Here is a 72,089-nt window from a genome sequence, read left to right as displayed (position 1 = left end):
TTTGTCACATACATGTATACAGTTCAAATACCCAGAGGACTAGAACAAGTCTAATAGTAAAATATCGTGGCCATGTCTTTGTAGAAATACTTTTTCAATTGAGGCTCTAAAAAACCTACAAAAACTTATGCCACTTTAAGTTTACTTTACTAATGCCTGTAGATTATTTTACAAGTGTATGACTATTTATCGCCCTTCACGGATCCATGCACGATGTGTAGGAAGCACGCTCTGCACTGCATTGCTTAACGTCGATTTCGATCGGCTCGAAAAAATCTTACAGTTCCAACATTTCGTTTGTAGATACTTTCGACGAAAGATTGGAGGTCTCTGTTTCTGACACCATGTATTTTATATTCTCTTGACATTCTTTGCTCAACTTAATTCTATTTATTTGGGAGATCTCAGACAGCCATGTGGAGCTTAAGATGGCGTTCCTTCACAAATCCTCTCTCTTAATACCGCTCCCTATACCTCCGAGTTAGAGGGTGCTATACATTATATTGATACCTCCAAGTTAGAGGGTGCTATACATTATATTGATACCTCCTAGCTAGCGGGCGCTATACATTATCTCGTTACAAATGAAGGCCTCCAACCGGAATCGAAGGTGTCTCTGTGACCCCCAGGTATTTTTGTTAAACATTTTTGGGACGGAAGTGTTCGTCCAAAGGCTGCAATTTCCCCCCCATTCTTTCTTATTTCTTTCAAATACGAATTTGCAATACAAAATGGCTAATTGTGGCACTTTTCTTTAATGAGCAAGGATCTTATGGAATTATTTGTCATTAAGGTTGAGATCATCCATTTATCTGCCTTTGCCGCATCGCTCCCTTCCCCAAGCTCAACAAGTCAAACATCCCCCGAGGATCCCCTGCCCTAGCCCTGAACTCCAATCTTTCTCTAGTTTCTCTCCTATCTCCCTTCATGCCTTCTCCAAGTTCATCTTGTCCACGAAACCCATCTCCTGCACTTTCCTGTTTTCCATTCTAGCTGATATTGTTAATGGTTCCCACTCCTCTGGTGCCATCCTCCTTCCCTTCAAATGTGCCATCATCACCCTTTTCCTAAAAAAACCCAGCCTCTTTACTTACAAACTACCTCCAGCCTTCTTTTCCTCTCCAAATTCCTTGACCGTGTTGTCGCCTCTAAAATCAGTGCCCATATTTCCCACAATTCCATGTTTGAACCTCTCCAATCAGGCTTCTGCCCCTCTCACAGCACTAAAGTGGCCCTTATCAAAGTCACAAATTACATCATATGTGACTGTGACTATGCACTATTCTTCCTTATCCTTCTCAGTCTGTCTGCAGCCTTTGACACAGTTGACCAAACCATCCTCCTCCTGTGCCTCTCCTCCGTTTCTAGTGATGTCCAGCTGAGGGGGACTGCACTCACCTGATTCCATTATTTTCTATCCAGTCAGAGCCAGAGAATCTCATTCTTCAAAGGCTTCCCTTCTCGGACCCGCAATGATACCGCTGGAGTTCCCCAAGGATTTGTCCTTGGCCGGCCACCTCCTATTGCTCACCTAAATCATGCCATTCAGCGACATCATCTGATTTCAAATGTATGCATGTTGACGACATCCAGCTCTACCTCACCACCAACTCTCTCAACCCCATTACTATTTTGGATTTGTCACACTGCTTGTCCGACACCCAGTATTGGATGAGCAGAAATTTCCTCCAATTAAAGACTGAAACCATTGTCTTCGGCTCCCGCCACAAATTCTGTTCCCTAACTACTCATTCCATCCCACACTCTGGACATTGCCTGAGGCTGAACCAGACTGTTCACAACCATGGCATCCTAGTTAACGCTAAGCTGAGCTTCCGACTCAATCACCAGGATCACCTACCTTGACTGCGGATTATTGCCCGACTTAGCCCTGCCTTATCTCATCGGCTGCTGAAACCCACATCCATGCTTTTATTACCTCCAGACTCGACTATTCCAATGCTCTCCTGGTCGGCATCCCATCTTCCACCCTCCATAAACTTCCAAAGCTTTGCCCTCCCGTATCCTAATTCGTACCAAGACCCGTTCATCCATCAACCCTGTGCTTGCTGACCTACATTCGCTCCAGGTCCAAAAACACATGAAATGTAAAATTCTTATCCTTGTGTTTGTCCCTCTATGGCCTCACCTCTCATTATCTTTGTAACCTCCTCCAGCCCTACAAACCTCCGAGAACTCTGCATTCCCCCAATACTGGCAACTTACGTATCCTCGCTTTGCTTCGCCCCCAACATTAGTGTCCGTGCCTTCAGCTGACTAGGCTTCAATCTCTGGCCCTGAAGAGGACAATGATAAGGAGATTAAGACTGAAGAGTTACCAGCTGCACTGGAGCTGCAGCAGAAATGGCAAGACTGGCAATCTCTAATAGAAACAAATTCAATTAAAATCACTGTCATCTTAGCACAGCTATTCATCAATGCACCATTTTTCTCAAGATTTAGGGCTAGATTTTCCACTTTTGTGCTTATCGCCCAAAAATGAGAGTTATTTCCGGCTTGGGTGGTAAAAAAGAGTTTTCAGATCGCCAGCTTCTCGCCCATTCTCAAAGCACCTAGTCTCCATTTTTGAAAATGGGCGTTACCGCGCACGATATGAAATGGCTGGTAACGCTAAATCTCGCTGACCTTCTGTCGTAAAGTGTCGTTGTCCTTAGCAACAGCATGGCAATGCTCGATTCCGGCGATTCAGGAGGTCAAGGGTCATCATGACATGCGCAGAAGAGGAGACAGAGAGAGAAGGAGCTGAGATGGTCTGAAGGCGTGTGTGGCTGTGGTGTGTGCTTGCTTGGCTGTTGTGGGAGACACGAGGGAGATTCACCAGCAGCAAAGAGACTACGAAGCACCAAGAACATAGTTGGCACCAAGTTTTTTTCCAACAAATAAGATATAACATGGAAGGAATGGGAGGCCCTGGAGCTGGTAGCCAGGAAGACTGGTGGCAGAGGGCTCCCAGTGGTCTCGGAGCGCGGCACTGCACCCCAAGGTGCCGCACCCCCATTGATAAACACACGAGAGTCAGCAGCAACATCTTGCTTCTGGCTCTGAGCATGTTCCTATTGTGTTCCTAACACAGATGAGGCTGCACACAGGGAGGTTAAAGTAACAGTGACCTCAGTCTTTAATAAGAAACTCCAGAGTGAGGAACAGGCCTTAGGGGCAGGCTTATAGACAGTGCTCCCAAGGGATGCTGGGATCCCTTGGGACTTCAGGGGGTGAGATCCCTGGTGACAGAACATAGGAGTGCATGCTTTACAGATACACAACATCACTCCCCCCGCAAAGTCAAAGTGAAAACTATTTACAAGGTGAGGCGGTTGGGGGCCTTTCTTTCCCTGGTGGACTGCCTCGGTACAAAAGTCTGTTCTGGTGTGTTGGCTGTGCCCTCGCTGGGCTGGCGTGTTGTTGGCCCTGCAGGGCTGCTAGGTGAGCCTGGCCTTACTGGGCTGTTGGGCGTGATGGGTTCGATTTCCTGGTCCGGCGTGGTGTCGTTGATCCTTTGGGTGTGTGTTGTGGGCTCGAAAAAGGTGGTGTCTGCTGTGGGTTGCTCAGGGCAGTCTGTGAACCGCAGCCTCGTTTGGTCCAGGTGCTTTCTGCAAATTTGTCCATTGTCTAGTTTGACTACAAACACCCTATTCCCTTCTTTAGCTATCACCGTGCCCGCGATCCACTTGGGACCATGTCCATAGTTTAGCACATACACAGGGTCATTCAGATCAGATCAATGACACAGTGGTGCGACCATCGTTTACATTTTGTTGCTGCCACCTGCTCTCTACCTGATCATGCAGGTTGGGGTGACCCAGCGAGCGTCTGGTTTTAAGTGTCCTTTTCATGAGTAGCTCAGCTGGGAGCACCCCTGTGAGTGAGTGGGGTCTCGTGCGGTAGCTGAGCAGTGCTCGGGACAGGCGGGTTTGGAGTGAGCCTTCTGTGACTCGTTTAAGGCTCTGTTTGATTGTTTGTACTGCCCGCTCTGCCTGCCCATTGGAGGCTGGTTTAAACGGGGCCGAGGTGACATGTTTGATCCCATTGCGGGTCATGAATTCTTCAAATTCTGCACTGGTGAAACATGGCCCGTTGTCACTGACCAGTATGTCAGGCAGGCCATGGGTGAAAAACATGGCCCTCAGGCTTTCAATGGTGCCGGTGGTGGTGCTTCCCGACATTATTTCACATTCAATCCATTTTGAAAAAGCATCCACCACCACCAGGAATATTTTACCGAGAAACTGGCCCACATAGTCGACATGGATCCTCTACCATGGTCTGGAGGGCCAGGACCACAAACTTAGTGGTGCCTCTCTGGGCGTGTTGCTCAACTGAGCACATACGCTGCATTGCCGTACACAGGACTCTAAGTCAGAGTCGATACCGGGCCACCACACGTGGGATCTGGCTATCGCTTTCATCATTACTATACCCGCGTGTGTGCTGTGGACATCCGAGATGAACGTCTCCCTGCCCATTTTTGGGTAGCACTACACGGTTACCCCACAACAGGCAGTCTGCCTGAATAGACAGCTCATCCTTTCACCACTAGAATGGCTTGATTGGCTCTTGCATTTCAACAGGGATGCTGGCCCAGCTCCCATGCAGTACACAGTTTTTTACTGGGGACAGCAGAGGATCTTGGCTGGTCCAAGTCCTAATCTGGCGGGCCATGACAGGTGATTTATCATTTTCAAACGCTTCCATGACCATCAACAAGTCTGCGGGCTGCGCCACCATCACCAAGTTTGCAGGCTGCGTCATTTCCACCCCCGTGGTGGTCAATGGTAGCCGACTGAGAGCATCCGCACAGTTCTCTGTACCTGGCTTGTGGCGGATGGTATAGCTTTACGCTGATAGCGCGAGTGCCCATCTTTGTATGCGGGCTGAGGCATTAGTAATTATCCCCTTGTTTTCCACGAACAAGGATTTAAGGGGCTTGTGATCGGTTTCCAGCTCAAATTTGAGGCCAAACAGGTACTGATGCATTTGCTTTACCATGAACATACACGCTAATGCCTCTTTCTCAATCATGCTGTAGACCCTCTCGGCCTTAGACAAGCTCCTGGAAGCATAGGCGACAGGTTGCAACTTCCCCGCAATGTTAGCTTTTTGTAATACAGACCTGATTCCGTACGACGACGCGTCACATGCTAGCACAAGTCTTTTACACGGGTTATACAATACAAGCAGCTTGTTGAGTCTGACCACTATGATCCTATTCCCCTCTGTGCCAATTACGGTGCCCTCAAGCCACTTGGGTCCCAAAGCATGGTTAAGAACAAATACCGGGTCATCAATTTCTATACACCTCCCCCTTGCGTTTCGATCATTGCACTCGGTTTGGGAGTGGCACTTGCCCTCAACAATGTCTGCCAGGGCTGGATGAATGAGGGACAGCCATGTTTTAAACGTGCGTTTCATGAGGAGTTCCGCTGGCGGGACTCCCGTGAGCGAGTGCGGGTGGGACCTGTAGGCCAGCAGGAGGCGCGATAGGCGGTACTGAAGGGAGGGTCCTTGGATACGGAGCATGCCCTGTTTTATGACTTGGACCGCGCGTTCCGCCTGGCCATTGGAAGCCGTCTTGAACAGCGCTGTCCGGACGTGTTTGATGCCATTACCCGACATAAACTCCTGGAATTCATGGCTGGTGAAGCACGGGCCATTGTCGCTGACCAGAATGTCCGGCAAACCGTGGGTCGCGAAAACCGTGCGCAGACTCTCCACTGTAATGGATGACGTGCACGAGTTTAATATGATGCACTCGATCCATTTAGAGTATGCATCAACAACGATCAGGAACATTTTTCCCATGAACGGGCCCACGTAGTCTACGTGAACGCGTGACCATGGCCTGGTGGTCCAGGGCCACGGACTGAGGGGGGCTTCCCTGGGGGCATTGCCAGCTGGGCACACGTTGTGCACCTGCGAACCCAGTGTTCCAGGTCTGAGTCAATCCCCGGCCACCATACATGTGACCGGGCAATGGCCTTCATTAGCACGATCCCAAGGTGCTCGCTGTGGAGTTCCTTGATGAATGCTTCCCTTCCTTTCTGGGGCATGACTACCCGGCTGCCCCATAGCAGGCAGTCGGCTTGGATGGAGTATATACATCCGTCTGTGAAACGGTCTGACCTCCTCGGGACACGCCCCTTGTGCAGGCGCCCAATCCCCAGTCAGAACACATTTCTTTATCATGGACAGGAGGGGGTCTCTGTTGGTCCAGATTTTGATCTGGCGGGCCGTGAAAGGGGAGCCTGCGGTGTCAAAAGCCTCAACGGCCATGACCATCTCAGTGCTTTGCTCCGACGCCCCCTCAGTGATTGCCAGTGGGAGCCTGCTGAGCGTGTCAGCGCAATTCTCGGTGCCTGGCCGGTGCTGTATGGTATAGTCATATGCAGCCAGCGTGAGAGCCCATCGCTGTATGCGAGCTGACGCATTGGCATTGACCGCCTTGCTGTTGGACAACAGGGATGTTAACAGTTTGTGGTCCGTCTCTAGCTCGAACCGCCTACCGAAAAGGTACTGGTGCATCTTTTTCACACCGTAAACACAAGCGAGTGCTTCCTTTTCGACCATGCCGTATACACGCTCTGCCTGGGAGAGCGACCTGGAGGCATAAACCACCAGTTGGAGTCGGCCATCATCATTACTCTGCTGCAACACGCACCTAACCCCATAGGATGATGCATCACACGTTAAAACCAGTTTTTTACAGGAGTCGTACAAGGTCAACATCTTGTTGGAACAAAGGAGGTTCCGCGCTCCATTGAAAGCCCATTCTTGACCGCCACCTCAAAACCATTCACAACCTTTACGCAACAATGTGCTTAAGTTCGGCAGAAATTTCCCGAAATAGTTCAAAAGTCCCAGGAATGATCGCAACTCCGATGAGCTGCCGGGCCTGGGCGCCTGGCAGATCGCCTCCGTTTTAGCTTCGGTGGGCCGGATCCCGTCTGCAGCAACTCTTCTGCCCAAAAACTCGACCTCTATGGTCAAAAACATACACTTGGGCTTTTTCAACCGCAAGCCTACCCGGTCCAGTTGGCGTAGCAGCTCCCCCAGGTTTTGGAGGTGTTCCTCGGTGTCTCGACCCGTTATTAGGATGTCATCTTGGAATACGATCGTTTCAGGAATGGATTTGAGCAAGCTTTCCATGTTCTTCTGAAAGATAGCAGCCGCTGAACGAATGCCAAACGGACACCTATTGTAGATAAATAGCTCCTTGTGCGTCGTGATGGTGGTCAGAAGCTTGGATTCTTCAGCCAGTTCCTGAGTCATGTAGGCTGAAGTGAGGTCTAACTTGGTGAACAGCTTGCCACCTGCCAGCATGGCAAAAAGGTCCTCCACTCTCTGAAGTGCGTATTGGTCCTGCAGTGTCACTCAATTGATGGTGGCCTTGTAGTCGCCACAAATCCTGATCGAGCCATCCGCTTTGAGAACAGGAATGATGGGGCTTGCCCAGTCACTGAATTCAACTGCCGAGATTATGCCCTCTCTGAGCAGCCTGTCCAATTTATTTTCAATTTTCTCACGCATCACATATGGCACCGCTCTGGCTTTGTGGTGCACTGGTCTGGCATCCAGGGTGATGCGTATCACTACTTTGTTGCCCTTGAAAGTCCCGACACCGAGTTGAAACAGTGCCCCGAATTTCTGTAGGACCTGTGAGCATGAGCTTCACTCCACAGATGAAATGGTGTGCACATCCCCCATTTCCAGTTCATCTCGGCTAACCAGCTCCTCCCCAAAAGTGCGGGGCCGTTTCCCGGGACAATCGAGAGTGACAGCCGGTTCTCTGATCCATTATGTGTTACCACCAAGTTTGCACTGCCTAGCACTGGGATGATCTCTTTGGTGTATGTCCGTAGCTGCGTGTCAATGCGTTCCAGTTTTGGCCTGCTAGCTCTGTGTGGCCATAATCTCTCAAATTGTTGGGCACTCATAAGGGACTGGTTGGCTCCTGTGTCCAGCTCCATGCGCACCGGGATGCCATTCAATAAAACTTTCATCATCATGGGTGGTGTTTTGGTGTATGAGCTGTGGACGTCAGCCACATGAACCCGCTGAACTTCAGCATCCATGGCTTTGCCCGAAGCATCATCCTGCATTGCAGACCCCTCGTCTGGTTCCTCTGTCTCATGGATTAGCTGCGATACAGCCTTTCTGCACATTCTGGCCAAGTGTCCACTGGTGTTGCAATTCCTACAGATAAATTGCTGGAACCTGCAGCTTTTCGCAGTATGTCTACCCCCACACCTCCAGCATGAGCTGAGGTTGTTGTTAACAAAAGGACTGTTACCAGGCATTCCTCTCTGATTGTCCCTTTGGTTGTTTCTAAGCGCTCTGATGGTGGGTGTCAATGGTCCCATCACAGGACGCATTGTTCCTCGAGATGGCGTGAATTGCCGATCTCCTTTCCATTGTCCCTGTTGTGGGCCCACACTAGCGTCTGTTGCTGCCTGGCCGGTTTCAAAATGCCCTTGCCTGCCTGCGGGGTCCTGAGCCACGTTCACAATGTTAACTTTTTGGTCCATTGGCACGTTGGAACCAGAGTTGCGTGCGTAAATTAGCTTGATCTCCTTTTACCCTGCCATGAAGGTCTGAGCTATCAACATTGTCCTTTCTAAAGTCAAGTCCTTAGTCTCTATGAGCTTCCTGAAAATCCCGGCATGACTAATGCCCTCAATGAAAAAATCCCTTAACATCTCCCCCCTGTATGCGTCTGTGAACTTAGAGACTGGCAAAGCGCCACAGGTCCGCAACTAAGTCCGAGATGTTTTGTCCCTCCCGACGCCGGTGTGTGTAGAACCGGTGCCAGGCCATGTGTACACTACTCGCCAGTTTGAGATGCTCACTGATCAGCTGGCTGAGCTCTTCGAAGGACTTGTCCGCCAGCTTCTCGGGTGCGAGCAGATCTTTCATCAGTGCATAAGTCTGTGGTCCACAGCTGGTCAGTAGATGCGCCCTCCGCTTGTCAGCCGCTATCGCTCCCAGCCAGTCCTTCGCGACGAAACTCTGCTGGAGTCTCTCAACGAAGTCATCCCAGTCCTTACCCACACAGTAACGTTCCTCTGTGCTACCGGTGGCCATCCTCATGGTTCGGTGATTCCCGTTTCTCATCGCCAAATGTTGTGTCCCTGCACCTTGCTACTGACTCACACGAGGCATGTACTGCAGACACGGTCACTATGTGATCTCAGTTTATTCCCAGGACCAAGAAATGATGACCCTGCGTGGGACCTCCCTTTAAATACCTGACTGCCCAGGTGAGGAGTGTCTCCCACAAGTTCACCCCCTGTGGTCAAGGTGTGCATTTCCAGGACATATAGACAGTGGACAGTGTGGTTGCATGAAGGTTATAGTTACATGAAGGTTACAGTTGTATGAAGGTTGCATACATGACACACAGCTCCTTGTACGACTTATCTGTGGGTTTCACTGAAGCCAGAAGATTCTTCATGAGGCTGTAGGTCAGTGCCCCGCAAGCTCTCCTTTTTGCACTGCTTCCTTCTCCGTCCAGCTCGTTGGCTACAAAGTACTGGTCCAGCCGTTCGACATAGGCTTCCCAGTCCTCACCCTCCGAAAACTTCTCCAGGATGCCACAGTTTTAAGCATCTTTGCATTGGATTCGTATTCTCGTCGCCAGTTATTATGTTCCTAACACAGATGAGGCTGCACACAGGGAGGTTAAAGTAACAGTGACCTCAGTCTTTATTAAGACACTCCAGAGTGAGGAACAGGCCTTAGGGGCCGGCTTATAGACAGTGCTCCCAAGGGATGCTGGGATCCCTTGGGACTTCAGGGAATGAGCTCCCTGGTGGCGGAACATGGGAGTGCATGCTTTACAGAAACATAACAGTTCCCACCTCAGGACCATCCTCTCCCGTATCCGTCCAAGCAGCATTTCGGCTATCATCCCCCGCCCGCCTCCCCCCCCCCCACTCCCCCACCAATGAAGCATCGCCTGAGGAGCTCCTCGGCCAGGCAGCTTGGAGTCAGGAGGGGAAGGGGAAGGGGTAGAGGTGCGGGGGTGGGGGGGCGGGGGGAAGGTTGTTTTTTTCAGAAATACGGATGATTTCAAACAAATGTTCGGTTTAAATGTTTTTATTTAACAAAACCTTGTGCATTGGCTCAGATAGCTGCACCATTACACGCTGGTGATTCCTTATCAAAAGCGTATAATGACATTTAACTTCAATCAACTTAAACTTTAACTGTCACCAAGGTGATGCCCACCATTGATGTATCACTTGCACATCGAGCATGTGTCAGCCTTGTAAGTAACACCAACGTTCTTTCAGGCAAAACGATCATTGATGAACTCCTGACATAAGGCTCTGGCAGCTATCATGCCACCATGGGCCCTTTCATGCAGTCTCTAGGGGGCGGGGGGCATGGCTTCAGCGTCAGCCTGATTGTCTGGACTGATGTCAGCGTCCGCCTACTCATCCTCCTCCTCCTCTCTCTGGTGAGGTGGACTGTCAGACTCATCAGACAATTCTTGTCCCCTCCTGATAGCCAAGTTGTGCAGCATGGAGCACACCACCACGAATTGAGCTACCTGCTCAGGGTGGTATTGGAGCTCGCCTCCTGAGTGGTCCCGGCATCTAAAGCGCTGCTTAAGCACTCCAATGGTTTTCTCCACGATATTGTGAGTGGCTCTGTGGCTTTCGTTGTATCACCTCTCGACTTTGGTGTGTGTCATATAGGGGGGTCATCAGCCAGGTGGCGAGGCCAAATCCTTTGTCACCAAGTGGCTGATTGTTAAACAAGTCAGATACAGTGCTCTCACGCAGGATGTGAGCATCACGGATGCTGCCCGGAAATTGAGCATTCACTGCCATTATAATTTGCTGGTGGTCAACAACCCGAGGTGGACTTTCAGGGAATGGAATCGCTTGCAGTCCTGAAAACCTCTGCATCCTGAAAAGGTGCCTGCATCACGATGTGCGTTCAATCTATTGCTCCCTGCACCTTGGGGAAGTTTGCAATTCTGGAGAATCCTAGAGTCCTCTCACTCTGTGCCTCCCTGGTCATGGGGAAGCTGATCAAGTCTCTCCTGCGTGCATACAGGGCTTCAGTGATCTGTGTAATGCAGTAATGTGTGGCATGCTGAGAAAGTCGCCAGCTGTGGCCTGAAAATAACCTGAGGCGTAGAACGACAATACCGCAGTGACTTTGACCTCGACAGACAGTGCAGTACTGATGGTGCTGGCAGGCTGCAGTTCTCCCCTTATCAACTGGCATACCTCAGTGATAACGTCTTTGTGGAAGTGCAGTCTCCGAAATCAGGTGGTGTCGGGCAAGACGAGGCAAGACTGCATCTCCCTGTACTTGCCGGAGGTGTAACGTCTGGTCCTCCTCATCAGTCTGGCACGTCTTACATTTGCCACATAATGCTGTGGAGCATACCTTCGGCGATCTCGAGTAATTGGTCATCAAGAGAGGGTGAGAAAGGACAGGCCCCATTGCAGTAGCTCTCTGTTTTCCAGCGATTGGTCACAAACAATGAATGTCCTGACGAAGACACCTGTTCAATTCCAATCGGTCACAGTATGGTCAAGATATTGTAGAGATGTTCACATCAACTCCAACGACCTCCAGAGTGCATTTGAACTCCGCCGAGGTTGAAGCACAGCAGCCTTTTAAAGGATGCGACGTGTGATGTAGAACATGGTGTCCACAACGCCATGATTAGTTCCGGTTAGTTCCACTTTCTCTGGGCGGTTTTTTGAGCGAGCGATGTTGTTGGCGATATGTGTGCAAGGTGGTGAAAGTGACGCTGGGTGATCTCATTGCCGCTAGTTTCGGTAAATATGCTCTTTACGATAAAAAAAAGTGGGCAGGCGGTATTATTGAATCTCGGCTGTTAAATCAGTGCGGAAATTAATGCTGGGCAATATTATGGGCGTTGATTTTGCACACTGATGATTCTGCCCAAAAAATGTGGGCGGGCGGTATTATTTTTTCCCAGCGTTAAGCACATGGGGAAAGTAACGCTCGGCAATAAGTTTCTGAAAAATGCCCATCAGTTTCTATTTTGTGGCTAAATGGGCGATATACGTCATTTCAGCGGTAAAATGGGCGTTAAGTGGGCGTTAAGTGTGCAAAAAAATGGGCGTTCTAGCCCCTGGTATGGTAGCGGCTTGTTTAATTCTGTCATGCTACACAAGAGATTAAAAACAGCTTCACGCACAGAAATCCAATTCAATCTTGGCTTGATACAATTGTTACAGATTTTTACTGGATTGTCTATGCCTGGTGGTTGAGAGGGGTGCAAGGCATTCAATTCCACGACATGCACCGTGGGCAGCCTGTCCTCGCCACACAGCACTGTCCCCCAGTCATCAAGATCCACGGCGCGGCCCTGGACACCATGGACCCACTTCCCATATCTCGGGAGCCTCCTATCAACAAGAGCAGGCATCGACGACGAGATCCAACATCGCCTCCAGTGAGCCAGTGCAGCCTTCGGTCGTCTGAGGAAAAGAGTGTTTGAAGACCAGGCCCTCTAAACTGTCACCAAGCTCATGGTCTACAGGGCTGTAGTAATACCTGCCCTCCTGTATGGCTCAGAGACATGGACCATGTACAGCAGACACCTCAAGGTGCTGGAGAAACATCACCAACGATGTCTCCGCAAGATCCTACAAATCCCCTTGGAGGACAGACGCACCAACATCAACGTCCTCATTATACCAACATCCCCAGCATTGAAGCACTGACCACACTTGATCAGCTCCGCTGGGTAGGCCACATTGTCCGCATGCCAGACACGAGTCTCCCAAAGCAAGTGCGCTACTCGGAGCTCCTTCATGGCAAATGAGCCAAAGGTGGGCAGCGGAAACGCTGCAAGGACACCCTCAAAGCCTCCCTGATAAAGTGCAACATCCCCACTGACACCTGGGAGTCCCTGGCCCAAGACCGCCCAAAGTGGAGGAAGTGCATCTGAGAGGGTGCTGAGCACCTCGAATCTCAACACCGAGAGCATGCAGAAATCAAGCGCAGACGGCGGAAAGAGAATGCGGCAAACCAGTCCCACCCACCCCTTCCCTCAACGACTATCTGTCCCACCTGTGACAGAGTCTGTGACTCTCGTATTGGACTGTTCAGCTACCAACAAACTCACTTTAGGAGTGGAAGCAAGTCTTCCTCGATTCCGAGGAACTGCCTATGATGATGATTCAAATATGTGACTGACTGAAAGCTATTCTGAAAGCTAATTTAAAGCCTGTCGGTTCAAGTCACTTTTTGAAGGGATTGATCAATCTGTCTTGAGCAAATCGGAGTCTGTGTGAAGCCTTCAAATGAAATAGTCAGATGAGATAGCTTTTGCAGATGGAGAGAAAAGTGAAAAGAACCATTATATAAGGATATTCATTATATTGCAATTATTTTATTACTACACAAAGGGTTAGAAATTTGGTTCCATAGTAGCCGATTTTTCATTATTACAGGTGCCGTTTGTGTCAAAATGGCATCTGTGCTACAGACTTCTGGTGTGGTCTGTGCCAGACAGCATTTTTGTGAGGGCGTTAGGGCAGGCATTAGGAGCGTGCAATGGAAGTATGTAGAGTGGCCAGATCGTGACGTCAACCAGCATGCAACGCTGATTTTGCACCAGCGCTGCCATTTTCGTCCTCAACACCGGAGCTAATGCTCCGTCTTAACCTCGTCCATGTGAACAGGCATTCAGCAGCAGCAAGGCCCCCCCCCACCAGCAATATTTAAAGGGATCAGCACCACTCTCAGGTTTGTTGCTGATTCATTTCTACTGGCTCTGTGTACGTTTGTAGCAGTGTTTGGTGCTTTCCAGAGTTGTTTAAAGTTGGTGAGGTGACAGGGAGCGGTGCTACAAATGGAGAAGGCCTTGGCTCCGACGTCAAGGGTTCTGGTCAGACCACTTGATCCCAGTGATGGGTGCTCTAGTTGCCATCCCTCGTGACCTGCAGCATGACAGGGAGAGGGAGCAGAGGCAGCAAAGAAGAGGACAAACTGCTTGCAGAGGGAGGAGGGGGGTGGGTGGGGGATGGGGAGGGCTCTCAACAGGATGCCTTACCGATCCAGTGTCTTCCGGGAGTAATTCCCTTCCCTCAGCCTGAGCCAGGAGCAGTGTGCGTGACATCTGGGCTTTGTGAAGGAGGTGCTTACAGATCACTGCCATCTCTTGCAACCAGATCTGCAGCCTCATACCAGGGCAAGGACAGTGCTGCCAGTGGCTGTGAAAGTGACCGTGGCCTTGAATTTCTTCGCGTTGGGATCTTTCCGGGCTGGAGCAGGCAACCTCTGTAATATCTCCCATTTCGTTGTCCACTGCTGTATAAGAGAGGTGACAGACGTGCTTTATACCAGGAGAGTAGAGTTCATCGTCTTCTCTCTAACCAGAGAGAAGCAGGCGGAATGTGCACGTGGCTTTTCCAGGAAAGCGGGCTTCCCCACGGTGCAGGGCGCCATCGAATGCACGCATGTGGCTTTGTGGGCGCCACACTTAAGTGCTGAACTGTATCGTAATCGCAGCGGTTACCACTCGCTGAACGTGCAGTTGGTGTGCGACCATGCTCAGCACATCATGATGGTGAATGCCTGGTATCCTGGCAGCAGTCATGATGCTTTTATTCTGTGCCGGTCCGCTGTTCCCTCAGTCTTTGAGCCACCGCGACAAACCACAGGGTGGCTACTGGGCGACAAGGGTTATCCGTTAACCACCTGGCTCATGACTCCGCTGCGCAACCCAACCATATGTGGGCAGCATGCATAGAACGAAAGTCATGCTGCTACACGGAATCTGATACAGCAGGCCATTGGGGTGCTGAGCAATGGTCTCGCTGGACCACTCTGCAGGAACCCTGCAGTACTCGCCAGAATGTGCCAAGATACGTTGTGGTCTGCTGCATATTCCACATCCTCACCATCATGAGGGCACAGCCCTTGCCCCAGGCATACGGTGACCAGCTGAGGAGAAGTAGGAGGAAGAGGAGGAGGAGGAGAAGGAAGTAGAAGAGGAAAAGCAGGAGGAACTGGAAGAGAAGACAACAGAAGGGAAGAGGCAACCTAGGCAGCCACTTTCTCCCGGGCTGTCTGTGATCGACTCATCCGACTGCGGTAGCAGTGAACGCAACCCCAATTCCCCGTTCACAAATAGCCACGCACCTTACCTTCATTCTGTTATTGACCATCACAGTGTCCTCTTGGCTACAATGCTGAAATAAAGCCACCACAAAAGAAACATTCCAATAAAGAAATTTTATACATCAATCCATCCAATATTACATAACAAACTCAACTAACCACCCGTGTGCATTCCCTTAGTGCCTGTCTCACTCAGTGTGTCTTTGCCTGTTCCAGTGCTCCTACGAAGTGCTACCCCAGTGCCTGCAGCATGGCTGTTGGAAGGCTGCAGATTTTCAGTGGGGGAGACTGTAGATGGCCATGCAGGATAACCTCGTGCAGCTCTGGGCCTAGAAGGCCTGACTTTAGACTGCACCACCTCGGCATGGGCGGCAGTCTGGGCTGTCTGGCTGACAGGCAACAGCAAAGGCACTGATGGAGTGGCAGTGGTGGGAGGACGAGCCAGTCATCCTGAGAGGGGACAGCAGGATCGTGCCCCACGGAGCCACTGCCACTCCCCTAGTGCGGCGCCTCAGTATCCCTAGCCATCTGTTGGAGGACAGACTGCGAGACTGCTGTGACACCCTGCAAGCCCCTTTCCACACTGGTAAACGCAGCCATGATGGCAGCAGTCTGAGCTTGCGTGGCAGCAAGCTGAATCTGCATTAGAGTAGTCTGAGCTTGCAGGAGAAGTCTGAAATTCCACTGCAGCACTCAGACATCAGGTGGCTTCTGCTTGTGTTGCAATAGAAGATGAGACATCAGCCATCAGACGCTGACTGATGGTGGTCCACAATGGCGCTAATGGAGTTGCCCATCACTTCCATGCTGGAAATCATAGGATCCAAGCTCTGTGCAAAGCCCTCTGCAAGGTTGCTGCCGCACTCATTCCTGCTCTTTGACTGCATTCAGGCTTTCTGGCAGGCCTGCCAATGCACTAAGCATTTCATTGTGCATAGCCATCAGCGTTCCTCTGTAGGCCGCTCTATCAAAGTTCTCATCTGTGTCCACTGCAGCAGAACCCACGTGGGACCTCGCCCTCCAGCGAGCTGGCACCTGCATTACCCTTGTCCCCTGCCCTGGCTGCAGGCCATTAGTGCCTGGTGTCTCACCACATGCAGCCTAGCCTCTAAAGTACATGGAGTGTCAGTACCTGAGCTGGTGGCTGCGAGTGTGAAATCGAATGATAGTGTTGTGTCTGCATCATCAGTACTTCGCTTCTCTTCTACTTCGTGTTTCTCCACTCGTGCTTGCCCAGGTGACAGTTCTTGGCTGTCTAAAAGGAGAAAGGCACAAGGGTAAGGTTCTGGTGTGGGGAGGTGCACGTGCAGCTTGTAAATCAACAAAAACTTGTATTTATATAGCGCCTATAATGTAGCAAAATGTCCCAAGGTGCTTCACAGGAGTATTATAAGACAAAGAATTTGACACGATCCAAATGAGGAAAAATTAGGGAAGGTGACTGGTCAAAGAGGTAGATTTTAAGAAACGTCTTAAAGGAGGAATGAGAGGTAGAGCAGCAGAGAGGTTTAGGCAGGGAATTCCAGACTTTGGGGCTGAGGCAACAGAAGGCACGGCCACCAATGGTTGGGTGATTATAATCAGGGATGCTCAAAAGGGCAGAATTAAGAGGAGCGTAGATATCTCGGGGGTTTGGGCTGGAAGAGATTACAGAGGTAGGAAGAGGTGAGGCCATGGAGGGATTTGAAAACAAGGATGAGAATTTTGAAATCGAGGCATTGTTTAACTGGGAACCAATGCAGGTCAGCGAGCATAGGTATGATGGGTGAACAGGAGTTGGTGCGAGTTAGGACACATGCCCCTGAGTTTTGGATGACCTCAAGTTTACGTAGGATACAATGTGGAAGGCCAGTCAGGAGTGCATTGGAATAGTCAAGTCTAGAGGTTAGAAAGGCATGGATGAGGGTTTCAGCAGCGGATGAGCTAAGGCAAGGGCGGAGGCAGGCGATGTTACAGAGGTGGAAATAGGCGGCCTTAGTCATGCTGTGGAAATATGGTCGGGAGCTCATTTCAGGGTCAAATATGACACCAAGCTTGCGACCAGTGTGATTCAGCCTCAGACAGATGTTAGGGAGAGGGATGGAGTCAGTGGCTAGGGAACAGAATTTGTGGCGGGGACCAACAACAATGGCTTCAGTCTTCTAAATATTTAATTGGAGAACATTTCTTCTCATCCAGAACTGGATGTCGGTCAAGCAGTCTGACAATTTAGAGACTGTGGAGGGGTCAAGAGAAGTGGTAGTGAGGTAGAGCCGGGTGTCGTCAGCATACATATGGAAACTGACACTGTTTTCGGATGATGTCGCCAAGGGACAACATGAAGATGAGAAATAGGAGGGGGCCAAGGATAGAATCTTGGGGGACACCAGAGATAACGATGCGAGAGCGGGAAGAGAAGTAGTTGAAGGTGATTTTCTGGCTAAGATTAGATAGATAAGAATGGAACCAGGTGAGTGCAGACCCACCTAGCTGGATGACAGTGGAGAGACATACGAACATGAGAAATAGGAGAAGGAGTAGGCCTTTTGGCCCCTTGAGCCTGCTCCGTCATTCAATAAGATCATGGCTGATCTGATCCTGGCCTCAACTCCACTTCCCTGCCCGCTCCCCATAACCCTTCACTCCCTTATCATTCAAAAATCTGTCTATCTCTACCTTAAATATATTCAAAGACCCAGCGTCCACAGCTCCCTGGGGTAGAGAATTCCAAAGATTCACGACCCTCTGAGAGCAGAAATTCCTCCTCATTTCTTTCTTAAATGGGCGACCCATTATTCTCAAAATATGCCCACTAGATTCCTACACAAGGGGAAACATCTTCTCTGCATCTACACTGTCAGGCCCACTTAGAATCTTATATGTTTCAATAAGAGCACCTCTCATTCTTCTAAACTCCAATGAGTATAGGCCCAACCTGCTCAACCTTTCTTCATATGACAACCCCTTCATCTCAGGAGTCAACCTCGTGAACCTTCTCTGAACTGTCTCCAATGCAAGTATATCCTTCCTTAAATAAGGAAACCAAAACTGTATGCCGTACTCCAGGTGTGGTCTTACCAATGCCCTGTACATTTAGAGCAGGACTTCCCTGCTTTTATACTCCATCCCCCTTGCAATAAAGGCTAACATTCCATTTGCCTTCCTGATTACTTGCTGTACCTGCATGCTAACTTTGTTGTGCTTCATGTACAAGAGCCCCCAGATTTGTACTGCAGCATTTTGTAATCTCTCCCCATTTAATTAATAATTTGCTTTTTTATTTTTCCTACCAAAGTGGATAACCTCACATTTTCCCACATTATACTCCATCTGCCAAATATTTGCCCACTCACTGAGCCTATCTATATGTCTTTGTAGATTATTTGCGTCCTCCTCACAACTTGCTTTCCCACCTATCTTTGTATCAGCAGCAAATTTGGCTACATTACTCTCGGTCCCTTCATCCAAGTCATTAATATAAACTATAAATAGTTGAGGCCCTAGCACTGATCCCTGTGGCACCCCACCAGTTATAGTTTGCCAACCTAAAAATGACCCATTTATCCCGATACTTTGTTTTCTGTTAGTTAGCCAATTCTCTATCCATGCTAAAATATTACCCCCAACCCAGTGAGATTTTATCTTGTACAGTAACCTTTTATGTGGCACCTTATCGAATGCTTTCTGGAAATCCAAATATATGACATCTACTCATTCCCCTTTATCTACCCTGCTCATTAAATCCTCAAAGAACGCCAGCAAATTTGTCAAACATGATTTCCCTTTGTTAAAACCATGCTGACTCTGCTTGACTGCATTATAATTTTCTAAATGTCCTGCTATTACTTCCTTAATGATGGACTCCAGCATTTTCCCAATGACAGATGTTAGACTAACTGGTTTATAATTCGTCATCATAGGCGGTCCCTCGAAACAAAGATGACTTGCTTCCACACCAAAAAAGGACGAGTTCACAGGTGCCCCGAATGAAGGGTCCGAACTACATCCTCAAGGGTGGAAGGTGCGTAGATTTTTTTAACGTGTGGTGGCCATTGTACACCAGCCACCTCACGGGCTTGACAGAGCTAGGTTTTGATCCAGTGACAAGGATTACCCAAGACGACTGGAGACCAGCTCTGCTGCATGGACCTAGTGCGCACACATATCGCAGTGTGGGCTGGCCCGTGCTGCCCCTGGGCCCCTGGCCCTGAACTTACGCTTCCCCTGGGCCCCGATCACATCTCTCCACAGTCTCTCAGCGCTCCTTCGCCCCGACCTCGCCGCTCCTGCTGCATCTGCCCACGCTCCAATCACCAACCTGGACCCCGATGATATCACTCCTCGCTGCCGTCGCCCTTCTGCACCAGCTCGCACTGCTCCCTGGAGCGGTATGCTACCACGCTGCTCCTGGGCCACTCACCTCCACTCCTTCTATGGCCCCGACCCACCACCGGTACTCTCGCGCAGATCAGGGCCTCCACGCTGCCTATATTACCTGCTTTCTGTCTCCCTTCTTTCTTAAAAAGGGGCATTACATTTGCAGTTTTGCAGTCCGCTGAGACCTCTCCAGTATGCAGGGAATTTTGGTAGATTACAATCAATACATCCACTATCTCTGCAGCCACTTCTTTTAAGATGCTAGGATGCAGGCCATCAGGTCCAGGGGACTTGTCCACCTTTAGTCCCATTAGTTTGCCTAGTACTTTATCTCTAGTGATATTGATTGTTTTAAGTCTCCCCCCGCCCCCCCCAGCAGCTCATTGATTATCAATTATTGGAATGTTTTTAGTGTCTTCTACTGTGAAGACTGATACAAAATATTTGTTCAAAGTCTCCGTCATTTCCGTTTCCCATTATTAATTCCCCAGTCTCATCCTTTAAGGGACCAACGTTTACTTTAGCTACTCGCTTCCTTTTTATATACCTGTAAAAGCTCTTACTGTCTGATTTTATATTTCTTGCTACTTTACTCTGATATGCTCTCTTCTCTGTCTTTATCATTTTTTTAGTCATCCTTTGCTGGTTTCTAAAAATGTCTTCGCAACATTGTATGCCTTTGTTTTCAATTTGATACCATCCTTTACTTCCTTAGTTAGCCACGGATGGTTCATCCTTCTCTTAGAGTAGGACAAGGATGGAGTGGTCAACCTTGTCAAAGGTGTAGACAAGTCAAGAAGATAGTTTACTTTTGTCACAGTATTAAAGGATGTCAGAAGAGATTGTGGAATGAGGGAGAAGTGGAATGTGAGAAGAAGGATTACATATGAGAATACCGTTACCTTGTATTGTTTTAGCCCCACCGCTTGCACATACTCAGCAATGGCCCTCCCAATAGTGGTCAGCACCATCTCCTCTATCGGGGTCAGGTTATACAGGTGCTCCTGTCCCCCGCCAGTTAGGTTCTGCTGCCTCCTGTTGTGAGACGTCTTATCTGCTCGAGAATGGGGAATGTATCAGTGAGTTTGGTGCAAAATGCTTGGGTGATATGCCTGTCATGGTTGAATAGCTGACAGTGCTATTCAGTGCTAAGCTGCGAGATGTGGGTGTGAGGCTTGCAGCAGTGGTAAGTGTGTAAGAGTGAACTGAAGCTATGAATGTTCGGTATGAGTCATGTTTTGTAGAGATTGTTCGTAGGTGAATCATGGGGGTGTGGTGCATTGAGCAGTGTGTGAATCGCGTGGTGCAGATTGTGTGAGTTAGTATTCGAAGATGAATTCTCTGACCATGACTACACATGTGAGGTCATTACACTTTTTCTTATACTGCTTCCAGGTCCTCGGGGCTGCACTGTTGGCATTCACCATGATGGCTATCTGCTCCCAATATCTTTTCTGCATTTCTGGCCCCCTGTGGAAAAAGGACCTCTCTTATCATGTTCACTTCCTGCACCAAAGCCTCCAGTGCTGCATCGGAGAACCTTGGACCATGCTCTCTCACCTGTTGTGACATCAGTAGTTCTTTTTGGTGCGCTGACTCTGTTCTCCCGCCAATTGAATCACCTGCTGCAGGCCGAATGCATCTCTCCTTTAAGAGGTGCAGACTGCGTTTAAGAAATGCAGGTTAACTTCAGTTGATGTTAGCCTTGCACGAGCTTGGGCTCCCTGCTGACTGCTCAGCTACTCAGCAGCGTGTTGAGCAAGGGTTGAATGCCACAATCACATTAATCAGCAGTTAGCACAAAGTTAGTGCACTGCCTGCATTACTTTGAATGGGTGCGGATTGATCCTGCATTGCGATCCTCATTTTCGGGTGTAAACCAGTTTCTAACCGACAGAGTTGGTTATGCTTAACAATTACTTTAAAGATGCAGGGGCCGAAATTGCACCCCTCCTTAACTCCATTACTAATGGAGTGGATAGGTCTTACCGACCCGGGGCAGATGGATGGGCCGGCCCTTCCTATACTGCCTCCAGGCCAGTAGGTGCGGGAACGGGTTTCTGCACCGCCTGTGCTGCCGCCCGTTGGGCACGCGCCAATCCCATTCTGACCGGTGGCGACCTCCTTTCTCAACCGCGTGGGAAATTGCCCCATGGGAAATTGTCCTGTGGGAAATTGCCCCGCGGGTGTGGTGCCGCTGCCGGTCGGTGTCACTGTCAGCTATCCCCTGCGGGAAGCTGTGTGTGGCTGGGTGGCACGTCCACCCTTAAAGTGGAGGGCATCTTATTTTAATTGTCGGCCGACTGCCAGGTCGACCCGACAATGCTGCCCACAGCTTCATTCGGGCCACAAACAAGTAGCCCGGCACCCCCTCTTGGGTACCGGGCTGCCAGCCCAGCCGTAACCCTCCCGGGTGGCCCAGTGGGCCTAACTAAACCCCATGAAGAATTCGCAGAGGCCCTCCTCTTTCAGTGAAGGGGAGGGACGCTGTGATGCGTCAGCGCGGCACTGATGACCCAGAGCGACAGCTGACCCGCTCCTCAACACCGCCCCAACCAGAAATAAACACCAAAGAGGTGAATATCGGTCCAATCTACGCCCCATGGAGTGGGGCGGAGATAGACCTAAGGAATCGGTGAGTGCGCTTACTTTCTGCTCTCGGGGCAATTTTGGCTCCACATTTTCTAATACAGCTACTTTTTCACTCATACTTTAACTGTTTAAAAAATTTGTTTAGCAACTAAAGCTTCAGTCAAAGTCTAGTGTAATGTTCTTTATCCCTTGCAAAGAAAAGGAAGATCACATGAGTTAAACCAATAGCTGAAATAAACTGAATAATTTTCTATGCTCAGTGCATGCATCTACTACAAAGTTATCTGGATATCCAGACAAATTTAAACGCTATCAATTATAAAGCGCCTTTCTTGCAGTGCTTCGCAGCCAAAGACTTGACATCACCATATCGGAGATTGGCCAATTGAGCTGAAAGTCAAATCTTATACCCCAAAATGGAAACTCTCATATGGCACCTAGATAACCTGTTCAGCTAAAAACATACTAACATATGAACAATGATCGACAGGTAAAGACCCTCTGGTCCATCGAGCCTGTCCCACACAATTGCAATACCTTGTGTATCACAACATATACACTCCACCCCACCCGCAATCATGTGATCTCCTGGGCGGGGCAAAAAAAGAGATAAAAAATTCAGGGCAATTTGGAAAAAAAAATCTGGGAAATTCCTTTCCAACCCATCTAGGCGATCAAAACCATACTAGGAGATCACTCTAGTCATTAAATTCCCTGCAGTACCTACCTTCTGTAAGAAGTGATCTCCGCCACAGCCAGAAACAAATCCAGCTTTTGCTAAAGGAATTCAGCGAGTCTGCATCCACCACATGAAACGGCAGCTTGTTCCAGAGGGTGACTATTCTCTGGGATAAGAACCACCTCCTGACATCTAACCTAGATCTAGCCTTATACAACTTAAACTTGTGACCGCTGGTCCTGCCTGATCAATTTAATTGAAATAAACTGTCAGCTGGAACACCATCTATTCCCTTCATTACCTTATAAACCTAAATTATATTCCCACTAAGTCTTCGCTGCACTAAAGTATAGAGTCCCAACTCTTTTACCCTACCTTGATAACTAATGTTGATTGAGGGATAAATATTGGCCACAACCTTCTGACTCAGGGGTGAGAGTGCTACCCATTGAGCCACAGCTGACAGCTGAATGGACTTGAATTGCTGAGATATCCATAAACTAGGGTGTTATGTGGCGTTAATTGTATTTAGCTTAATAGCAATATCTTAATTTAAATTAATACTCCCATGCCAAATTGTCAAAAGTTCTCAAAATGTCACACTCCATGAATTGACATTATTTAGAAAGCAGCATTCTTTTGCATACAGGCCTTGAATGCCAGCAGCAATGAAAGGCCTTGAGCTTGCCCTCCAGCCAGCCAATTCCTGCTGCTCTGCTGCCACCTGCACTAGCTCCGTCTCATTAGAGCTGTTTGCTTCACCTGGCACTCCTGAATCTGAATTCTCTAGTGTAGATATTTGCTGCTTGCAACAGATGGAGTGGGTGCCCTTGCGTGTGGAGAGGTGTAGGCCGGGTCTGTGTCTGCCAGCTCCTCAGGGACACCTGTGAAAAAGCAAAAAGAACAAGCACCACATTGATATCAGCAACACATTCCATGTAACTTATGACTTGCCAAAACACGTCATACACGACGGTGTGCTTCATGTTGTTTGTAACTGCATGATTGTGTGCAAAGTTAAGAGAAGGAGAAAGCAGAAATGATGGGTACTGGCCTGGATGCATGATGCTTTCCTCCATTACCTTTCCAATTGGCCCCATCGATTCCAGGCTGACTATTTACAGTGTCATTTCCTCAAAGCGGGTTCGGGATTCAGACTGGAGGGGATGCACACTGGTTGTTCATCTCTCCCTCCCGTGATGTTTATTTTTTCCCTCCCTGCAAGTAAATGCAGATTGTAGAAGTGCTGCAAGTTTGAAGAGCCCGGCATTGCTATGTAAATGGCCACCTTGCTTCCTGAAACATGAGTGGCAACCTACAGGCGTACCTTCTCTGATAAGTGAACCAGTCATTGGAAGGAATCTCATAATCTGGAGCAAATGATATTATTACTGCAACAACACAAAAGCAAAATACCGCGGATGCTGGAATCTGGAATTAAAAACAGAAAAAGCTGGAAATCTCAGCGGGTCAGGCAGCATCTGTGGAGAGAAAGCAGAGTTAACGTTTTGGGTGGGTCATCAACCTGAAACATTAAATCTGCTTTCTCTTCACAGATGCTGCCTGACCCGCTGAGATTTCAGCATTTTCTGTTGATATTATAAGAACATAAGACATAAGAATTAAGAACAGGAGTGGGCCATCTAGCCCCTCGAGCCTGCTCCGCCATTCAAAAAGATCATGGCTGATCTGGCCGTGGACTCAGCTCCACTTACCCGCCCGCTCCCCGTAACCCTTAATTCCCTTATTGGTTAAAAATCTATCTATCTGTGATTTGAATACATTCAATGAGCTAGCCTCGACTGCTTCCTTGGGCAGAGAATTCCACAGATTCACAACCCTCTGGGAGAAGAAATTCCTTCTCAACTCGGTTTTAAATTGGCTCCCCCGTATTTTGAGGCTGTGCCCCCTAGTTCTAGTCTCCCCGACCAGTGGAAACAACCTCTCTGCCTCTATCTTGTCTTTCCCTTTCATTATTTTAAATGTCTCTATAAGATCACCCCTCATCCTTCTGAACTCCAATGAGTAAAGACCCAGTCTACTCAATCTATCATCATAAGGTAACCCCCTCATCTCCGGAATCAGCTGAGTGAATCTTCTCTGTACCCCCTCCAGAGCCAGTATATCCTTCCTTAAGTAAGGTGACCAAAACTGCACGCAGTACTCCAGGTGCGGCCTCACCAATACCCTATACAGTTGCAGCAGGACCTTACTGGTGATGTTCTCTCGTTGTTGCTGGAGAAGTTCACCCTCTGTATCTGGGTATTTTATTTTCTGCTTCCCTTCAGCAGCACTCACCTGTCCCATGAGACAATTTTAAATACACTGCTGTAAAAAAAACATGATGGGATTGGTAATGTATTATTTGACTTCCATTTGACCTGAGACTGCCACACCTGTTTAAGTTCAACTGCCAATTTTGTGATTTAATGAAACAACATCAGCATATTGTCTGACGAAAGAATTTTGAAGGGTTTTAAAAAGAGATATTGCAGTCTTAGTTCAGTTTCTGGGTTCCATGGACTTTTTGTAACAGCATTTCGAGCTGAGGGACACAACATTGAGAAGTTCCATCTGTGTACTTAAAAATATCCAACAAGCAAAATGGGTAAAGAAAAACAACAGCTTCAAGAACGCAGTTCTGTTCGGTTTGACTCTACCTTCTGTAGCCTGTATTTTAATTATAAATAAACCTAATAGCCTGTCTAGAAACTGGGTTTCTTGTAATTATTCCATTTACTGAAAGACTAACGTGTGTTTGGTTCAGTGCACTGGTAAAGGTCTATCATTAAACATGCCACTATATTAGCCAATAACATATACCTTCCTGAACTCGTCATGTGTGACTCACTCAAAGGAAGTCAGGCACAGTTCTGTAAGGTTCTGACAGTTTCGTTGGGAGCTGAAAGATGTCATGCATGAATATAAGCTACCTTGTGATTGTTTGTGAAAAGCTAAAGAGTTCCCAAAATGATTAGCATGCATAAAGGTCAAGATGCAGCTAGTTAAGGTGCAAGAGTGAGTTGCAGCCACTTTACAGCATTGCACTACATTCAGATAGCACTTACTATGGCAAATTTCCTCAACACCTTTTTCCTCATCTATGCCAATGACCCCTCAAATGTGGAGTGACATTTACCTGCTCTGTCTGCTCTTCGCAGCAAGACCGTAGGCCTCTGAAAATGCTCCTCTGACTCTAAGATGACAATGCTCCTGTGACGCGCCACCTTCAGCATCACCTCTCAAGCTCTCTCTGTAAAGGAGGCAGGTCTCCCTCTTCCTTGGAAACCTTGCCCGATTCTCAGTCATCTGTTCGAATGCAGCCCATTACAATTATTCCTGCTGCAAACTTTGACTGCTAAAACTGTATCTGTCCCTTTAAGGCACTGCAACAGCTCTTTAAAAGTGCTGGTTATCCCCACCCTGCAACCTGTATGCTCACAGAAAATGGCCAAGTCCACACTGGCAGTGCAGAATAATTATTTAACTGTGCAAATCTTGCAAAGTCTATTCCATGTGCTTCAGATGTGAAATGGTCTTGCACACTTCCAGATGCAATGCCACTGTATAAAATCAATACCCTATCATAAAACCATCCTGTGAGTATAAGCCCGTGGATTAGTAGTTCAGGTTATCTTGCGAAAAATTAGCTTCCAGAAGCCTGTGCTTACTGTGTTATATATGTATGCTTGGGTTACTAGCCACCAGGTGGTGCCACTGTCGGAGGTCATTGGGCTGTACTTACGTGTGTGCGGCCCAGATATAAAAGGCAAGCCATCATGTAATGTAATCACTTTGGGCCCTAATAAAGCAGAGCCAGGTTTGTACCTGTGTTAGTTTACAGAATTCAGTCTATTGAGTTATTACATACACTACATATGGTGACGAGGTAACTTAAGAACCTTCACGTGCAAAAATAAGCACAATTGGAATTCTGGAGAGATTCGTGGAGGGAGAGGACTGGGCAGATTTTGTAGCTCACTTGGACCAGCACTTGGACCAACAAAATGGAGGAACCCACTGATGCAGTTAGGTGCAGGGCGGTCTTCCTCACGGTTTGCAGTCCGAAAATCTATGAACTCATATAGAATCTTCTCTCGCCGGCAAGTCCAATGGACAAGGACTGTGAGGAATTGTGTGCTCTGGTATGAGACCATCTCAAACCAGAAGAAGGCATCATCACCTCACGATATGGATTCTACAAGCACATTCGTTCTGAGGGCCAGGATGTGTCGGAATTCGTTGCCGACCTAAGACGTCTAGCTGGACCGTGTAAGTTCAAAAACACGTTGGGAGACATGCTGTGGGACTTCTTTGTAATCGGCATAAACCACGAGGTGATCCTGCGTAAGCTACTGGCGGTGGAGACGCTGGACTTGAGCAAGTCCATCACGATTGCCCAGTCATGCATGATGACGGACAAAAACTTAAAGCAGATGTCATCGAAAAATCAGAATTCGGCAAGTACTGTAAACAAGATTGTATTGTCGTTTGGCAGAGCTGTATATGGCAGGGCATACTCGACTGCATACATGAAACCTGTGGCTGCCCAAATCCTCCAATGGGAATTAATCAGATTTCGCCGTGTTGGCATTGTGGGGGCAATCATCGGCCTCACCAGTGTTGGTTTAACGGTACATTTGTAAGGGCTGTTTGAGACTGGGGATCTCCAGTGCAAGTGTTCACAACTGAGCAAGCGTGCTGCGACACATAGAAACATAGAAACATAGAAAATAGGTGCACGAGTAGGCCATTCGGCCCTTCGAGCCTGCACCGCCATTCAATGAGTTCATGGCTGAACATGCAACTTCAGTACCCCATTCCTGCTTTCTCGCCATACCCCTTGATCCCCCTAATAGTAAGGACTACATCGAACTCCTTTTTGAATATATTTAGTGAATTGGCCTCAACAACTTTCTGTGGTCGAGAATTCCACAGTTTCACCACTCTCTGGGTGAAGAAGTTTCTCCTCATCTCAGTTCTAAATGGCTTACCCCTTATCCTTAGACTGTGACCCCTGGTTCTGGACTTCCCCAACGTTGGGAACATTCTTCCTGCATCTAACCTGTCTAAACCCATCAGAATTTTAAACTTTTCTATGAGATCCCCTCTCATTCTTCTGAACTCCAGTGAACACAAGCCCAGTTGATCCAGTCTTTCATGATATGTCAGTCCCGCCATCCCGGGAATCAGTCTGGTGAACCTTCGCTGCACTCCCTCAATAGCAAGAATGTCCTTCCTCAAGTTAGGAGACCAAAACTGTCACCAAGACCCTGCACAACTGTAGGAACACCTCCCTGCCACTGTACTCAAATCCCCTTGCTATGAAGGCCAACATGCCATTTGCTTTCTTAACCGCCTGCTGTACCTGCATGCCAACCTTCAATGACTGATGTACCATGACACCCAGGTCTCGTTGCACCTCCCCTTTTCCTAATCTGTCACCATTCAGATAATAGTCTGTCTCTCTGTTTTTACCACCAAAGTGGATAACCTCACATTTATCCACATTATACTTCATCTGCCATGCATTTACCCACTCACCTAACCTATCCAAGTCATTCTGCAGCCTCATAGCATCCTCCTCGCAGTTCACACTGCCACCCAACTTAGTGTCATCCGCAAATTTGGAGATACTACATTTAATCCCCTCGTCTAAATCATTAATGTACAATGTAAACAGCTGGGGCCCCAGCACAGAACCTTGCGGTACCCCACTAGTCACTGCCTGCCATTCTGAAAAGCACCCATTTACTCCTACTCTTTGCTTCCTGTCTGCCAACCAGTTCTCAATCCATGTCAGCACACTACTCCCAATCCCATGTGCTTGAACTTTGCACATTAATCTCTTGTGTGGGACCTTGTCGAAAGCCTTCTGAAAGTACACCACATCAACTGGTTCTCCCTTGTCCACTTTACTGGAAACATCCTCAAAAAATTCCAGAAGATTTGTCAAGCATGATTTCCCTTTCACAAATCCACGCTGACTTGGACCTATCATGTCACCTCTTTCCAAATGCGCTGCTATGACATCGTTAAGAATTGATTCATCATTTTACCCACTACCGATGTCAGGCTGACCGGTCTATAATTCCCTGTTTTCTCTCTCCCTCCTTTTTTAAAAAGTGGGGTTACATTGCCTACCCTCCACTCCATGGGAACTGATCCAGAGTCTATGGAATGTTGGAAAATGACTGTCAATGCATCCGCTATTTCCAAGGCCACCTCCTTAAGTACTCTGGGATGCAGTCCATCAGGCCCTGGGGATTTATCGGCCTTCAATCCCATCAATTTCCCCAACACAATTTTCTGACTAATAAGGATTTCCCTCAGTTCCTCCTCCTTACTAGACCCTCTGACCCCTTTTATATCCGGAAGGTTGTTAGTGTCCTCCTTAGTGAATACCGAACCAAAGTACTTGTTCAATTGGTCTGCCATTTGTAGGATGATGATCAGTATAGCACAGATCCGGATATGCAATCTGAGATACCAGAAGAGAAAGTGTATGGACTGTATTCATTCCGAACAAAGAGCCAACCGATAATGATTAACGTGAAACTTAATGGTGTGCCGGTACCGATGGAATTGGACACGGGTGCGAGTCAATCAATAATGAGCTAGAGGACATTCGACAAGCTGTGAGGCCTAAGCTGAGTCCAGTCAAAGCCAAATTGCGTACGTACACTAAAGAACTCATAACGGTGATTGGCAGTGCAGTAGTCAAGGTGTCGTATGATGGTGCAGTTCATGATTTACCTTTATGGATTGTTCCAGGCAAAGGTCCAACGCTGTTCGGCAGGAATTGGCTCGAAAAAATCAAATGGAATTGGAACGATATCAAAGCATTGTCGTAGGAGGATGATACTCCATGTGCTCAAGTGCTGAGCATGTTCCCCTCACTGTTTGAACCAGGCATCGGCAATTTCATGGAAGCAAGGTGCAGATCCACGTGGACTCGGATGCAAGACCCATCCATCATAAAGCTCGGGCAGTTCTGTACATGATGAGGGAGAAGGTCGAAATCAAACTGGACAGACTCCAGCGTAAAGGGGTCATATTACCGGTTGAATTTAACGAATGGGTCAGCCCCATTGTTCCTGAGTTGAAGAGTGACGGCACTGTCAGGATTTCTGGAGACTACAAGGTTACGATCACCCGTGTTTTGAAACAGGATCAATACCAGTTACTGAAGGCTGATGACCTGTTTGTAATGCTCGCTGGGGGGAAGTCGTTCACTAAACTGGGTTTGACGTCGGCCTACATGACACAGGAGCTGGTCAAGATGTCAAAGAAACTTACGTGCATCAACACTCATAAAGGACTGTTTATCTACAACAGGTGTCCTTTCGGAATTCGCTCGGCTGCAGCCATATTTCAGAGGAACATGGAGAGTCTACTGAAGTCCGTCCCTAGAAGCGTCGTGTTCCAAGATGACATCCTGGTCACAGGTCATGACAAAGCTGAACATCTGAACAACCTGGAAGAGGTTCTACATCATCTGGACAAAGTGGGACTCAGACTGAAACGTTCGAAGTGCATCTTCATGGCACCGGAAGTTGAATTCCTGGGGAGGAAAATTGCTGCTGACGGCATCAGGCCCACAGACTCAAAAACCAAGGCCATCAAAAATGCACCCAAGTCTCAGAATGTGATGGAGCTGCGTTCATTCCTTGGTCTACTCAACTACTTCGGTAATTTCCTACCTAGATTGAGCACTTCATTAGAACCACTGCACATGCTGCTAAGAAAAGGCGACAACTGGGTTTCGGGTGCGTCTCAAGATAGAGCTTTTGAGAAAGCTACTAATCTGCTTAGCTCTAACAAGCTGTTGGTACATTATGATCCGTGCAAGCGTCTAGTATTCGCCTGTGATGCTTCGTCATATGGAGTTGGTTGCATGCTCCAACAAGCTAATGAGTCGGGCAAATTACAACCTGTTGCGTATGCTTCAAAAAGTTTGTCAAAGGCAGAAAGAGCCTACAGCATGGTAGAAAAAAAACATTAGTCTGTGTGTATGGGTTAAAAAGATGCATCAGTACCTGTTTGGTCTTCGGTTTGAACTGGTAACAGATCACAAACCACTCATTTCATTCTTTTCGGAAAACAAAGGTATAAATACCAATGCATCGCCCCGCATCCAGAGATGGGTGCTGACATTATCTACCTATGATTATGTCATTCGCCATAGACCTGGCACCGAGAATTGTGCTGATGTACTGAGCCGTCTGCTGTTGCCCACACCGGGGGTGGAGATGCCACAACTTGCAGACTTACTGTTAAGTTTGCTTTTGAAAGTGAAGGAACACCTGTCACGATTCAACAAGTTAAGACCTGGACCAGCCAGGACCCGATATTATCAGTTGTGAAAAGTTGTGTCCTTAGTGGTGATTGGTCTGCCATACCCAAGCAAATGGGTGATGAGATCAAACCTTACAACCGTCGCAAAGACAAACTATCCATTCAGTCAGATTGTTTACTGTGGGGTAATCGTGTTGTTATGCCTAAGAAAGGCAGAGAGAAATTTGTACATGATCTACATAGCACTCATCTCAGTATTGTCATGATGAAAGCCATTGCCAGGTCTCATGTATGGTGGCCAGGAATCATGTGTGCATCAGTGCAACACTTGCATGCAGCTAAGTAAAGCACCAGTGGAATTGCCGCTGTGGTTGTGGCCATCTAAACCATGGTCCAGGATCCACATCGACTTTGTTGGTCCCTTCCTGGGAAAGATGTTTTTAGTTGTGGTGGATGCATATTCCAAGTGGATAGAGTGTATAATCATGTAATTCAGTACATCCACATTGAGAGCCTTCATGTCATGTTTGCCACTCATGGTCTGCCCGACATTGTTGGAAGCGACAACAGACCTTGCTTCACTAGTCTGGAGTTTCAAGAGTTCATGAAACTCTATGATATCAAATATGTGAGGTCAGCACCATTCAAACCCGCATCTAATGGTCAAGCAGAGTGTGCTGTCCAAACCTTCAAGCAGAGTATGAAACGTATAACTCAAGGTTCACTACAGACTCGCTTGTTATGCATATTGCTTAGTTACAGGACAAGATCCCACACGCTTACCGGGGTCTCCCCTGCTGAACTATTGATGAAGAGAGGTCTCAAGACCAAGCTCTCTCTTGCCCACCCTGACTTGAATGATCATGTTGAATACAGACGTCAAAGTCAACAGTGGTATCATGATCGCGCTGCTGTGTCACGTGACATTTCTGTTAACGATCCTGTGTATGTACTAAATTATGGTCAAGGTCCCAAGTGGATCGCCGGTACTGTTATGGCCAAGGAGGGTAACAGAATGTTTATCATCAAGCTCAAGAATGGGCAAACAAGCAGGAAACATGTTGATCAGATAAAGCTGCGGCACACGGATGAACCGGAACAGTCTGAGGAAGACACAATCAGTGACCAACCAACCTACTCTCAGTCTTCAAAGGACTCCGCTGTCATCAATGAATCTGGACTTTCAATCCCTGACATGGTCACTGTCACTCCCATCAGATCGGCGACCCAGCCCCCAGTCATAACAGACTCAGAACACTCGCCCAAGGCTGGAGTTGAACTGAGACGATCAACTCGGGAGCGGAAAGCCCCGGACCATCTCAATTTGTAAAAAGACTGTTACTAATAACTTAAAAGGGGATATTGTCATGTATGTATGCTTGGGGTTACTTGCCACCAGGTGGCGTCACTGTCTGAGGTCACGTGTGTGCGGCCCAGGTATAAAAGACAAGCCATCATGTAATGTAATCACTTTGGGCCCTAATAAAGCAGAGCCAGGTTTGTACCTGTGTTAGTTTACAGTATTCAGTCTGCCGAGTTATTACATACATAACATACTGAATACATACATAGACTGTTTACCAGATTTGCTGAGGAACAAGATTGCTTATTTTGAGAAGTACTTCATCTCAAATTCTCTAAGAACATTTCAAAGTCTGATTCATTTGTTTGCAATCTGTCTGCAGATTTCCAGTACCATATTACACTGTGTGACTTGGAGGGGAACTTCAGCCCTGTGCTGGCTCTTTGAGTCGTGCTTGGTCCCACCTCCCTGCTTTTTGTCTGTAACCCTGTAAGTTCCTCATTGCCAAATACCCATCCAACTTCCTCCCTCTTAAAATTATTTATGGAATCAGCTTCCACCACCTTTTCAGGTCGAGCGTTCCAGATCCCGACAACTCTGAGTGAAAGCATTTCTCCTCATCTTCCCTCTAGATCTATCGTCAATGAATTTGAATCTCTGACCTCTGTTTATTGACCCATTTGCCAAAGGGAGTATTTTTACTCTCCTTACTCTATCGTAACCTCTCATCATCTTGAAAACCTCCATTACATCACCTCTTACTCTCTGTACCAAGGAGAACAGTCCTAACTTTTCCAACCTCTCCTCATAACTGATGTCGTTCATCCCTGGTAACATGCTGGTAAACCTCCTCTGTAGCCTTTCTAAGGCCTTTACATCTTTCCTGGTGTGGTCCCCAGAATTATCCACAATACTCCAGCTGAGGCCAAATCAGTGATTTATAAAATTATAGCATGATCTCTTTGATTTTATATTCTATTTCTTTATTTATAAACCCAAGTAACCCATATGCTTTTTTAACCACCTTATCAACTTGCCTTTACCTTTAAGGTTTTGTGTATATGGACACTGTCTCTCTGCTCATCTACACTTTTCAAAATCAGGTCATTTATAGTAGTATACTGTCAATCCATATTAGTCCTTCCAAAGTGCATAATTTCACACTTCTCTGCATTGAAATCCATCTGCCATGCTTTTGCCCATTTCACCATCCTGTCCATGTCACCCTGAAGCCTATAACTATCCTCATCGTGATCTACTACTTTGTCAAGTTTCATATCATCTGCAAACTTTATAATGCTGCTTCCTACACCTGAGTCTAGAGTAGATAGCAAGAAACTGTTTCCACTGGCAGGAGGGTCGACAACAAGAGGATACGGATTTAAGATAATTGGCAAAAAAGCCAGGAGGGAGACGAGGAGAATGTTTTTACACCACGAGTTGTTGTGATCTGGAATGCACTGCCTGAAAGGGTGCTGGAAGCGGATTCAATAGTAAATTTCTAAAAGGGAGTTGGATATATACTTAAAAAGGAAAACAAGTAAAAGGCTATGGGGAAAAAGCAGGAGAGTGAGATTAATTGGTTGCTCTTTCAGAGAGCTGCCATGATGGGCTAAGTTGCCTCTTTCTGTGCTGTATAATTCTATGATTTCACGCTCCTACAGTCAGCATCAACCTTCTGCTCAGCTTCCACCCCAGCTCCTTCTTCCCATCTATGCTCTGTGCATTACCTACACGCTCCCCTCTGGCTCACTGTCCAATGTCCCTTGAGTGGATGTCTCTGCTTGACATCATCATAGGCAGTCCCTCGGAGTCGTGGATGACTTGCTTCCACTCTAAAAGTGAGTTCGCAGGTGACTGAGGAGTCCAATGCGGGACCTACAGTCTCTGTCATAGGTGGGGCAGGCAGTGGTTGAAGGGAAGGGTGGTTGGGGAGCCTGGGTCGACGCACGCTCCTTCCGCTGTCTACGCTTTGTTTCTGCTTGTTCTCGGTGATGCAACTTGAGGTGCTCAGTGCTCTCCCGGATGCTCTTCCCCCACTTTGGGCGGTCTTGGGCCAGGGATTCCCAGGAGTCGGTGGGGATGTTGCACTTTGTTAAGGAGGCTTTGAGGGTGTCCTTGAAGCATTTCCTCTGCCCACCTGGGGCTCGGAAACAAAGGTCCTCTCCAACCTGATCCCGCCACACAGCACTGCCCCCCAATTATTTGCTTGACAAAGAGATGGTGAATGATTGTGTGTATAGTAAAGTGCTGGCCGGGTCAGAAAGAGAGGATATATCTTCTTTGTCCCCTCGGCTTCATCTTGTTGTGTCACATGTAGAGGAGGACGAGAAGAAATTTTAGAATGAGTTGCTGAGGAGCAGTGTTCACCTGTCACTTTTAGCAGAAGGGGTGATATGATATACATAGGAACATAGGAACAGGAGTAGGCCATTCAACCCCTCGAGCCTGTTCTGCCATTCATGCTGATCTGTATCCTATCTACCCGCCTTGGTTCCATAACCCTAGAATCTGATAACAGGTAATATGGGGTACAGCAGGACGAGATGAAAGAAGAGCAGAAGGCCCTGACAAACCAGCAACTGACACATAGGCCGGAATCTTACCGGCACTACGAGTGCAAGTTTGGAGGCGGGTCTGCTGTCAAAATGGCCGTAAGTCCGCTCTTTACCCACCTCCTTATTAATTTCCCAAGTGCCGGCTCTAGCTCTGGTTTGCAAACCCGGCACGAAGCAACGGTCAGACAATTGAGATACTTAAGAAACTGCTTAAAGGAATCTAAGCAGCATTTTACCAAGTCCTAATGATTTTTACAACTTTTTTCATGAGGCTCCTGGCACTCGGGGATCGCGTCAGGTAAATGTGTTGGGTTCTCAATGATTCTCCATTGCTGTGAATAGTTGACAGCTGCAAAAGTAGTATAAAAGACACCATTTCACAGCTGTTCAATTTCCAATCTCAGAAGCTGGAGCCTTCAGGATTTGTAATACACTTTTCAGCTTTATGGAGGTTTGAAGTGTTTGGAGTGAACTCTCTAGCCACTGTCACCTCCTTGGAGCAACCTCCCTCACCGTTGACAGATTGCTTCTGTCATCTCAACGTCAGCTGCCATCTATTCCATCAGCACAGTGCCATTGTAAAGATCTCCCTTTGGTCCTCAGAATCCCACCATGATCAGCCCCAATACCAGGCATTTCAGCATTACCAGGCACACCAGCAGCACCAACAAAAGCACCAACCTTCTCCGCAATCACCTGCACAGGACACAGGGCATCAGCACCCGACTACATTGCTGCCCGGGAGACCAAGGATGGCCTCATCATGGCCAGATTGACTTCACTTGATGCTGTACACCCTGGCTGCCACATGATGCGCCATTTGGCACCACCCCACACCAACACCAGAAAGCATCCTTACAATGCACAAGCTATTCCTTTCACACTCATCACTTTTGGGGAAGTGGGGGGGGGGGCCCCGTTATGTCTCACCATTCACTGCAACTCACTAAGCCACTTCCAAAGGTGCACAAAGATCTGTTCAAGAAGGCAACGTGTTGAAAATAAAGATTTCAATGTTTGACAACACATTAACAGAAACTTTACATGAACATTGGCTAAAAGACCCAAGTGCCTACCCTTGTGTGTTGTTAGTTGGTATAATCGGACAAGGATAAGGGTGAGTGCGAGGGATGGCTAATGAGATGGGGAATATGGATAGAGAGAGAGGGATTGGCGGAGGTACAAGGTAAGCTGGTGTGAGTAAGGATGTGCAGGAGTAGTGTAAGGAAGGCAGGGTGATGAGGATGTGATGCATGGCACAGCAGGAAGAGGTTGAGTGTGGCTTTGCAGAAACATTTTGTGATCTACTGAAACATTAAAAGGTTTGTGCCACTGCAGCCAAGTCCTCCTGACAACATCCCTGCTTGTGCTCTCCTGTGCAATGTGAAACCAGGCTGCTTTTATGTCCATTTGAAGAGAAGAGAACCTTTCTGCATAGCATATGGAGGGAGCCATGGGAGAGCCTGGGTGGAGCTGTGCACCTCTGTGCAGTGTTTGTCAGTGTTTGCAGCACCTCAATGCTGCAGAACATTGACAGCACAACTGTTAAAATGGACGTGGACAATGTTGCTTTAAGGAAACCGGCTGATGACGTGTCATCAAATGATGTCATCAGACCCACTTCCTTTTAATTGGCCAGGAACTTTGCAGGGCTGGCTTAACAAGCCCCATTAATGGAAAATCATGTCAGAGGCCGGGATCGAGACAGCTACGGGGTCAGGACTCGCAAAGGACGTTGCCTGCCCCGGACTCGCCAAGGTTGGTAAAATCCAGCCCTTAGCCTCTGACTTCCCTGTTTTTGACTTCCTTTGTTGGCCGGTGCCGCAAGAGTTTCAGAGCTACCACCTGGAATGGGGTGAGAGGGTGGAGATTACAAGGGCATCCAACATCTGTGGCCACTCTCTCACATTATGGAAGATTTTCTTTAAAAAGAATGCAAAAAGTGTAAATTCTCTGGTAAGGCCATTAAGCATCTGGCAGCACTGATTCGCCATTCGGGGGCAGATGTCAAGTTGGCACTGACTGCCTTGATCACCTTTGGGCACTGGGCCTGAGCATATTCTCTTGAGGACAGTCAGTACTCATTCCCATCAGGGGCTCGGCTCCTCTGCCTTACCTACGCTAGCAGCTGTTTCCAAGAATCTGGGAGCCTTATGCTGTGCATCAATCCTATTGTGTGAATTTAACTCCTGCTTTCAACCAAGACATTGATTGATGATGCCTGACTCTTTAAGCTGTTGCAGCCTGTCATTTCCTGCCCCACACAGCCAAGCTCTTAACCAGAAACACTGACAGTCTGGGAGCACCCCTTGAATGTTCAATTAGGCGGACTCTAGAAACTTCAGTGGGGTCAGCACTGGTGAAATCCTTTCTTACCTGTTTTTTCAATTGTGATCCCACTGCAGAGGAAATTCTGAGCTTCTGTATTTGCACAATAGCGTTTCCAGAATTACTTCGCCCAGACTTGGTGACTTTGGGGTGTTAAACTCGCATTATTTCCCAGTTTACATCAGCCTTTTCAGGTTACCAGCCTGAGAAACATAACGATGTTCAGTACTGCCTAAAAATTGGACTGTAATGTTTTGCCATTGGATTGTCATACTATTGTGTGCATCAAAATATAAGAATTTATATATATTTCTACTGTTGATGGTCGTTTCGCAGTGCCCAGCAGGTCTCTGGTTCAGAATCAGCAATCAAAAAAATTCCCACTACAGCTGTGCATTTTGTTACTTAGCAACACGTGTCTACTCTTCTGATTGGTCGGTAAGGACAACACAGGTGTCACCAATTAAAATCAAATTAACAAAAGTGCCCACATTTTAAAGGAGCACAATCGATAATTTCCAATTTATAAATTAAACAAAGGAAACTTATCAAATTAAATCAAGATATTTTCTCTGTCCACAATGGACACCAGTTCCTCCGGTGCTCACCGCCCGCCGAGGGCCTCAATGGTACCAGTGGATACCGTGTGTTCTTTCTCCAGGGCTACCCGGAAGAGAGGCAGGCAATCGCATTGGTCACATTCAGCGTGGATCTGTGGACAGCCTCCTTGGCCAGGCCCAGGAGCAGACCCATCAGGAGGTCCTCCAACTTGCCTGCTCCCCTCCCCCCTGCACCGGGTGGCCAAAGATCAGGAGCGTGGCACTGAATTACAGACAAAAATTGAGGAGCAGCACCTTCATATAATGGAAGAGGGGCTGCAACCTCTCACACTCCATATACACATAGAACACAGACTCCTCCAATCCACAGAAATCACAGTCGGCCATGAAATGACTTAAAAATCTACTTGTCGAGACTGCTTTTTGCAACAGTCTCCACACCAGATCCCCAATGGCACAAGGAAGGAGTCACGCATAGAGAGCAATCCACCGGGGAACCCCGCCTCCACTGGGCGACAAGATGGTACGCCAGGACGTGTCTGGTCCCAGGTCAAGGTTGCCGGAAGTGGATAGTGTGCAGAAAGAGCCCGTACAGGAAACCCCTCCATGCAGAGTGGAGGGGATTTCCGAGAGACGGCTCAAGTTGTGAGGCAACGGTTCCCGAGGAAGGATTCGGGGCCTCGTGCACACGGGGGTCAGCTCGGAGGGAATCGCTCCACAAGCTTGAGCCTCCTCGACACACCTAATGGAGTCACCGTCGAGAGCGGCTTTTAGCGTCTGGATGGTTTGGCCGTGGGCCGGACACGTCTAAAGAATCACCGGAAACAAATCAGAACTACTTTTTCAGATGACGCTACAGAAGGGAGGGGAACCACCAGGCGAAAGTGAAGATTTTTATCGCTATAAAATATCAAGAGCTATTGCCCCGGAGAGAATTCAACATTTTTCTTATTTTTCCCCTGGAGGTAGGTCAAATATTTAGAGGTAGAGTTTCCACGGGGTTCACCTGATCTTCTGCCGTAACCTCAGGGGTACCTCACATTATCTGCTATCATCATATTATATCATGTCACTCCTACTGAAATGTCCCAAGGTGGGTGCTTCACAGGAGCATTATCAACTAAAATCTGACATCGAGCAATAGAAGGAGCTATTAGGACAGACGAGCTTGGTCAAAGAAGTCGGTTTTAAGGAGCGTCTTAAAGGAGGAGAGAGAGATAGAGAGGCGGAGAGATTTAGGAAGGGGACTCCAGAGCTTAACGCCGAGGCAGATAAAGGCACAGTACCAGCAGTGGAATGAAGAAAATTGGGGATGTGCGGAGGGTAGAATTGGAAGGAGCACAGAGATCTCTGAGGATTGTAGGGCTGGAGGAGGTTACAGAGATAGGGAGGGATGAGGCCATGGAGGGATTTGAAAATAATAAACTTTCAGAATTCCTATCACTCTCTGTCGAATTACCCAGCCCTCTTAGGTTGCTATCAGTTGCCCATGGGAAAGGAGATGAAGTTGCTGGCTTGAACAAATACGGCATCTGTCATTTGCTTTATGCCAATATGGACAGCTGTTTGGCTCATAGAAAACAATAAGGGAATAAGGGAATAAGGGGTTATGGGGAGCGGGAAGGGAAGTGGACCTGAGTCCATGATCGGATCAGCCATGATCGTATTAAATGGCGGAGCAGTCTCAAGGGGCCGTATAGCCTACTCCTGCTCCTATTTCTTATGATTACTTATGCTTATGAATGATTTGCATTTATAAAGTATCTTTCATCTCCTCAGGATCTCCCCAGGTGCTTCACAGCCAATAAAGTATCTATGAAGTGTATTAACTGTTGTTAAGTAGGCAAATATGTGGCCAATTTGCACGCAGCAAAATTGAAAAACAGCAATGTGATAAATGATCTGTTAATATGTTTCGTTTGTGTTGGTTTTAGGGATAAATGTTGGCCAGAACTCCAGGAAAACGCCCCTGCTCTTCAAATAGTCCATTGAGATCTTTTACATCTGCTTAAACAGGATTTACCATCTCATCTGAAAGCGTGGGCCGAACGGCAGGTGGGTGTTGGGCGATGCGATCAGGCCGCACGACCAGTTTCTGGTTCGTCTGTGTACCGCAATTTCATCTGATCAATGTGCCTCCTGCATGTTTGCCCATTAGTGAGCCTGACAATAAGCACCTTGTTACCCTCCTTGGCCATAACAGCGCCAATGACCCACTTGGGGCCTTGACCATAATTTAGCACATACACAGAATCATTAATAGAGATGTCGCATGACACAGCAGTGCGATCATGATACCACTGCTGAAGTTGACGTCTATTTTCGACATGATCGTTAAGATCTGGGTGGACAAGCGAGAGCCTGGTCTTGAGACCTCTCTTCATCAACAGTTCAGCAGGGGGGACCTCGGTAAGTGTGTGCGATCTCGTTCTGTAACTAAGCAGTACGCGTGACAAGCGAGTCTGCAAAGAACCGTGAGTTACACGTTTCAGGCGCTGCTTGATAGTTTGGACGGCCCGCTCCGCTTGACCATTGGACGCGGGTTTGAATGGTGCTGACCTTATGTGCTTGATACCATTGAGTGTTATAAACTCTTGAAACTCCAAACTCGTGAAGCACGATCCGTTGTCGCTTACAACGATGTCGGGCACACCATGAGTGGCGAACATGGCACAAAGGCTCTCAATGGTGGTTGTGGATGTGCTGGATGACATGATTACACATTCTATCCATTTGGAATACGCATCCATCACCACCAAAAACATTTTGCTCAGGAAAGGACCCACATAGTCGATGTGGATCCTCGACCATGGTTTGGATGGCCATGACCACAGAGTGAGCGGAGATTCCACTGGTGCATTGCTTAACTGCATACAAGTGTTGCACTGATGCACACATGACTCCAAATCTGAGTCAATGCCAGGCACCAAACATGAGACCTGGCAATGGCCTTCATCATCACAATACCGGGATGGGTACTGTGTAAATCTCGTACAAATCTCTCCCTGCCTTTCTTGGGGCATAACAACATGATTACCCCATAGCAAACAATCAGATTGAATGGATAGTTCATCTTTGCAACGGTTGTAAGGTTTGGTCTCATCACATACTTCCCTGGGACTGGCCAACCAAACACCACTAAGGACACAACGTTTTACAACCGATAAGATCGGATTCTGGCTGGTCCAGGTCCTAACTTGTTGAGCAGTGACAGGTGACCCTTCACTCTCAAAGGCATCCATGACCAAAAGTAGGTCTGCGGGCGGTGGCGTTTCCACCTCCGGCGTGGGCAACGGTAAACAGCTCAATGCATCGGCACAATTCTCGGTGCCAGGTCTATGGCGAATGACATAATCATAGGCAGATAATGTCAGTGCCCACCTCTGGATGCGGGACGCGCGTTGTTATTGATACCTCTATGCTCTGAAAACAAAGATATAAGCGGCTTGTGATCGGTTTCAAGCTCGAAACGAAGCCCAAACAGATACTGGTGCATCTTTTTAACCCCACATACGCAGGCTAAAGCTTCTCTCTCTATCATGCCGCTTTAGACATGCTTCTCGACGCGTACGCAGCGGGTTGTAGTTTGCCCGACTAATTGGATTGTTGGAGCACGCAACCAACCAGGTGATGAAGCATCACAGGCCAATACTAAACGCTTGCACGGGTCATAATGTACCAGCAATTTGTTGGAACAAAGCAGATTTCTAACCTTCTTGAAGGCCCTGTCTTGAGATACACCCCAAACTCAGTTGTCGCCTTTTCTGAGCAGCATGTGCAGTGGCTCTAATAATGTGCTTAATTTAGGTAAGAAATTACCGAAGTAGGAACGAACGCAGCTCCGTCACATTCTGGGGTCTGGGTGCATTTTTGATGGCCTCTATTTTCGAGTCTGTAGGCCTGATGCCATTTGCAGCAATCTTCCTTCCCAGGAATTCGACTTCCAGTGCCATAAAGACGCACTTTGAACGTTTCAGCCTGAGCCCCACTTTGTCCAGACGACATAGAACCTCTTCCAGGTTGTGCAGATGTTCAGCAGTGTCATGACCTGTGACCAGAATGTTTTCTTGGAACACCACGGTTCTAGTGACGGACTTCAGTAAACTCTCCATGCTTCTCTGAAATATGGCTGCAGCTGAGCGAATTCCGAAAGGACACCTGTTGTAAATGAACAGACCTTTATGTGTATTGATGCACATAAGTTTCTTCGATGATTTGACAAGCTCCTGTGTCATATAGGTTGACGTCAGATCCACAATTTGGTGAACGGCTTTCCCCTGGCTAGCGTTACAAACAGGTCATCAGCCTTTGGTAACGGGTACTGATCCTGTTTCGAAACTCAGTTGATCGTAACCTTGTAGTCTTCAAAAATCCTGACAGTGCCATCACTCTTCAGCACAGGAACAATGGGACCAGCCCATTCGTTAAATTCGACTGGTGAAATGACCCCTTCACGTTGGAGTCTGTCCAGTTCGATTTCGACCTTCTCCCTCATCATGTACGGGACCGGCCGGGCTTTGTGATGGATGGGTCTTGCATCCAAGTACAGGTGGGTCTGCACCGTGGCTCCCGTGAAGCTGCCGATGCCCGGTTCAAACAGTAAGATAAATTTGCTCAGCACTTGAGCATACGAAGCGTCATCCACTGATGACAAAGCTTTAATATTGTTCCTGTTGCACTTTATTTTTTCAAACCAACTCCTGCCGAACAGCGTTGGACCTTTGCCTGGAATGAGCCACAGCAATAGATCATGAGCTGCCCCATCGTACGACACCTTGACTGCTGCATTGCCAATCACTGGTACGAGCTCTTTGGTGCATTTACTGGACTCAGCTTGTGTTTCACCGCCTTGGTGTCCCACAGCTTTTCGAAAGTCCTATGGCTCATAATTGACTGATTCGCACCCATGTCTAATTCCATAGATATCGGCACGCCGTTCAATTTTACTTCAATCATTATCAGTTGGCTCTTTGTCAGGAACGAATGTACACTATACACTTCTTCCTCGGGTATCTCGGGTTGCATTGCCGGATCTGCTCCGGATCGGTCATCATCATCCACGTGGTGTGTCGAAGCACGCTTGCTGAGCTGCGGACACATCCGTTGAAAGTGCCCCATTTTCGCACAGCCTCTACAAATATACTACCTGAAATGGCACTGATGAGGCCAATGATTGCCCCCACAACAGCAACAGGGTGAAATTGGATTCATGCCAAATGGCGGACTTCGAGCAGCTACAGGTTTCGCAAACACAGTCAGGTAGGCCCTGCCAGGTGCAGCTCTGCCAACTGATGACACAATCTGGTGCACAGTACTTGCTGTGGAGTTCCGACTCAGTGAGGATATCTGTTTGTACTATCGACCGTGGTCAGGCAAGCCTAGGCGATCGTGATGGCCCTGCTCAGATCCAGCATCTCCACAGCCAGCAGCTTTTGCAGGATCACCTTGTGATTTATGCCTATTACAAAGATGCCGTGCAGCATGTCTTCCAATGCGGTTCCCAACTTATACGGTCCAGCGAGAATAGCTCCAGGATTACAACAGTGCTTATTTTGTTTTTGTGCGTGAAAGTTCGTATTGTGCCTCGTCGCCAAATGTTGCGTATGCAATAACTCAATAGGCTTAGTACTGCAACCCAACTCTACTTTATTAGCTCTCAAAGTGAGGATTAAACATGGAAGCTTTCTTTATATACCAGGGCTGCACGAGTGTGTCTGTGGCGCAATGACCTCCAACAGTCGCTCCCCCTGGTGGCAGGCAAACCCAGGCATATATTCAGTGTGCCCAGGCGGGAAAGGAGTGGGTAAGTCCCTCACGCCATTTTCAGTTAAAATCGAGGTTATTTAAAACCGATTTTATTATTATTTTGAAAGGATCAGAAGTACACTGAATGGCAACAGCACCTGAAATTTCTCACAGGGCAACAAAGTACAGTATATGAAAATAAGAATTTAAATCATATTGCTTTAAAAAAATTATTTTAATGTAGCTTTGAAGGTGAGGAATATAACCAGAACATGGAGATGATGTTGCACTTTAAGAGAATCTGTGCAAGCTCTGTAAAGTAGCAAGTGAATTTGAACCCAAAGAATTCCCCCAGAAAATCAATGTTGGTGTTAAGATGAATGCCTCTGATTTCAGGGGTTAGACGGTAGTAACATCAGGAGTACAGGACACTGCACACCATGTACTTGGTTGTCACAAACTGTCAAATTATTATTGAGAGGAAGAGGCATGCCACAATTACAGTGCGGAAGACAGGCGTTAAACTTGTTGAGGCAAATATTCTTGGCTTAATAGGTAGTTAACTCAAACTTGCCTGGCTTTTCAAGTCCCTCAGCTTGCATGCATCACGTGTTCTTCATCTTCATATCAATCTCAGACAACAGCAGAGGCAGCAGATTGCTTGAAATAAAATGGATTGCATTTATTTCATCTATTGTGTGCTGTGTGATTATTACCAGCATGATTCGCTGTGGTGCTTTCCCTTTGTGCTTCAAATTTGTTTATGAAATGTGATAGCTGGCCAACGACTTCTTATTGATGATTCAAAATCAGTAGGGATAAGTATGCTGGCTTGATACAGGGTCTACTCCCAGGCTGCTGGAATTCAGGTGGTCCTAGACCTCCTATGGTGTGCATTCTAATGGTCTAAATCTGAGTCAGCCATATCTAGTGCTGCTATCGCTGTCTGGTCCTGGTTGCATTCTGGTACATCTACTGCCACGCACAGGAATGCTTGATGGCCCGGATGTGATGTCGTCTTGAGAGCAAACTGGTTCATCCATGACTGCTGCAGACATTCTCCTTTCATGACTACCGAACGTCTCAAAGCATTTTACAGCCAATGACGTACTTTTGAAGTGGAGTCACTGTTGTAATGTGGGAAACTTGGCAGCCAACTGGCACACAGCAAGCTCCCACAAACAGTAATATGATAATGACCAGATAATCTTTTTTTGTTATGTTGATTGTGGGATAAATATTGGCCAGGACATTGGGGATAACTCCCCTGCTCTTCTTCAAAATAGTGCCATGGGATCTTTAACGTCCACCTGAGAGGACAGACAGGGCCTCAGTTTAACGTCTCATCCGAAATGCGGCACCGCTCCCTCAGCACTGCACTGGCGTGTCAGCTTGGATTGTCTTTAGTGCTCTAGGTTCCTGGAGTGGGACTGTGCTGCCCACTGAGCCACAGCTGACACATCACCAGTAATGAAAATCCAAATCACCACACATAGGCATTTGAAATAGGTCAATTCAATGGCCTCCAAAAAATCTTAAATAGTTGCATTATTCTCCCTAGCATCTTGTAGCATATTACCAGATATTTGTTATTCTAGGATTGCTATTTTTATGTGTGAAATATGTGTGAAATAAGAATATTTTTTGAGATCAGGACATTAGATGAGCTTTGTGGCGTGCTATTATTCACCTCATACTGTGAGGAAACTGCCTCTTACGTCCATTTGCTGCACAAAATGAGTTGTAAACAGAAAGACATTAATTGCATATCTGGACTTGGAATTGAAAATTGTGACCAAAAAGTATTATGAATTAAATTCTTATATTATTAATGAAAACAGACTATTGTAAGAATGGGGATATTTGTATGAAGGTGTCGCATAGAGGTAAATTGGCTAACCAATCCTCTGTTGGATCAGTTTCCATGACAACCATTTATTCGATGTAAATGAGCAATTTGCTGGCAATGGTAGATTGTTCAGAAAAGAGACATGGGTATATGTTGCATTGTTTGAAACTACTAATTTTAAACTACTAAGTTTCCAATGCTGTCCTTTACGGGATGGGAGCACAGATTGCAGAATTTGGTGTGGAATTCCGATTCGTAGCATTCCAAGCTTTGCTACTAAAAATGTTACAAACATTCTGATGCCAGACTGCTGTCAGTTACCCTGGAAATGCATGGCAATGGGTGACACGGCACATCTCAAGATTTGCGAACAGTCTCCTCTCCCATAGCGATGCCTGCCCTCATAAAACTGTCTGGGAGCTCCTTGTCTTTAAGAGTTGGCTTCTTAAAATTCTGTAGCACATAAGAACATAAAAATTAGGAGCAGGAGTAGGCCATTCGGCCTCTCGAGCCTGCTCCGCCAATCAATAAGATCGTGGCTGATCTTTTACCTCAACTCCACTTTCCTGCACTATCCCTATATCCCTTGATTCCCTTAATATCCAAAAATCTATCGATCTCTGTCTTGAATATAGTCAACGACAGCTCTCTGGGGTAGAGAATTCCAAAGATTCACCACTCTCTGAGTGAAGAAGTTTCTCCTCATCTCAGTCCTAAATGGCCAACCCTTTATTCTGAGACTGTGACACCTGGTTCTAGACTCCCCAGCCAGAGGAAACATCCTCCCTGCATCTGCTCTGTCAAGCCCTGGAAGGATTTTGTATGTTTCAATAATATCACCTCTTGTTCTTCTAAACTCTAGAGAATATGGGCTCAATTTTCCACAAAGCCGTTTTTTGGCGTATTTGTTACACCCTTTTTTTGGGGCCCAAGTACGCCAAAAAAAATCTTCCAAGTTTCCCTGTTTGAATCTTCATTTTGGCACCGCCTAGCCTGCCATTTCGTTTGGGGGTGGAGTCTTGATCTGCGCCAAAAATATTGGTTTGCCACGGTAATCAGGGACACAATGTGGGCTGAGACTGGAAAGTGAAACATACAGCCAGCTCCACAGCGACCTGCACAAGCACATATGTAACTATGTAATACTTGCCACCAGAGGGCGCAACCTTTGGAGTCCTAATGATCACCTGCACACACGTGCAGGACCAGTATAAAAGGTTGGCTGCCATGTTGTTTAGGCACTCTGGAGTTGGAATAAAGAAGACTAAGGTCACACTAAGTTTAGCTCACAGTACTCAGCCTCGTGGAGCTCTTCTATATACAACAATTGGCGACGAGTAACAGAATACGAACCTTCACGCAACCATGGCTGCCGTTGGAATATTACAGAGATTCGTAGAGGGTGATGATTGGGAAGCCTTCGTCGAGCGTCTCGACCAGTACTTCGTGGCCAATGAGCTGGAAGGAGATACTAATGCGGCCAAGCGCAGGGTGGCTCTCCTCACCGTCTGTGGGCCTAAAATATATGGCCACATCAAGAATCTGCTTGCAACGACAAAACCAATGGAGAAGGAATATACAGAGTTGTGCACGCTGGTTCGGGATCACCTCAAGTCGAAGGAGAGTATTCTCATGGCCAGATATCATTTTTACACACGCCATTGCTCCGGGGGCCAAGACGTGGCGGATTATGTCACTGACCTGAGACGCCTCGCGGGACCTTGCGATATTGGAGCTGCATTGGGGCAAATGCTGCAGGACTTTTTCGTGCTGGGCATCAGCCATGAGGTCATTCTTCGAAAGCTACTGGCTACCGAAACCCTAGACCTGAGCAGGGCCATCGTGATCGCCCAGGCATGCATGGCCATGAACGATAACACCAAACAGATATCTTCTCAACATGAAGCTCACCGGCAAGTACTGTGCATAAAATGACGTCGCTAGCAGGCCGAACTGCATATGGCAGGGCCTACACATCTGCGGATGCAAGACTCAGAGTCCGCCATCAGGGGTGAATGTGAATCCATTAGCATCGTGTTGGCGCTGCGGGGGTAATCATCGGGCCCATCAATGTCGATTCAAGCACAACGTGTGCAAAGGCTGCGCAACGATGGGGCACCTCCAGCGAATGTGCAAACGTGCTGCGACACACCACGTGGCAGAGGATGATCGATCCGGCGCGGCTCACGCAGCACAGGCAACTCAACCCGAGGAAGAAATGCACAGAGTACATACCTTCACCACCAAGAGCCCTCCTAAAATGCTGAAAGTCAAATTAAATGGAGTTCTAGTATCCATGGAGTTGGACATGGGTGCGAGTCAGTCAATAATGAACCAGAAGGCTTTCGAGAAACTGTGGCAATAAAGCACAAAGGCCTAAATTGAGCCCAATTAATGCAAAGCTGCGTACCTACACCAAAGAGCTCATACCAGTCATTGGAAGTGCGGCAGTGAAGGTATCGTATGATGGAGCTGTGCATGACCTATCATTGTGGATTGTTCCAGGCAATGGTCCAACGACAGAAGCTGGCTAGAAAAGATGAGATGGAATTGGAACAACATCAAAGCACTATCTTCAGTGGATGGCGCCTAGTGTGCTCAACTGCTGAGCAAGTTTCCCACGCTATTCGAACCAGGCATCAGCAACTTCACAAGTGCCAGGGTACAGATCCATCTAGGCCCCGATGCATGGCCCATCCATCACAAAGCTCGGCGGTTCCGTACATGATGAGGGAGAAAGACGAGATCGAACTGGACAGACTCCAACGCAAAGGAATCATATCGCCAGTTGAGTTCAACGAGTAGGCCAGTCCAATTGTTCCGGTGTTGAAAAGCGATGGCACGGTCAGAATCTGCGGAGACCACAAGGTAACGATTAACCAAGACTCACTACAGGACCAGTACTCACTGCCTAAGGCGGTTGACCTGTTCGCAACGTTAGCGGGGGGGAAATCGTTCACCAAGTTGGACCTAACCTCCGCCTACATGACACAGGATCTGGCTGAATCTTCGAAAAGGCTGACGTGCATCAACGAACACAAAGGACTGTTTATATACCACAGTTGTCCTTTTGGGATTCGCTCGGCTACAGCCATTTTCCAGAGAAACATGGAGAGTTGCTGAAATCTGTTCTGCGCATCGTTGTATTTCAAGACGACATCCTGATCACTGGTCGTGACTATTGTGTTCCTAACACAGATGAGACTGCACACAGGGAGGTTAAAGTAACAGTGACCTTAGTCTTTATTAAGACACTCCAGATTGAGGAACAGACCTTAGGGGGCTGGCTTACATGCTGGGGTCCCTTGGGACTTCGGGGGATGCACTCCCCAGTGGCGGAACATGGGAGTGCATGCTTTACAGATACACAACATCACTCCCTGGTAAAGTCAAAGTGAAAACTATTTACAAGGTGAGGCGGTCGGGAGCCTTTCTTTCCCTGGTGGACACCTCGGTACAAATGTACGGTGGAGGCTCGAAGGGCCGAATGGCCTACTCCTGCACCTATTTTCTATGTTTTTCTATTTCTTTTCTGGTGTTTTGCCTGTGCCCTCACTGGGCTGGCGTGTTGTTGGCCCTGCAGGGCTGCTGGGTGAGCCTGGCCTTGCTGGGCTGTTGGGCGTGATGGGTTCGATTTCCTGGTCCGGGTTGGTGTCGTTGATCATTTGGGTGTGTGTTGTGGGCTCGAAAAAGGTGGTGTCTGCTGTGGGTTGTTCAGGGCAGTCTGTGAACCGCAGCCTCGTTTGATCCAGGTGCTTTCTGAAAATTTGTCCATTGTCCAGTTTGACTACAAACACCCTATTCCCTTCTTTAGCAATCACCGTGCCCGTGATCCACTTGGGACCATGTCCATAGTTTAGCACATACACAGGGTTATTCAGATCAATTTCCTGTGACACAGTGGCGCGACCATCGTTTACATTTTGTTGCTGCCACCTGCCCTCTATCTGATCATGCAGGTTGGGGTGAACCAGCGAGAGTCTGGTTTTAATTGTCCTTTTCATGAGTAGCTCAGCCGGGGGCACCCCTGTGAGCGAGTGGAGTCTCGTGCGGTAGCTGAGCAGTACTCGGGACAGGCGGGTTTGGAGTGAGCCTTCTGTGACTCGTTTAAGGCTCTGTTTGATGGTTTGTACTGCCCGCTCTGCCTGCCCACTGGAGTCTGGTTTAAACGGGGCCGAGGTGACATGTTTGATCCCATTGCGGATCATGAATTCTTTAAATTCGGCACTGGTGAAACATGGCCCGTTGTCACTGACCAGTATGTCAGGCAGGCCGTGGGTGGCAAACATGACCCTCAGGCTTTCACTGGTGGCGGAGGCGGTGCTTCCCGACATTATTTCACATTCAATCCATTTTGAAAAAGCATCCACCACCACCAAGAACATTTTACCGAGAAACGGGCCTGCATAGTCAACATGGATCCTCGACCATGGTCTGGAGGGCCAGGACCACAAACGTAGTAGTGCCTCTCTGGGCGTGTTGCTTAACTGAGCACACACGCTGCATTGCCATACACAGGACTCTAAGTCAGAGTCGATACCGGGCCACCACACGTGGGATCTGGCTATCGCTTTCATCATTACTATACCCGGGTGTGTGCTGTGGAGATCTGAAATGAACATCTCCCTGCCCTTTTCGGGTAGCACTACACTGTTACCCCACAACAGGCAGTCTGCCTGAATGAACAGCTCATCTTTTCACCGCTGGAATGGCTTGATTAGCTCTTGCATTTCAACGGGGATGCTGACCCAGCTCCCATGCAGTACACAGTTTTTTACTAGGGACAGCAGAGGATCTTGGCTGGTCTAAGTCCTAATCTGCCGGGCCGTGACAGGTGGGTTATCATTTTCAAACGCTTCCATGACCATCAACAAGTCTGCGGGCTGCGCCACCATCAACAAGTTTGCAGGCTGCGCCATTTCCACCCTTGTGGTGGGCAATGGTAGCCGACTGAGAGCATCCGCACAGTTCTCGGTGCCTGGCCTGTGGCAGATGGTATAGTTATATGCTGATAGCGCGAGTGCCCACCTTTGTATGTGGGCTGAGGCATTAGTATTTATCCCCTTGTTTTCAATGAACAGGGATATGAGGGGCTTGTGATCGGTTTCCAGCTCAAATTTGAGGCCAAACAGGTACTGATGCATTTTGTTTACCCCGAACACACATGCTAATGCCGCTTTCTCAATCATGCTGTAGGCCCTCTCGGCCTTAGACAAGCTCCTGGAGGCATAGGTGACAGGTTGCCACTTCCCCGCAACATTAGCTTGTTGTAATACAAACCCGACTCCATACGACGACGCATCACATGCTAGCACAAGTCTTTTACACGGATTATACAATACAAGCAGCTTGTTGGAGCATAAAATATTTCTCGCTTTCTCAAAAGCAATTTGTTGGCTTTTTCCCCATACCCAGTTCTCACCTTTATGCAATAACACCTGTAGGGGCTCTAAGAGGGTGCTTAACCCCGGTAGGAAGTTACCAAAATAGTTGAGGAGTCCCAGGAACGACCGCAGCTCCGTGACATTCTGTGGCCTTGGCATGTTCCTGATAGCCTCTGTCTTGGCGTCTGTGGGCCGAATGCCATCCGCCGCGATCTTCCTCCCCAAAAACTCCACATCTGTTGCCATGAAGACACATTTCGACCTCTTCAGCCGCAGCCCTAAGTGATCCAGTCGCTGGAGGACCTCCTCCAGGTTTTGTAGGTGCTCGATGGTGTCCCGACCCGTGACCAATATATCGTCCTGATAAACCACTGTGCGTGGTACTGACTTGAGTAGTCTCTCCATGTTTCTCTGGAAGATCGCTGCAGCCGACCGAATTCCAAACGGGCATCTGTTGTAGATGAACAGTTCCTTGTGCGTGTTGATGCAGGTGAGGCCCTTCGAAGACTCCTCCAGCTCCTGCGTCACGTAAGCCGAAGTCAGATCGAGCTTGGTGAACGTCTTGCCTCCTACCAGCGTTGCAAATAGGTCGCCTGTCTTAGGTAGTAGGTATTGGTCCTGTAGCGAGAAACGATTAATAGATACTTTATAATCACTGCAAATCCTGACTGTGCCATCACTTTGAGTGCTGGAAATATCGGGCTGGCCCATTCGCTGAATTCCACTGGGGAGATGATGCCCTCGCGTTGCAGCCTGTCCAGCTCGATTTCCACTCTCTTCCTCATCATGTGAGGTCCCGCTCGCGCCTTGTGGTGAATGGGTCGTGCCTCTGGGACCAAGTGGATCCGCACCTTCACCCCGGAAAAGTTTCCAATGCCTGGCTCAAAAAGGGGCCTCATCGACATGTGATAGCGCTCGGATGTCATCCCAGTTCCAGCAGATTTTGCCCAGCCAGCTCCTTCCAAGCAGTGTGGGGCCATCGCCCAGGACAATCCAGAGTGGCAGTTCATGCACTGTGCCCTCGTAGGTGACCTTGACCATGGCGCTGCCCAGGACAGTGATAAGCTCTTTGGTGTACATTCTCAGTTTCTTGTGGATGGGGCTCAGGGCTGGTCTGAGTGCCTTGTTGCACCACAGTCTCTCAAACATCTTTTTACTCATGATGGATTGGCTAGCGCCAGTGTCCAGTTCCATGGCTACAGGTAAGCCATTCAATTTTACATTTAGCATTATAGGTGGACATTTTGTCGAAAATGTGTGCACCCCGTGTACTTCAGCATCTGCTTCCTCTCTCTCAGGCTCAAAATTGCTTTGATCCACCATGGACTGATCTTCCTCTGCCACTTGGTGGTTGGCAGGTTTTGCAGAGCTTGCAGCTCATCTGCAAGCTCGTTGGAGGTGCCCCCTTGTTCCACAGCTCTTGCAAACATACCCTTTGAAGCCACATGAACAGGCTGGATGGAAGCCTCCATAACGCCAACAAGGTATGAATTGCCTTGCATTCATCCTTTGTTGTGGACCATCTGGGTCACCTGAGGCCTGCTGGCAGTTGCAGACTCGTGGTTTCTGCCCTATACATTTCTGCTCGCAAACACAGTTCCAGTTAATTTATGAACATTGCTAGCACTTGTGTGCTGAGAGATTTGTTTGGTGTTATCACTGGTGGACATAAACGCCTGTGCTATCGCAATGGCCTTACTGACGGTCGGTGTCTCTACAGTCAAAAGTTTTCGTAGGATGGTCTCGTGGTCAATGCCCAGTACAAAAAAGTCTCTGAGCATTTGCTCCAGGAAGCCATCAAGCACACATTGTCCTGCACTTCGCCTTAGCTTGGCGACGTAGCTCGCCACTTCCTGACCTTCAGATCGCTGGCACGTGTAGAATCGATACCTCGCCATCAGCACGCTCTCCCTTGGGTTAAGATGCTCCTGAACCAGTGTACACAGCTCCTCATACAACTTATCTATGGGTTTCACTGGAGCCAGAAGATTCTTCATGAGGCTGTAGGTTGGTGCCCCACAGACCGTGAGGAGAACCGCTCTCCTTTTTGCAGCGCTTCCTTCTCTGTCCAGCTCGTTGGCTACCAAGTACTGGTCTAGCCGTTCGACATAGGCTTCCCAGTCCTCACCCTTCCGGGAACTTTTCCAGGATGCCCACAGTTTGCTGCATTTTGCGTTGGATTCGTATACTCGTCGCCAGTTATTGTGTTCCTAACACAGATGAGACTGCACATAGTGAGGTTAAAGTAACAGTGACCTCAGTCTTTATTAAGACATTCCAGAGTGAGGAACAGGCCTTAGGGGCCGGCTGATATACAATGCTCCCAAGGAATGTTGGGATCCCTTGGGACTTCAGGGGTTTCACTCCCTGGTGGCAGAACATGGGAGTGCATACTTTACAGATACACAACAGTGACACCATTGAACATCTACACAACCTGGAAGAGGTTCTAAGTAATCTAGAATGATTGGGCCTCAGGCTGAAACATTCCAAATGTGTTTTCCTGGTGCCAGAAGTCAAATTTTGGGGGAAAATGATTGCAGCAGATGGTTTCAGGCCCACGGACTCAAAGACAGAGGCCATCAAGAATGCACCCAGACCACAGAATGTGACAGAGCTGCGTTCGTTCCTGGGACTCCTCAACTATTTCGGTAACTTCCTACCCGGGTTGAGCACGTTGTTAGAGCCTTTGCACATGTTGCTACATAAGGGTGACGACTGTGTTTGGGGCAAATCTCAAGACACAGCCTTTGAGAAGGCAGGAACCTGCTATGTTCAAATAAGTTACTTGTACACTATGACCCATGTAAACGTTTAGTGCTAGCTTGTGATGTCTCATTGTACGGGGTCGGTTGCGTGTTACAGCAAGCCAATGTATCGGGCAACCTCCAACTGGGTGCATATGTGTCTAGAAGTTTGTCTAAGGCTGAGAGAGCCTATAGTATGGTCGAGAAAGAGGCGTTAGCATGTGTATATGGGGTTACGAAAATGCACCAATACCTATTTGGATTTTGGTTTGAGCTTGAAACTGACCACAAGCCGCTCATTTCGCTGTTTTCAGAAAGCAAAGGCATAAATACCAACGCTTCGTCCCGCATCCAAAGATGGGCACTAACATTATCCGCTTATGACTATGTTATCCGCCACAGACCAGGCACTGAAAACTGTGCCGATGCTCTCAGCCAGCTACCATTACCCACCACTGGGGTTGAAATGGCGCAGCCCACAGACATCCTACTGGTCATGGATATTTTTGAGAGCGAGGGGTCACCCGTCACAGCTCGCCAGATCAGGACCTGGACCAGCCAAGATCCTGTGCTATCATTAGTTAAGAGTGTCATCCTAAATGGGAACTGGTCAGCCATTCCGGGGGAAATGCAAGATGAAATTAGACACGGGCTTAAACGGAGCAGACCTGATATGCTTGATGCCATTGCAGGTCATAATATTGTTGCATTCCGAGCTGGTGAAACACAGTCCATTGTCGCTGACAAGGAAGTCGGGCAAGCCATGGGTGGCTAATATGGCCCGGAGGCTTTCAATGGTGGCTGTGGAATTGGTGGATGACATGATTACACATTCAATCTATTTGGAGTATGCTCTACAACTATTAAAAACATCTTTCCTAGAAAGGGGCCGGCAAAATCTACGTGGATCCTGGACCACAGTTTGGAGGGTCATGACCACAGACTCAGTGGAGCCTCCCTTGGTGCATTCCTCAGTTGTGAGCAAGTGTTGCACAGATGCACGCATGACTCCAAGTCCGAGTCAATGCCGGGTCACCAAACATGCAACCTGGCAATTGCCTTCATCATGACAATGCCTGGGTGGGTACTGTGTAGGTCACGTATAAATGTTTCCCTGCCTTTTTTTGAAAAAACCACACGATGAAGGCAATTGCCAGGTTGCATGTTTAGTGACCCGGCATTAACTCGGACTTGGAGTCATGCGTGCATCTGTGCAACACTTGCTCGCAACTGAGGAATGCACCAAGGGAGGCTCCATTGAGTCTGTGGTCATGGCCCTCCAAACTGTGGTCCAGGATCCACGTAGATTTTGCCGGCCCCTTTCTAGGAAAGATGTTTTTAATAGTTGTAGACGCTTACTCCAAATGGATTGAATGTGTAATCATGTCATCCAGCACGTCCACAGCCACCATTGAAAGCCTCCGGGCCATATTAGCCACCCATGGCTTGCCCGACTTCCTTGTCAGCGACAATGGACTGTGTTTCACCAGCTCGGAATGCAACGATTTTATGACCTGCAATGGCATCAAGCATATCAGGTCTGCTCCGTTTAAGCCCATGTCTAACAGTCAAGTGGAGCGGGCGGTCCAAACAATCAAGCAGAGCATGAAATGCGTGACGGACGGCTCCCTGCAGACCCGCTTGTAGCACATTCTGCTCAGTTACCGGACGCGACCCCACTCGCTCACCGGGGTTCTCCTGGCAGAATTGTTAATGAAGAAAGCCCTTAAAAGCAGGCTCTCCCTCGTCCACCCGGATCTTAATGATCACATGGAAACCTGGCGACACCGGCAGAACATGTACCACGATCGCACGACTGTTTTACGTGACATTGATGTTAACGACCCTGTGTTTGTCCTGAATTACGGTCATGGTCCCAAGTGGGTTGCTGGCACTGTTTTGGCCAAGAAAAGGAATAGGCTGTTTATAATCAAGCTGTTAAATGGCCAAATGTGCAGAAAGCATTTAAATCGACCAAATTGCGATTTACTGATAACCAGGAACAACTTGAAGAGGACATCACCATCAACGATCCACCAACACACACCCAACCAGCAATCGACCTCGCTGTCAATCACGAGGATGAACCCACCATTCCTGACAGTCCGGTCAGACCATCTGCAATGCAATGCAGCAATGGTCCGGCCAACTCACACACACCAGAGTTTGAACTTAGATGATCAACCAGGGAGCGAAGGGCTCCGGATCGTCTCAACTTGTAAATAACTTGTACTGAAGACTTTGGGGAGGAGTGATGTTATGTATGTAACTATATAATACTTGCCACCAGAGGGCACGACTGTAGGAGTCCTAATGGTCACCTGCACTCATGTGCAGGGCCAGTATAAAAGATTGGCTGTCATGTTGTTTAGGCATTCTAGAGTTGCAATAAAGAAGACTAAGGTCACACTAAGTTTAGCTCACAGTACTCAGCCTCGTGGAATTCTTCTATACACAACAAGTTACCATGGAAATGCATGGCAATGGGTGACACGGCACATCTCAAGATTTGCGAACAGCCTCCTCTCCCATAGTGCTGCCTGCCCTCATAAAACTGTCTGGGAGCTCCTTGCCTTTTAGAGTTGGCTTCTTAAAAATGTGTAACACATAAGAACATAAAAATTAGTAGCAGGAGTAGGTAATTCGGCCCCTCAAGCCTGCTCCGCCAATCAATAAGATTGTGGCTGATCTTCGACCTCAACTCCACTTTTCTGCACTATCCCTATATCCCTTGATTCCCTTAATATCCAAAAACCTATCAATCTCTGTCTTGAATATAGTCAAAGACAGCTCTCTGGGGCAGAGAATTCCAAAGATTCACCACTCTCTGAGTGAAGAAGTTTCTCCTCATCTCAGTCCTAAATGGCCAACTCTTATTCTGAGAATGTGACCCCTGGTTCTAGACTCCCCAGCCAGGGGAAACATCCTCCCTGCATCTATCCTGTCAAGCCCTGTCAGAATTTTGTATGTTTCAATGGTATCACCTTTTATTCTTCTAAACTCTAGAGAATATGGGCTCAATCTTCCCCAAAGCCGTTTTTTGGTGTACTTGAAGAGTTAGGCCCGTTTTTTTGGAACCCAATTACGGCAAAAAAAAATCTTCCAAGTTTCCCTGTTTGAATTCTTAATTTTGGTGCCGTCTAGTTTGTCGTTTTGTTTGACCGTGGAGTCTTGATCTGCACCAAAAAGATTGGTATGCCACGGTAACCAGGGACACAATGCGGGCTGAGGCTGGAAAGTGAAACATACAGCAGCTCACAGCAACCTGCACAAGCACATTAAACATTGCAGCAACTTACCTCCATTAAATTATTAAAGTCCACCCTGCACCCCCCTCCCCCCCTCCCCCCCACCCCCGGTGCCGGTCTCGAACCCGCACCTATCCCTGGCCAAATGGCCTTCTCTCGGTCCCGAACTCCGCACCTATCCCTGGTCAAATGGCCTCCCGGTCCCGGTCCCCGCACCAAACTATACCCAAAAGGCTTACCCCCTCTCTCTCCCACTCTCTCTCCCACTCTCTCTTACCTCTCCTACTGCTGCTGTCCAGACATCTGCTGCGCTGATCTCCTTACCTGCACGATTTCCTTAACTCATCAGAAGGTTTTTCTACAGAGGCCACATACACTTAGCCTAAGAACTGGAGTAACTCTCAACTGGCCAAACTTGCCTAACTGGCCAGAATTGGCGCGGGTGGCAGGTTAAGCCCTCTTTGACTGAAAAAAACAATCCTAAAAAAAAATCATAACTAACTGAGTTACGCTGGTGCAAATTGATTGGGGAAACTTGTACTTTGCGCTAAAAAGAGGCACAGATCACTGGGGAAAATTGAACCCCATAGGTCTAGTTTACTGAAACATTTCTCATAGGACAATCCCCCCATCCCAGGAATCAATCTGGTGAAACTTTCTTGCACTCCCTCTATGGCAAATATATCCTTCCTTAGGTAAGGAGACCCAAACTGTACACAATACTCCAGGTGTGATCACACCAGGGCCCGATATAATTGCTGCATTGTTTAGTGTTGGTTAAAAAGTTTGGATTTCTTGAGTGGGACAGCAGAGGCAGATGCATTTAATGACTCCGGCAATCCTTCTTTTGCATGCGAAAGGATACTTGCCTTTGGCATCTAGCCTTTACACGGGAGGCTGTCGCATAGCTTGATCATCTCCTGAAGCCTGGCCAGCAGACAGTTTCTGCTACATCAGTAGCCCTCCAATGGATTTAATCCGGCCCACCAAGGCCTAGCTTTGAGACTTAATGTCTGCCACACTTGACCCCGAGCCCGACCCCGCCCCATGTAACGTCAGCTGGCGGGGCATTGTCTCCGAGGCAGCAGGGGAGTCATAACCAAAAACAGAGGCGGGGCAAATCGAATCTGTCAATCGCTGCATCAGTGTGTCGTTATCACACTCGAAACCCCAGTTTCTGCTCCGACCCTGCGAGGTGAAAGGTGAGTTACTTACGCTTTCTGGGTTCAGTTTCCATAAATCTGTACATTTTGGATAAATGCACGATAACATAAGTACTTTAAATATATAAAATAACGCCATTGGCAGCATGACTCAGAATTAACACAATCGAATCAATTGGAAAATTGCTCACATAGATCATTTTTTTAAACTTGCAGCGAGTTTTTGATCTCAACTCGTCTCTGAAGGAATTTTAGCAGCTAATTCAAATTAGTCCTGGGCTTGATTTCATTTCATTGGGCGGCAGAGTCACTTGCCGCCCAAGTGCCGTCAAGGATGGAGTCGGGCCCACGGAGGGTCGAAGACCTAAAAATAAAAATCATGAACAAAAAATTAAAAAATTAGCGGAAGACCTTCAGGAGACCCCCATCAAGGTAAGTCGTTGTGGAAAAAACAATTAAAAAATGTTCACTAACGTTTTTTCAACGATTTTCATACTTACCGTCGGGGACAGACCAGCCTCCTCGCAGCGGTCCGCCCCCGTTCTGGCGGCGACTCCCGCCAACTCCCGCCCGCACCAATAATGCATCTCAGCGGGCGGGAGTCCACTTAACGCCGCTCGACCGTCCACTGAAGTCAGCGGGCGGTTCCCGGCGGCTCTCCGCTCCCGCCCGCTCCAGGTCATCTTGAAAGTGGCACTGGGTGGATCTTCACGAGGAATGTCGGCGGCAGTGGGCGGTAAGTTGATCAAATTCGGACCCATGGTTTGGTAAGAGCATGCACAGTTCACTCTGGCCTAATAAAGCAAACACATGGCCTCGCAACTCATCGTTTCTCTCGCTTTCATTTGTTCTACCCACATACATTACATTTTGGCAACGAGGATGAGATCCCATAGCCATTTTTAGTGTTCGTGGAAGGACACAGTGTTCAACCTTCGAGTGGTCAAGTTTAAGGTGAATTTGTGACACGTAAACTGAATTTTTTGCGATGTTTTACCGTGAATGCTGATGCAGAATCGTCTGTATGCCCAGCAACAGCGGTGTTGATTCTCACAGGTACACAGGTAATGTGCTGAGTCACTGTTCAATGGGATCGGGACAATCATGGCCGTGCCTACAGGATTCATCGGAAGCCTCAGCATGTATGACCGAGCTCACAAACCACTCAGTCTTACATTGAACGGATAGAGATGTTTTTTTAAGGCCAAATGAGACCAAAGGTGCAGATGAGAATGTCCAAGCTCAAAATAAAGTAATTCGTGAATGGAAGAAAGCAATTTTTCGAACGGAAATCGAGCCAAATGTCTACGAAACATTGACAAACCTACTGGTGCGAAGGGTGTGTCGTTTGAAAACATTGTCGAGAATCTCGAGGACCATTTTGACCCAAAGCCGTTAGAAATAGCAGAGAGCTAATTGAACCAAGTCAGAGACATTATTCAGTCCCCATTTTAAGTCACACATTCTGCCTTTTTATATTTTCGCTAAAAATTGTCTGCATTTAGAGCAAAACTGTTGGTACAAGAAACCAAAAACATCAGGGAGTACATTGTAGCTCTTAAGAACTTGTCTTTGTATTGTAACTTCGGCACATTTTTGGATTGGGTATGGTGAGATAAGTTTGTGACTGGACTGGTGGATGAGTGCACACAGTCCAAGTTACTGAACACTCCGAATCTAACGTTTCACATAACATGCAAAATTGCCCTATCTATGGAGATGGCGTCTAAGAATGCTGGGGAGCTCCGTCCAACTCAAGTGACCAGTGCAGCCGAGGTCTACAGTCACAAAGTCAACACCAAAGCTAAAGTTGTGAGACCGAATGAAAAGCATGTCAGTGAGATCAGTTCGGTGAATTGTTATCACTGCAATGTAAATCACTCACCACAGCCCTGCCTGTACAGAAATGCAAAGTGTTTTCACTGCCAGAAGCAAGGCCATATTTCAACAGCTTGCAGAGCTAGATCTAAAGCAGGAAATAAGAACAATTTTAGTGACAATGCAAAGTAGCGACCACAAAGGGGGAGGAGTTCACAATATTGAAGTGAACACACCTAGGGTTCAATTTTCCCCGGTCATTTGCGCCGTTTTTTTGGCGCGCGCCGCGTTTTTTGGTGTAAGTTTTTTAATTAAAGTTTCCCCAAGAAATCTACGCCAGTGTAATGGAGTTAGTTACAATTTTTTTAGGTTCATAGGGGTCATTACCTCATGTCTGCGCCAGTTTTTATCATTTTCAAAGTTTGCTCCAAATAAATGTATCCTAGGTCAGCATATCTGTCCACTCCCGAAAAACCTTCTGATGAATTAAGAGAAAGCAGCATATATTGAAAGATCGGCACTGAAAGATGCCATTGTTTTTCATCGATGTTTTGGAGGGAGATAAAAAAAACTTTAAATATGCACAATAAAGATTAAAATTTATTTACCTTATAACGGAGTAGATGGAAGTTTGCTGGAATTCTGCGCTTTTCATTTTTTTTAACTCACATGCCACCACCGAACGCCTTCAAACAGGGCTGGAGGGTTGGAGTGTCGGCCGGTAGAATCGGCCTCGCGCCCGGACACAGGGGCTCGGGGCTCGGCTGCAAAACAAGCCTAGGGGAGGGGGGTGGGGGGGGGGGGAGGTGTTGGTCAACGCGTTTGGAAGAAATCACAAGACAGCAATGAGCCCTGGGGGGGAGGGGGGAGGTGGGGGTCCTGATCACTGCGCTTGCTCAGACCTGGGTGTGGTCCATATAGACCTTGCGGAGAGAGAACAAAGAATATTATCCTGCCTTCCTGCCATTTTGAGCTTCTTGCAAAGGTAAAATTTAAGCATCGGGGCAATATAGACAATGCCATACCTTGTGCGAGCCTTCTGCATCATGATGCTGCGGAGGAGACAATTGATTTGACGTCATCGCATCAGGAACATCAGAGCCTATAGGGTGCTGGGCAGGAGGCCTTACCCACGTCGGGTATATCGAGACAGGCATTCATACCTGCACCTGAGTGATGCAAACTGTGTCAGAAGGCTGCCTTTCCACAAAGAAGTTGTAACTGAGATCTGTGAGTTGGTGAAAGCAGATCTGCAACCTAGAAGCATCAGGAGGACTGCTTTGTCAGTTGAAGTGAAGGTTGCAGCTGCACTTTCATTCTATGCATCCGGATCCTTCCAAGCTGCAACTGGGGATTTGTGCGCCATTTCTCAACATGCAACATTGATTGTACCCACATCGCCTTGCGAGCACCTTTGGAGAATTCCGAGATGTACAGGAACAGAAAAGGCTTCCACTCCATTAATGTACAACTTGTGTGTGATGACATGCATCGCATCATGTCAGTCGAAGCAAGATACCCTGGGAGCCCCATGATGTGTTCATCCTACGCGAGAGCGCTATATCTGCCATGTTTCAGCAGCAGCCAGAAGGGCAGAGCTGGCTACTGGGAAACAAAGGGTACGGCCTCGCCACCTGGCTCATGACACCCCTACAGGTAACCCAGATGAAAGCTGACCGGGAATACAACATATCGCACATTGACGAGCAGCATCATAGAGAGGACCATTGGCATCTTGAAACACCCTCTCTGATGCCTGGACCATTCCGGAGGCTACTTGCTATACTCCCCTGAGATTGTCAATCAGTTCACTGTTGTGTGCTGCGTGCTGCATAACTTTGCCATCATGAGACAGCAGCAGCTGGTAGTAGAAGACCCACCTGCGGTGAGAGTGGCTGATGATAATGATGAGGAAGATGCAGGTGATGAGCAAGAGGAGAATGAGGATGAGGAAGCCATGCAAGTACCGGAGCCCAATGGTGGAGGAGGGCGGGCCATCGTGCCCCTTTGTCAAGATCCAAAGCACAGCCCTGGACAACGTGGACCACTTCTCATATCTCGGGAGCTTATTATCAGCAAGGGCAGACATCGACCGCCTCCAGTGCACTAGCGCAGCCTTCGGCCGCCTGAGGAAGAGAGTGTTCGAAGATCAGGCCCTTAAATCTGGCACCAAGTTCATGGTCTACAGGGCTGTAGTGATACCCACCCTCTCACACACTCTCAGGTTGCTGCTTTGATAGGTCCTGCCTGGAGAAAAGCAACCACTGCTGCACAAGCTGGACCCACATCGAGGAAGAGGGTAAGTCTTTCAAATTCTATAGACTGGCTTTGTTAAATGTTAAGTACTGCGCGGGCTAGCCATGCTTCGGTTCATGGGGATGTCTCCGTCAGCTATGCTTCGGTTAATGCAATGTGCTATCATTCATCGTGTTCCTTCAAATGAGCCTGCTGCCTGCACTGTGTGAGGCACCCACCCTGCCCCCTCCTCTGCTGCTAACCATTTGTCTGTTCTGTTATAGAAGAAGACTTAGACGAGGACGAGCCTGAAGAGGAGAACATCTTCCAGTCCCACCTTCCAGACCAAGAGCATGGGGATGAGGGGAAGTGGGAAGGGATGGATGAAGTCCCCATTGTACTCACTTCGGAGGAGGTGCAGGTGCCGCCCATTGAGGTGCTAGCCCCCTCCCTGAGTAGCGGTTTGAGTGTTGGTGGGACATTCCATGGTTTCCCACCGTCCGAGGCTGGTGATCCCAGTGGGGTGCAGCGAGGCACACCCAAGGCCCCACCGTCCGAGGCTGGGGATCCCAGTGGGGTGCAGCGAGGCACACCCAAGGCCCCACCGTCTGAGGCTGGGGATCCCAGTGGGGTGCTGCAAGCCACACCCAGGGTGAGGAGGGGAAGGAGAGCTCAAACACGCTCTCCTGAGGTGCAGGATCTAACAGATGTGGTTCAGATGATGGCAATGAGTGGGGAAAGCATTGACCTTACGCGATCACTCCTGGACACCGTCAGTGGGGTGAGTGATGAGGTATCGGGACTGTCGGGAGAAGTAACAACATTCTCACGAGAAATGGGAATGCTGCCCGGGAACATGAGCGAAGGAATATCTCAGTCAGCTGAAACATGTCGGTGTACATGAGGGAGGGAATGTTGCAGGTAGCTGATGCGCTGTCAGTGAACATGAGGGAGGGAATGTCGCAGGTAGCTGAGACACTGGCGGTGAACATGAGGGAGGGAATGTCGGAGGTAGTTGAGACACTGTCAGGGCACATGAGGGAGGGAATGTTGGAGGTAGTTGAGATACTGTCAGGGCACTTGAGGGAGGGAATTTTGGCGTTATCTGCTGCAATAATGGAATACGCCCAAACCCCGCACCCAGACCCCGCACCCAGAATCAACTGTCACTCCCACTCCAATCCCCAGACCAGCCTCTGAAGAGCCCCAAGCCTGGCCCTCCACATTACCGCCTGTGCCCCCCCTTTCCTCCACCCCCCCCCCCCTCCACCACCCTTCAACAGGTGCGCATTACCTGAGATGTTAGAGAGAATAAGCTTGGTACCAACCCCAGAAACACTGCAGCACCGCCTGCGGGCAGGGGTGGAGTCACCAAGAACAAGCGCAGTGGGCGGTCTTCGATTAAAGTGGAGGAGAGATGGGTGCAGCCTTTCTTTGTTGCTATTATTATTGTTGTTACTGTTGTAACTGTTCTCAAATTAAAAGTTCTTTGTAAGTTATGTATAATTTACAAGTTTATGGGCTAGATTTTCCACTTTTGGGCATATCACCCAAAAATGTGCGTTATTTCCGGTGTGGGCGGTAAAAAAGGGTTTTCAGATCGCGGGCTTCTTGCCCTTCTCAAAGCACCTGGTCTCCATTTTTGAAAATGGGCATTACCGCGAGCGATTATGAAATGGGCGGTAGCGATAAATCTCGCTGACCTTCTGCCGCAAAGTGTAGCGGTTCTTAGCAACGACATGGCAATGCTCGATTCCCATGATTCAGGAGGTCAAGGGTCATCATTGTTGTGTATGTATAATGTATGTACTGTAACACTAGACCACCGAATGTATCTTCACACTATGTACACCATACCTGTACCACCAGAGGGTGCTACTGGTGGAGACCTAAGGGTAACCTGCACACTGCAGGTAACCAAGTATAAAAGGGAGCACACCTCATTGTGTCCTGACTCAAGGAGCTGCTATAAACGGACTAAGGTCACTACAGTTCAAGTACAATACCCTTACCTCGTGGAGTCATTATTAGAGTGATTGAATATACTGCAACTGGCGACAAGATTACGAATTTCGACGCACAACATGTCTAACCGAAGCAACTTCCAACAATTCGCCGATGGGGAAGATTTGGATGCCTTTGTGGAAAGGCTCAAACACTTTTTCATCGCGAATGACCTGGCTGGAGACACACCGACCTCACTGGCTGATAAACGCAGAGCCATCCTGCTCAGCAGTTGTGGGCCCAATGTCCATGGCTTCATCAGTGACCTGCTAGCCCCAGTGAAGATGACAACCAAAACTTACGCGGAGCTCATAACAATAATACAGGAATAGCTTGAACCTAATGAGAGCATCCTCACAGCCAGACATCGGTTCTACACCCACCGGCGATCCATAGACCAAGAAATTGCAAAATATGCTGCAGACCTGAGCAGATTGGCTACACTGTGTGATTTTGGTGACCACCTCACTGAAGCACTAAGGGACATCTTTGTTATTGGAATCGGCCACGAGGGCCTCCTCCATAAACTGCTCTCTGTGGATACTACGGTCACCCTACAGAAAGCAATTAAAATGAGCCAGGCGTTCATGATTTTGGCCTGCGATTCCAAGAGGATGATGACTCACCCCCAGGACTCTAACCCGACAAGTACAATGAACTGAATGGAGCCTTTCAGAGGCAAGGCTGCTACTCCGAGTCCCGCAATCCTGAGTCCGCCACATGGGGCCAATCGGCTAGCCCCGTGCTGGCGCTGTGTAGGAAATCACAGGGCCCACCAGTGCCGATACAAAGACTATACTTGCAGCAAAGGCTGTAACACTAAAGATCATCTCCAGCGAATGTGTAGAAGAAATTTTACTCACCGAGTCACTGAAGAGTTGTCGCTCCAGCGCTGATGAAGACGAAGAGAGAGTCTATGAAGCAGCTCAGACCCTGGAAGAGGTGTACAGAGTATATACCTGCTCCACCGAGAATTCCCTTTGGAAAATAGAAGTAGAAATCAACGGTGTTCCAGTCTCGATGGAGATCGACACAGGGGCGAGCCAATCGTTGACGAATCAGACGGCCTTCGAGAAACTCTGGGACAATCCCGCCAAAAGACCCAAAATGCTCCCAATCCAGACGAAACTGCTCACTTACACAACAATGTATACAAAAGACACCATCCCAGTCGTTGTCAGCGTGGATGTCCAGGTGTACCATGGTGGTGCGATGCACAATCTACCTTTGTGGATTGTTGCTGGTGATGGTCCAATGCTGTTGGGAAGAAGATGGATGAAGCAAATCCAAATCTGTTGGAGCTGGGAAAGCTTCTAGGACCTGGTGATCAATGCCCTAAGCGGTCCCAAACTTGGATCCATTACAGCTCCTGGAAATCCTACCGTTCATCTCGACTGCGTGGCGATGACACAGACTGCACAACTCAACGGTGAGGTGATCCAACCTGAACGACCAGAGCTCATCTTCCGGGTTCCGGTGGCAGGTCTCCAAGGGAAGAAGATCGGCACAGAAGGTAGATTCCCGGCTTCTGTGGCAGAACCTGGGGAGAAAAGGATCACCACAGCCTACCTCGTGGAGAGAAAGAAGATGGCGCCCGCACCACGAGGAGAAGCACCTGAAATCAAGATGGCCGCGACCAGACCACGAGGGGCAGCATTGAGGGAGCAACACGTGATGCTGAGCAGCGAATTGGATTGGGGTAAAGATTGCAAGGCCCTTTTAAAGGAGACCGCCAACCCTGAACAATTAAAGGGACAGTTCCACTCTTGATACAGTGATGCCGGTGACACTAATGATTAACGAATGCAAGTATACAAATGTATCATTGAACAGCAATGCTGGTGACACTAATGTAAAAGATACATTCAGTGGTCTAGTGTTACAGCACATACATTATACATGCACAACAATCATCACATGCACAGAAGAAGAGACCGAGAGAGAGGGACTGAAGGCGTGTCTGGGTGTGGTGTGACTGCTTTGGGAGGAAGGAGGGAGACTTTAGAGCTTCACAGAAAAATTAACTGTTATCAGCATATATTTGCCCGAATTTGGCCTATAATAGAGGGATAGGAGGAGGCATTACAGCACACTGTGGAGACTGACGCTGGAGAGGGCAGTGAGGTGGGAGAGGAGCACATTGGAGGGCGCAAAAGTGGCAGAAGGTTCTCGGACGAGGCCTCCCTCCTGCAGGAGGTCAAGTTACGCTGGGTGGGAAGCCCACCCCAAAGGCATACCAGAAAATATGGACTGAGATAGCAGAGGTGGTCTCGTCAGCGACCAACAAGGTTTGTGAGGGCAACCAATGCTGCAAACGATGGAATGACCTTGTGGGATCTGCAAGAGTAAATATTACATTGATTTACAGGTACTTATGTATTTATATAATTTGATTTGTAACAGTCATGAGTGACTCAGCAGATGTGAGGTCTTTCACTTTTACCAGGAATGTTTTACTCAAAGCCTGTGGTCATGGTGCACGTCTTTAGGTAAACATGATAATTTTCATAATAATCATGATTACATCTATCAGTTATCTGTTGTATCAGTCTCTGTGACAGTACCGAGCAATGATATCACGCAATGATCTCATGCCATGTCATCCTGTCACCTTTTACAGAAGCAGCTATCGGCGATGAGGTCCGTGCAGAGGCGAACGGGTAGGGGGCCATCAGTCCCCAGCGACATCACTGACATGGAGGAGCGGGTGCTCACACACATGGGGAAACACCACTGGACAGCCACGGACGCATCTGCAGACCATGAAGTGATGCCACGTGAGTAAAGCTTACACCATTGCATAATGTAACGTCAATAGATGCCACACCCACTCATATCCAAACAATCATATACGATTGATGATTTCTAAAATTATCATAGAAATAATGCTGGCCTAATGAAAATCATTGCAATGCAAACGTGTTAATGGTCATGAAATGTGATGTCTGTGATAATTTTGATAGCGGTGGTGCTTTTGTCGTGCATATGCTGTGTGCAGCGCTGGACTCACCTTGTCACCCTAGCACCCCCTTCTCCTCTAATAACCTCATTTGTGTTTTGCAGCTCAGCCAGCAACGCATCCCCAGGCAAGACCACAGAGGCCAGAAGGTGGGGTCATGGGGCCGGACTCGCTGGACGATCCTACATCTGCTGAGGAGCTCCAATTCTTGCCTGTCAATCCGCTGGGTCTGTTCTCCACAGATGAGAGCGCGGACTTCGAGAAACCTGCATCACCACGTTCCAGAAGCCATTCCACTCCAAGGCCATCTAGTGGTCCTCCAGTCATTCTCGCCTCCACTCTGGAGGTACTGGCCCCAAGCACCTCGCCACAGGGCACTCCATTTGTCCCCAGGACGGTGCCGGCCCTGCAGAGGCCTTGTGGACACGGCAGATCTGTTCCACGAGCACCAGATGAGAACGGAGAGATGATACAGTTGTCCAGGAGGACTGTAGACATAGGTGACCAGCTCATCGAAGCACTGGGGGGCATATCCCGACAGCTGGCCAGCATGACTGAGTACATTCCGCGGATGACGGAGGCCCTGGATGCGATAGCCAGGAACACTGCTGGCACAGGCCTCCCCATGGTCCCAGAGCACGGCACTCCACCCCTAGGTTCCGCACCACCACTGCGAAAGAGAGATGAGAGCTGTCATGTATGTAACCACAATGTAACACCACTGTATTACTGTATACACTCAACCTAGATGCACACCTTGACCACAAGGGGTGAACTTGTGGTAGACACTCCTTACCTGATCACACAGGTATAAAAAGGGAGGTCCAACGCAGGGTCATCACTTGGAGTCCTGTGAATAAAGAGTTAAGGTCACAGAGTGACCTTGTTCCCAAAATGTGCCTCGTGTGGTTTCATGCTACAGAGTAAGGACTTTACAAGTGCAAGGACCAATATCCTGCTTCTGCATAAGAGAATGTTGCCCCCTCAGCACCCAGCTCCCGTACCCATGCAACCATCACATCTGCCTTCATCCCCCCCAATTAGGCGCCACCTGAGGAGCTCCTCGGCCAAGCGCTGTGGAGCGAGGAGGGGAAGGGGTAGAGGTGGGGAGAAGAAAGGGAGGGGGGAAGGAAAGTGAGGTGCATGTTCGCAGGTGATGGTTGTGTTATATCTCCATCTGGATGTATGCGATTTGTTGTAATGTATGGGGGCTGGGGATCACCTCCTGCTTTGCCTTTGTATTCTGTGTTGCTGGACTTGTTGACCATTTGATTGATGTCAATGGTGGAAAAAGTGGGGTGTGGGCAGGGGTTGGGTGTTATTGCCTGTGATACTTATGATTTCAGACCAATGTTGGTATAAATTTTTTTTTATTGAACATAACCTTGTTGCGCATTGTCTCAGATAGCTGGACCATTACACACTGGCGATTTCTTAACATGAAAGGGTTAAATACAACTTAATTTCAATCAACGTAAACTTTAACTGGTACCAAGTTGATGGGCGCCATTGATGTCTGAGCTGCACACACACAGCAGTGTGTCAACGTTGTCACTCACATCAACATTCTTTCAGGCAAATCGTTCAGATATCAGCTCCTCACATAAGAGTCTTGCAGCTATGTATCCACCAAGGGCCCTTTCCTGCGGTCTGGAGGGGGTCGTGGGCATGGTTGCATAGCCGGCCTGATTGTCTTGGCCTAGGTCAGCGTCCAGCCCCTCATCGTCCTCTTCCTCTCTCTCCTGAGATGGAACATCAGTGCCTTCTGTCAATTCTTGGCCCTTCTGATAGCCAGGTTGTGCAGCATCGAGCACACAACCACAAATTTACCTACTTGCTCAGGGTTGTATTATAGCTCCCCTCCTGAGTGGTCAAGATATCTGAAGTGCTACTTAAGCACAGTTATTGTTTTCTGGGCCACATTGCGTGTGTCTCTGTGGCTCTGGTTGTATCGCTTCTCGGCCTCGGTGTGGGTGTCACGCAGGGGGTGTCATCAGCCAGGTGGCTAGGCCATATCGGTTATCACCAAGCACCCAGCATTGCCCTTGTGGCTGACTCTTAAAGATGTCAGAGACAGCGCTCTCATGCAGGATGTGAGGCTCATCGAAGGTGCCCAGACATTTGGCATTCATTGCCAGTATGATCTGGTTGTGGTCAACAACTAGTTGAACCTTCAGGGAATGAAATCCTTTTCTGTTACCAAAACGCTCCGGGTCCTGAGAAGGTGGCCGCATGGCGATGTGAGTGCACTGTAAAGCTCCCTGCACCTTGGGGAACTTAGCAATGCGATAGACCGCTCCAGCCCTGTCAGTCTGAGCCTGCGTGGTCATGGGGAAGCTGATGAAGTCCATCCTTCTCACTTACAGGGCCTCCGTGACCTGTCTAATGCAGCGATGAGTTGCATGGTGAGACAGAGGGCAAATCTCGACCGCGGAGGCCCGAAAGGAACTGGATGCATAGAAAGACAGTGCCACGGTGACCTTGACCTCGACTGACATTGATGTCCTGATGGCAAGCTGCATATGTGGCCTGATGAGCTCACATATTTCATTGATCACCATCTTGTGGAAGCACAGTCTCCGAAGGCAGGTGTGGTCGGAGACGTCAAGCTAAGACCTCTTTTCCTTTTACATGCGGGGTGTGCATGGTCTGGCCCTCCTCCTCATTCTTGCACATCTTAAATTGGGGACATAATTATGTGCATCACACATTGAGCCATTTGCACTCTGCAGCATCTGCATATTAATCGATGCAAGCTGAGAAATGGCTGGCCCCATTGCATTGAAAGTATAATAGCGATTGATCAGAAGCAATAATTTCCTCACTAAAGTAGAGGAAATTGGGGGTTTACACCTAGAGTAAACCCCCAATAGTCCAGAGTCTGAAAATATGTCTGTTGAGATGGTCACTTCACCTGAGAAAAACACCAGAGTCAATGCAAACTCCCCCGAAGTTGAAGCAGCCTTTTGAATGAAGCAACCTGCGATTTAAAAAATGACAGCTACACCGCTGGCATTAGTTCAGAACAGTTCCACTTTTTCTGGGCGTTTTTTTGGGCGAGCGATATTGTGGGCGATATGTGTGCGAGGTGGTGAAAGTGATGGTGGGCGATCTCCTGGGCGTTAGTTTTTCCAAATGTGCTCTTTGCGACAAAAAAAAATGGGTGTGCGGAAATAACACTGGGCGATATTATGGGCATTGATTTTGCCCAATCTGATGATTCTGCCCCCAAAAAGTGGGTGGGCTGTATTATTTTTTCCCGGCGTTACGCACATGGAGAAAATAACGCTCGGCGATAAATTTCCTAAAAATGCCTGTCAGTTTCCATTTTGTGCCAAAATGGCCGATATAGGGGCATTACACGTCATTTCAGCGGTAAAATGGGCATTAAGTGGGTGTTAAGCATACAAAAAAAGTGGAGGTTCTAGCCCTAAAAGTTTGTAAGTGATGTTAAAGTTTGTAAATGATCTTAACTGAAAACTTTAAAGTTTGATACAAGAATATTTTTATTAAAGTTAAATGAAGTACAAATAAATATTTGTTAAACTTTTGAATAAAATATATTTTAAATTATAAATGAATTATTTCCATTATTTGTTTGATTATTAAAACAACTTTTGAAGTAAACAAGAATCATTTCCATCATTTGTTCAATTAACACAACACAACATTACGGAACAGGTCCAAACAGTAAACATGGTCCATGTGGAATAGTTGCCGCTGAGCCTTCAGTTCCTGAATGAGCTGCTGATGCAAGGCTCGAGCAATCGTTAAAGGGGCACGACGGCCCGCCCTCCTCCACCGTCATGTTCCGGGTTCAGGAAGTCGCATGGCTTCCTCATCCTCGTCCTCCTCCTCCTCCTCCTCATCATCTGCATCTTCCTCATCATTATCATCAGCCACTCTCACCTCAGGTGGGTCTTCTACTACCATCTGCTGCCGCCTCATGATGGCTATGTTATGCAGCATGCAGCACACAACAGTGAACTGACCGACAATCTCAGGGGAATACAGCAAGTAGCCTCCGGAATGGTCCAGGCAACGGAAACGCTGTTTCAAGATGCCAATGGTCCTCTCTATGATGCCACCAAGCATGCATGCATGCACGCACACACACGTATACACACATGTGTATTCATACACACACTTATGTACTCATCACCTGCATCCTCAGTGAATCAAACATCTTGCAGTTGATGGACATTATCAGGTTGGTTTGCAGAGCCCATATCTCAACATCAAATTGCATTTCCATTGTCTCTTTAATGCAAGGAATGTCTCCAGTTAGTTCACCATGGAGATAAATCGTGGAAACAAACAGCAGGTTATGCAGGAAGAGATTAGGAAGGATGACTGAAAGCCTAGTTAAAAAGATGGATTTTTGAATACATTTTTAAAGGTGGAAAGAGAAAAGGAGAGGCAAAGAGTTTTAGGGAGGGATTTCTAGAGTGTGGCTGAAAGGTTTACCACCAATTGTTAGTCGAAGGAAAAAAGATGCACAAAAGGACAGAGTCGTAGGACTCTGTCATAGAGACAAGGGGGTGGAAATTCGGTCGCGTCTCTGTTGCGGCATTACTCCAGGCAGAGCGGTAACTTTTGCACCGGGAAATGGTTTGCGTCTCCAGCCGCAATATTCACCAGCTGGGCCTTGAGTGTGGAGCGGAGCGCTAAGGGAGGTATTCCACACCTATTTTAGGGCACGAGGCCGGCTTAAAATCCCAAGGTAAACAGCCGGCCTCGGAGCGCCCTAAGAGAGGTTTCCGTGGAAAAACAAAATCTGAAAAAAACCCACCAAAAACATTTACAATACTTTACTGACACCACATACACATGAATCGCAAAAACAAACACACTTACCTCAGGTAGATCGTCTTTCCCTCACTGCGGCCGTTACAGCTTGGACTGCCAGCTTTCACAGGGGGTCCCACTAGGGCGCACCACGGGGCGAGTTTCAAATTTCGAGCCGGTGCCACAACCAAGGGCGTTGCACACCGGCTTGCCTCTCCCAGGCGGTACTGCTCCCCGCAAACCCGGCACCAAATATCCCGGTGGGCCGCTGGAAGCTGGCCTCCTGCCTGCAAATGCTTCCCATCACCATTACCGCCCCTCCGGGGTGAAAACAGAA

Source organism: Pristiophorus japonicus, chromosome 11 (assembly GCF_044704955.1).
Source record: "Pristiophorus japonicus isolate sPriJap1 chromosome 11, sPriJap1.hap1, whole genome shotgun sequence".
NCBI classification, from domain to species: Eukaryota; Metazoa; Chordata; class Chondrichthyes; family Pristiophoridae; genus Pristiophorus; species Pristiophorus japonicus.
The sequence above is the reverse complement of the archived record's forward strand: the minus strand, read 5'-3'. Positions refer to the sequence as shown.